The following is a 72,089-nucleotide window of genomic DNA, read 5'->3' as shown; positions in this document are numbered from 1 at the left end:
CCTTCTTTAAATGGCACCCCTAAACCCCAATCCTGCTATGCATGGTAACCCTCACCCCCCCAATCCTGGTATGCATGGTACTCCCTCATCCATATCCTAGTATTAATGGTTCCCTCACCCCCAATCCTGGTATGCATGGTACCCCCTCATACCTATCATGGTATGCATGGTCCCCTCACCCCCAAATCATGGAATGCATGGTTCCTTCATCCCCAGTCCTGGTATACATGGCAACCCTTACCTCCCAATCCTGGTATGCATGGAACCCCTCACCCCCTACCCTAGTATGCATGGTACCCCTTCATCCCTATCCTGGAATGTATGGTCCCCTCACCCCCCTATCCTGGTATGGATGGTTCTCCCTCATCCATATCCTGGTATTCATGGTTCCCTCACCCCAAATCCTGGTATGCATGGTACCCTCTCATACCTATCATGGTATGAATGGTCCCCTCATCCCCCAATCCTGGAATGCATGGTTCCCTCACCCCCCAATCCTGGAAAGCTGGAAAGCATGGTCCCCTCACCCCCCAATCCTGGAATGCATGTTCCCCTTAGCCCCCAATCCTGGAATGGATGGTTCCCACACCCCCCAATCCTGCAATGCATGGTCCCCTCACCCCCCAATCCTTGTATGCATGGTCCCCTCACCTCCCAATCCTGGTATGCATGGTCCCCTCACCTCCCAATCCTGGTATGCATGGTCCCCTTAACCCATATCCTGGTATGCATGGCCCCCTCACCCCACCCTTTCCTGGTATGCATGGTCCTCTCGCCCCCCTTTCCTGGTATGCATGGTCCTCTTGCCCCCCTTTCCTGGTATGCATGATCCTCTCACCCCCCTTCCTAGTATGCATGGTCCTCTCACCCCCCTATCCTGGTATGCATGGCTCCCCATTCCTCATCCTGGTATGCATGGTCCCCTCACCTCCCAATCCTGGTATGCATGGTCCCCTCACCCCCCAATCCTGGTATGCATGGTCCCTTCACCGCCCAATCCTAGTATGCATGGTCCTCACCCCCCAATCCTGGTATACATGGTCCCCTCACCCCCCTATCCTGGTATGCATGTGTCACGATCGATGTTGGATTGTGACAAATTTAGCATAAGTAACCTTTTTTTTCCTTTAAAGGTGTTGTCCTGGCTTTTCACATAATCTCAGTACATATCTGGGCTACAGAATTATGACAATAAGTAATTTACTTTCTGTCACTAGTTTGCACGGTTTTCTAGATATTCTGAACAGAACGTCCAAGGGGTGGTGTGTTATGGCATTGAAATGACAACTGGTCGTAACCTCCTACTCTACTCCAAACATGCCCTCTATAGCAACAACCCCACCCTCCACTCCCCGTCCACATGAAGCAGCCCTCATCACACAGTAACGAATTCTTCCCCTCCAGCAGCCTCACTGCAGAGAGCAGACCACTCAGCTGCTCCTCCCCCAGACACACGCTGAACAGTGATCTATGGAAAGTGAAAGTAGTGAGGAGGGAAAATCGTCCTGTATTCTGGGCCACTCCATGATTACAATATATAACTCATTATCAGTAATTCCTTCCCTCCCTGTCCCAGGCTGCTGGCAGCAGTGAGAACAGACTGTGTGATGGCCAGTGATGGGGGTCTGCAGCTTCTAATCTGCACAGGGGATGGCAGTCACTAATGTAATCTGTTGTGTGAATGAGACAGCTCTGTGTCACTGGTGTCTTCACACAGCAGCAGATTTGGTGCAGTGTATGTGTGAGCACTGTGCCTCTAATGACACAAATACTGAAGGGAGAAGCCTGTCCCAGAATACAGCTGGGTGGTCTGCTCTCTACACTGAGGCTGCTAGAGGGGGAGGATGTTACTGTGTGATGAGGGCTTCTTCATGTGGACGGGGAGGGCCTGTAGCTATGGAGGGTGGGGTTGTTGCTATAGAGGGCAGGTTTGGAGTAGAGTAGTAGGTTATGACTAGTTCTCATTTCAATGCCATAGCACACCCCCCCTTGGACGTTCTGTTCAGAATATCTAGAAAACCGTGCAAACTAGTGACAGAAAGGAAATTACTTATTGTCATAATTCTGCAGCCCAGATTATGTGAAAATCCCGGACAACCCCTTAAAGCTTTTGGCTTAAAGTTAGTTTTGCCCCAGGTATTTTTGCATTCTGTGCAAGCTGGGGTGTGGCCTCCCTCTCTTGAGCTGGAAATTGTATTTAAAGGCTTCCCCTGACTGGTGTCCACTGGTTGGGACCCGGTCCTTTTCTGCCCTTATTCACACAGACGTCAACTTTGACACATGATAAGGTTATTAATACTAGACAGTGTAGGACCGCCCCGACCACAGAGTCACCTTGTCGATGGTGGGACGGCTTTTATGCTATGTTTGATCAAATACAGTATTACTAAGAACTCTGTATGATTTAAGTGCACTTTTGCTTTTTACTTATTTAATTATAGCAGGATTTTTTTCATTATAGCAGGGTTTTTTTCATTTTGTCTTTTGTAGGTTTTGTATGCTTTTTGGCCATGTGAACATGCATTTATATGCTGCTTGTGTACCAACTCAAACTAAGCTCAATTTTTGTGTTTTTTCATGGTGTGAGGTGTAAGACGCTGGATAAACCCCTATGCGTCCAGGCCATAAACTCTGTGCCACTGAGCCAAGGGAGGTTGAACCAAGTCATAGAAGACATTCAGCTGCGTATCGGACATCATGATGAGTTCCTGCCATGCTACGTCTTGGAGGTACTGGCATTCCCTAACATTTTGGCCCCCCCTTGGTTGAAAAAACACAACCCGGTCTTAGATTGGCGGACTAGGGAAGTAGTCAGCTGGGAGCAGTCGTGTGAGGGCTGCTGCTGGGGGCTACTGTCTCTGCCGTCTCTCTACAACAGTCCCCTTCCTCTCCAGTGAAGTCAGCAGAGGTGCTGCTGGGGAGTAGGGGCATGTCTCAACCCTCGCCATTAGCCAACCCTGAGAGGCGCAGGCCTCGTAGTAGGAGGGGTCGGAGGGTGGTGTTTCCCTCTGTGAATTGCGGGGGTGTGAGTGTGGTGACACAGGGGACGCCACTGTTGTCAGTTCTAGAAAGAGTTCACCATCTTGTGACAAACGAATGTGTGGCAATAAACGTTCAGGTCCGGACCTGTGTGTGAACGAGCATGTATGGGTGGCCACCAAAAGCATCCAGTGGAAGTGTGTTGTGGGGGTCTGGAATTCTCTGGTGATTGGGCCATATCTGGTGTTGGCCATCCTCGGCCCGGAGACTTACCAGCTGGAGTTACCCCCAAACATGCACATACACAACTCGATACTCAGGTCGGCGCTTTGGAGATATGTGGTGCCTCTAGAACATACATTGCCAATACCAGTGGTGCTCGTTTGTCATAAACCTGAAGCTCAGGTAGTTGCTGGGGTGAACTCTGGACCTGGGCGTCCCCACTGTAGGTAGTTTTCTGATGAGGAGCGGTCTTGAGGGTCCAGAGGCCCCTCATTGAGGGAGGGTACTGTCATGATCCATGTTGGATTGTGCCAGATTTAGCATAAGTAACCTTTTTTTTCCCTTTAAGCTTTTGGCTTAAAGCTAGTTTTGCCCCCGGTGGCCGCTAGCGTTATGACACTGTAGTTGCTTTAGTTCTAGCTTTGCCCCCTGGTGGCTGCTAGCATTATTACATGTGACTTACTAAGCAGGTGTGATTGCTCTGGCTCCTACCTACAGTTGTGGCCAAAAGTATTGACACCCCTGCAATTCTGTCAGATAATACTCAATTTCTTCCTGAAAATGATTGCAAACACAAATTCTTTGGTATTATCTTCATTTAATTTGTCTTAAATTAAAAAACACAAAAAGAATTGTCCTAAAGCCAAATTGGATATAATTCCACACCAAACATAACAAAGAGGGTGGACAAAAGTATTGGCACTTTTTGAAAAATTATGCGATGCTTCTCTAAATTGTGTAATTAACAGCACCTGTAACTTACCTGTGGCACCTAACAGGTGTTGGCAATAACTAAATCATACTTGCAGCCAGTTGACATGGATTAAAGTTGACTCAACCTCTGTCCTGTGTCCTTGAGTGTACCACATTGAGCATGGAGAAAAGAAAGAAGACCAAAGAACTGTCTGAGGACTTGAGAAACCAAATTGTGAGGAAGCATGAGCAATCTCAAGGCTACAAGTCCATCTCCAAAGACCTGAATGTTCCTGTGTCTACCGTGCGCAGTGTCATGAAGAAGTTTAAAGCCTATGGCACTGTGGCTAACCTCTGTAGAGGTGGACGGAAAAGAAAAATTGACAAGAGATTTCAACGCAAGATTGTGCGGATGTTGGATAAAGAACCTCGACTAACATCCAAACAAGTTCAAGCTGCTGAAAGGAGTTTCAGGTGTTTCAATCACTGTTGGTAATATTGGTCATTTCCAACCATCCTTGGTGAAGGAAGGAGCTAGAGAAGAGTTCCTTGCAGCTCTGTGAGAGCTTTGGTGTGACAGCGATTCTGGAGGAAAGCTGTATTCGGGTGCCGGACTCTGTTGCTGGGAGCAATAGCAACAGAGCAAAGCTAAGTGGTGTTTTCCCTGTTTGTATATTTTTCCTTGTGTGTGTATTAGTGTAGCGGTGGGATTAGTCTCTGCACCATCCAGCTGACTAGTAAGGGATAGGAGCAGGGTGAGCTAGGGGTTAAGGTATCCAGCTCGGCAACAGGTGAAGAGCCTGTATAGGGAACATTAGGAGTGCAGGGACACTGGCTCAGGGGAGTGCAGGAGGTCTCCACGTCCCCGTTCCCCAGTGCAGGGCCCACCGTTGTATCTGATTTCCCCAGTGTTCCCCTTGTTTGTCCTGGTGTTAGTGCCGTCCAGCGGGTCGCAGCATTAGAGGACAGGTCACACTGTGACAGCATGGTCCCCTCAACCCCCAATCCTGGAATGCATGGTCCTCTCACCCCCCTATCCTGGAATGCATGGTCCTCTCACTCCCTATCCTGGAATGCAAGGTCCCCTCACTCCCCAATCCTGGAATGCATGTTCCCCTCACCCCCAATCCTGGAATGCATGGTCCCCTCACCCCTCCAATCCTGGAATGCATGGTCCCCACACACCCCAATCCAGGAATCCACGGTCCCCTCACCAGCCAATCCTGGAATGCATGGTCCCCTTACCCCCCAATTTTGGTATGCATGATCCCCTCACCCCACAATCCTGGTATTCATGGTCCCCATACCCCCCTATCCTCATATGCATGGTCCCCTCACCCCACCCTTTCCTGGTATGCATGGTCCTCTCTCCCCACTATCCTGGTATGCATGGTCCTCTCACCCCCAATCCAGGTATTCATGGTCCCTTCACCGCCAATCCTGATATGCATGGTTCCCTCATCCCCCAAACCCGGTATGCATGCCATTTTCTTCAAGACACTGGTATTGCCGCGGGGTCTCGCCGTGAGGTCAGGAGAGGGCGGGATTGTGCCACCGAAATCGGCGCCCGATTCCAGCGCCACAACCCGCCCACTCCTGACATCACAGTGAGACCCCGTGGCAATACTTGATCAGTAAGTTGTTGTGCCGTGATGTCAGGAGAGGGCGGAATTGTGCCGGCGAAATCGGCACCTGCGCAGTCATCGCTTTCCGGCGCCATTTTCTTGAAGACACACTGCAGTGTGTATTCCACAAAATGATGCCAGAAAGCGCGAACTGGGCATGCGCCGATGATGGTGAAATTGGCGCCTGCACAGACCTTGCTTTCCGGCGCCAATTTCTTGAAGACAAACTGCTGACATCCCAGCAAGACCCCGCGGCAACACTGGATTGGTAAGGTATTGTGCTGGAGATCGCGGTATGCATTCAGTGCTTACGCATACCATGATTTTTTGGGCCACCCTCCTCATCCCCGGGTGCGTCTCTCTGTCCAGACTGCGCAGGCGCGTCGCGCTTGCGCAGTCTATAAAGGCTTCGGACAGAGTGATGCTCCCAGTGTTATATTATAGATGGCTGTTAGGAGTGTGTTATTAACTAGGGGATATTTGTTTACTTGGATCAATTGAACAATCCATTGCTTGGATGTTTTTAAGTGTTTTTAATAATCTTTGTTGTTAGCTCTCTGAATAAAATTGATTTATATTTGGTTATCCCTTTTGTATGCATATAGTTTTTTCTTTTTCTTTTTTACAATTTTAATCTACTGTTATATATGACTTTACCAAAAGATTGTTACATGGTGGTTGACAATCGCTCCTAATGTAGGGCAACACCTCTCGCAAAGTGAGCATAGAAGGAGAATTTTTTCATTTATAATTTGTTACATATTATTGATCTTAACTAATATCTATGATTGTATTGTTGATGGATAAGATTTATAAAAGTTATGTTTTATGAATGTGGGCTTGACCTTTATAGTGATTGGAGTTTGCCTGTAAACCACAGTATATAAGCCATGTTTTTCATTGCTTGTACTTGAAAAAGACCTGTAATAGGTCAAAACATTGTGCTGATTATGGAGAAACAAACATTATCCTTTTTAACCTGTCTAACAACTTGAAGGCCCTTCAGAGGGATATATTGTCCCCTTCAATTTTCATCCCAGACTGAACAATTGACTGCATCCCTCCTGAACAGAAAATCAGATCCCAGGTAAGTGAGTAGATATAGTACTCACTCACTTTTCTCTCCGGGAGAGGAGGCTTTCTAGAACAAGTCTGTGGGGACTGTACTGTTAACAATTGCTTTGTTTTTTGTTTTATTATAAAGTGTGATGATTTTTCATTTGTTTTGTCTGTACTAGAGATTCGTGACCCGGAACAGTAATGTTCGGCATCCGTACTGAACACCTACTGTTTGGGCACGACACCGAACACAGACTTCACCAAGAAGTTCGTGTTACTGTTCAGGTTCGGCTGCTCAAAAATCAGGTGTTTGTCACACTGTCATGTGTAATGTGTCATCCCTGCCGGTAGTGAGTGTGGTTCCCACGCTGTCAAATGACAGCGAGAACGCTCAACTATGATCAGAGGTATACAGTCTACCTGGTGTCAGTTTTACTGGTGTCAGCTGATGGGACTACAGCTCCCATCATCCGACACCTGCTGCTGCTGCTAATAACAGAAGCTGCAGAAGTGGCTAATGAGAGTATTCATTAGTGGTTGGGCTGTAAATAAATCATTTTTTTAAAAAATAGCATGGGTTCCCATGTATTTTTGATAACCAGCTAGGCAAAACTCACAGCTGGGGCTGCAACCCTCAGCTGTCAGTGTTAACAAGGCTGGTTATCAAGAATAGATGGCTCCCCACGCTGTTTTTTAATTAATTAAATAAATAATTTTAAAAAACGTTGTGGGGTCCTCACCATGTTTGACAACCAGCCTTGCTTAAGCTGGGGCTGGTATTCTCAGGCTGGTAAGGGGCCTTATATTTTGCCCCCCAAGTCTAAAAATTGCAGCCAACAGCTGCCCAGAAAAGGCACATTAGATGCACCAATTCTGGCTCTTTGCCCGGCTTTTCTCAAGAGTTTTACTCATGGTGCTAGAGGGGATCTCACTGAGGTCACGGCAGTCCAGCCTGGCTGGGAACATAGCCTCAGTGACCAGCAGTAACCTCGATAACCTCATCGCCAGTCAATGATGCTGCACTCACAGCAGCTCATTCCCCAGTGTTCTCAGCCTGGATGGTCGCATCTTGGCACTGTCCAGGTTGAAAACTGTTTCTCCCACAGACATGAATTACGGCATGGGACAGAATGACGGATAGGTGGGAGATATTGTTTTTTTATTTTGGGTTTATTGCAGGAGAACGAGGGCTTCAGTGGAATTAGGCATTAGGTGAGTATAACTGTTTGTTATTTTTTAAAAAAAGTAAAAGTGTGTTTTGTTTTGTTTCTAATAAAATACTTTATTTGGCTGTTTCTTTATTTACCATATAGGATTAGTAATGGATAAGTGTCTTATAGATGCCTCTCCATTACTAATCCGTGGGCTTGATGTCACCTGACAATACAAAGGTGACATCAACCCCACAAATATGAACCCCACTTGCCACCGCTACAGGGTAAGATCCGGGCAAAGCGCCAGAATTGGCGCATCTAATAGATGTGCCTTTTCTGGGTGGCTGCAGGCTGCTATTTTTAGGCTGGGGAGGGGCAATATCCATGGCACTTTACCAGCCTGAGAATACCAGCCCCAAGCTGTCTGCTTTAGCAAGGCTGGATGTAAAAAATGGGGGGACCACACACTATTTTTTTTATTTATTTAAATAATTAATAAAAACACTGTGGGGAGCCCTGTATTTTTGATAACCAGCCTTGTTGAAGCTGACAGCTGAGTGTTGCAGCTCGCAGCTGAGAGTTTTGCCTGACTGGTTATTCATACAGGGGAACCCACGCCATTTTTTTTTTTAATTATTTATTTACAGAAGCAGGTGTCGGATGATGGGAGCTGTAGTCCCATCAGCTGACACCAGTGATTGGAGGTAAACTATACTTCCAATCACAGCTGAGTGCTCACGCTGTCTTAATGACAGCATAGGAATCACAGCTTTCTGACTGGCGGGAATGATTTCTCCACCGATCAGAAGCGGTGTTTGTTGTGCTGACATTCACATGACAGCATTGCAAATACTGGATGTTCGGGCCCCCCATTCAATTGAATGGGGTCTGGGTTCAGGTCTGGGTACTGTTCTGGTACCTGAACCCAAACTTTTTGTAACTGTTCAGCCGAACCCGAACATCCAGGTGTCCGTACATTTCTAGTCTTTATTATAATAATTATTCTTGTCTATTGGTTTATAACAATGCCAATGTCAATGTTTGTTAATACTGTAAATTTTTGTAATTAAATTGTCTTGATTCTGCTCTGCTGTGCTCTGCTACCCTGGCTCTATGTTTGTTCTATTTTTCTTTCCTTCTTTATTACTAGGGATGGGCGAATCTACTCGTTAGGACTCGTTACTCTGCGAGTAGTAGGGGACTCGCAGGAGTCGGTACTCTGCGAATTTCCAAGCGATTACTCGCACAGTAACGAGTCCAATGCAAATCAATGGCAATCAGAGTTTTTGCAGAGTTTAATACAAGCAATCCTAGTTTCTTAGCGATTTTGTGTCCCGCTGTCAGCAGCGAGTCTTAGCGAGTCTAGGACTCCTATATACTGTATTCGGGACTCGCAGAATACAGAATATGTTAATTTTCAGAGACAGCCTAGTTTGTTAGGTGAGAAAACTGTGAAGAGCACTACTATGATTGGCTGCTGTCCATCGTGATGCCTATGTCATGTATCACAGGCAAGGCTGTATATAAACCCTGCCCCCGCCATTTTGGGCACATTCCTGTGACGATCTGAGCTAGTGCAGGGCGAGTTGGAGACATAGAGCAGATCTAGGGACTGTTAGTCAGTGTAGGACATCAAGATTCCTCACATATAACACAAAAGTTCTTTTCAGAACTACCAGGACGGAGGAGTACTGTAGAGGACTGTAGGCAGGGAGAAAGGCAGGAGCAGCCTTACAGTGCATACAGCACCATCCTCAGAGCTTAGCTTCCATCAGAGCTGAAATCAGAGCTGAAATCAGAAGCATAGCTGAGCAAATTTTCTTTTTTTTTTCCACCAGATATTATTGGGGTCATATTTACCCCTGCAGCGTTATTGTTTCTGTGGCAGACCAGTGCGTTGCTGCTATCTATCCCACCAGCTAATAGCACGCACGCTGTCTGCTTGTGTGCACTAAACAATTTTTTCAGGGAGAGTGCGTCGCTTCTCTGCTAAGTTACAGCACGCACTTCACCCCAGAGCGGTGACGCAGACAGCACCACAGTCCACCTAGGTGACTGCCTTTGCGCACTAAACAATTTTTTCAGGGAGAGTGCAGGGCTTCTCTGCTACCAGGTAATAGCACGCACGTTACCTTCCTGCTGTGCCAATACGCATCACTAGCCTTGATTGTCCTCCTATTACAGTCCCTTGTAGTTATCCCCTTTGCACTGTGCATCCCCTGAGACTACAGCACAGGTCACATCACATCCCCCAGTGAAGCAGACCCCGGCCCGGTGCTGGGTACCACGGTTTCAGTGCGTCACAGATGCCAATGGTTACACAAGAAATCTCACTCTCTCCTAATCCAAAAAAGGGTACAGTAAAAGAAAATAGAAGAAATGACATCACATAACTCTTACCCATGTTTGCCTGCCCATCTTCTCCAGCATGATCAAATGACGGGAACATACTTCTGGCGATGGACCTCCAAGCCATATTTCGCTGTCTTTCATCACAATAGCCAGGGTGGGTGGGCTGCCACAGCTGGGGCCACTCTTCAACCAGGCCGATCAGCCTCTCTGTATCACGTCTGCTACACATCTTTGGTGGGCCTGTGTGTGCAGATCAGATCTGCCTGTGTGTGCAGAATATCAGATCAGCCTGTGCAGTAAATTGGTTAGCACAGGCGACTTCCTGTTTAGCTTCTAGCGTGATGTAGAAACGATTTTCTGTGCTTTAGGGATGAATTCTAAATCGCTAAGCTAGGGGCCACTTGCGAGAGTAAAGAGTAAAAAAAATGGCAGCACAGGAATCGCTGCAATACTCGCATCCCCATTCATTAACAATGGACTCGCTAGACTTGCAACTAGAGTTGAGCGATACCGTCCGATACTTCAAAGTATCGTATCGGATGGTATCGGCCGATCTTTAAAAAAAGTATCGGTATCGCCGATTCCGATACCGGAAGTCCCATTCAAGTCTATGGGACTTCCGGTATCGGAATAAGAAAAACCCTTTCCTGCCCTTGTACAGCCTCTCTGGGGTCTGTACGGGCCTTTCGGGGGGCTGTGCCGGCCTGCCAGGGGGTCTGTGCAGGCTCCGGTGGTCTGTGCTGGCCTGCCGGTGGTCTGTGCAGGCTCCGGGGGGCTGTGCCGGCCTGCCGGGGGGCTGTGCCGGCCTGCCGGGGGGCTGTGCAGGCTCCGGGGGGCTGTGCCGGCCTGCCGGGGGGCTGTGCAGGCTCCGGGGGTCTGTGCAGGCATCGTCCGATGGGACTACAAGTCCCATCGGGCGATGCCTGCTACCATGACAGTGATTGACACATTAGCCAATGATGGGACAGTAGTAGTCCCATCATCCGGCTAATGTGTTAAATGTTAAAAAAAAAAAAAAAAAAAAAAAATACTACATACATACTACATGCATGCTACATACATACTACATGCTACATACATACTACATATATACTACATACATACTACATACATGCTACATGCATACTACATGCATGCTACATACATGCTACATACATACTACATGCATACTACATATATACTACATACATGCTACATACATACTGCATGCTACATACATACTACATACATACTACATACATACTACATGCATGCTACATACATACTACATATATAATACATGCATGCTACATACATACTACATGCTACATACATACTACATATATACTACATACATACTACATACATGCTACATACATACTGCATGCTACATACATACTACATACATACTACATGCATGCTACATACATACTACATGCATGCTACATACATACTACATGCATGCTACATGCATGCTACATACATACTACATGCTACATACATACCACATACATACTACATACATACTACATACTACATATATACTACATGCATGCTACATACATACTACATGCTACATACATACCACATACATACTACATACATACTACATACATACTACATGCTACATACATACTACATATATACTACATGCATGCTACATACATACTACATACTACATACATACTACATATATACTACATACATGCTACATACATACTACATGCTACATACATACCACATACATACTACATACATGCTACATATATACTACATGCATGCTACATACATACTACATATATACATGCATGCTACATACATACTACATGCTACATGCATGCTACATACATACTACATACATACTACATGCTACATACATACCACATATATACTACATACATACAATACATTCATACAATACATACATAGACATACAGTACATATAACATAGAGTAACATACTTACCAATACTTGTCACATTGTTCCCCGAAGCCATTGTCTTTTCCGGAATAAATATTAACATAACAAACCACAAAAATACTCACCCACGATCCGAAGCAGTCCACGAGTGTGTCCCACGACGATCTTGGGTAGAGAACTGCAGCATCAGCTGTTGCTGCCGTTCTCTACGGGCTGCAGGAATCCAATGACGGAAGGTAGGTATCCTTCCGCACTGTATTCCTCCGCCACTTAAAAAAAAAAAAAGTCCCTAGTCTCACTTTATGCCATTGCTGTGTGGGAAATTCCCACGCAGCAATGGCATAAAGTGAGACTAGGGACTTTTTTTTTTTTAAGTGGCGGAAGAATACAGTGCGGAAGGATACCTACCTTCCGTCATTGGATTCCTGCAGCCCGTAGAGAACGGCAGCATCATCTGATGCTGCAGTTCTCTACCCAAGATCGTCGTGGGACACACTCGTGGACTGCTTCGGATCGTGGGTGAGTATTTTTGTGGTTTGTTATGTTAATATTTATTCCGGAAAAGACAATGGCTTCGGGGAACAATGTGACAAGTATTGGTAAGTATGTTACTCTATGTTATATGTACTGTATGTCTATGTATGTATTGTATGAATGTATTGTATGTATGTAGTATATATGTGGTATGTATGTAGCATGTAGTATGTATGTAGTATGTATGTAGCATGCATGTAGCATGTAGTATGTATGTAGCATGCATGTAGTATATATGTAGTATGTATGTAGCATGCATGTAGTATATATGTAGCATGTATGTAGTATGTATGTGGTATGTATGTAGCATGTAGTATGTATGTAGCATGTATGTAGTATATATGTAGTATGTATGTAGCATGTAGTATGTATGTAGTATGTATGTAGTATGTATGTGGTATGTATGTAGCATGTAGTATGTATGTAGCATGCATGTAGTATATATGTAGTATGTATGTAGCATGTAGTATGTATGTAGTATGTATGTAGTATGTATGTGGTATGTATGTAGCATGTAGTATGTATGTAGCATGCATGTAGTATATATGTAGTATGTATGTAGTATGTATGTGGTATGTATGTAGCATGTAGTATGTATGTAGCATGCATGTAGCATGCATGTAGTATGTATGTAGCATGCATGTAGTATGTATGTAGCATGCATGTAGTATGTATGTAGTATGTATGTAGTATGTATGTAGCATGCAGTATGTATGTAGCATGTATGTAGTATGTATGTAGTATATATGTAGTATGTATGTAGCATGTAGCATGTATGTAGCATGCATGTAGTATATATGTAGTATGTATGTAGCATGCATGTAGTATGTATGTAGTATGTATGTAGTATGTATGTAGCATGCAGTATGTATGTAGCATGTATGTAGTATATATGTAGTATGTATGTAGCATGTAGTATGTATGTAGCATGCATGTAGTATGTATGTAGCATGTATGTAGTATGTATGTAGTATATATGTAGTATGTATGTAGCATGTAGTATGTATGTAGCATGCATGTAGTATGTATGTAGTATTTTTTTTTTTTTTTTTAACTTTTAACACATTAGCCGGATGATGGGACTACTACTGTCCCATCATTGGCTAATGTGTCAATCACTGTCATGGTAGCAGGCATCGCCCGATGGGACTTGTAGTCCCATCGGACGATGCTTGCACAGACCCCCGGACATCAGCACAGCCCCCCGGCAGGCCGGCACAGCCCCCCGGCAGGCCGGTACAGACCCCCACAGGGTGCACAGACCACCGGCAGGCCGGCACAGCCCCCCGGCAGACCGGTACAGACCCCGGGCAGTCCACACAGCCCCCCGGCAGGCCGGCACAGCCCCCCGGCAGGCCGGCAGAGACCCCCGGAAGGCCCGAAATGACGGCGCATCATGATGCGCACACACCGCGCATCATGATGACGTCAGGCCGTCAATCAACTGAACTTCCGATTCCGATGCCGAATTCCGATATTGAAAAAATATCGGAAGTCGGTATCGGAATTCCGATACAGCAAGTATCGGCCGATACCCGATACTTGCGGTATCGGAATGCTCAACACTACTTGCAACGAATAGCGAGTTTCCGAGTCGGACTCGTTAGAGTCTAGCGATTCAGAGTATTTCAGGATTCGCCCATCCCTATTTATTACTTTTATTCTGCTTTGATATATTATTGCAGTTTATTGGTGTCTTGTCAGTTGTTAATTGATAGAGAGTACTGATAGTGCTGTGCTGACAACTAAAGGCCCTGTCACACACAGCGATCTCGCGACGCCACAGCGATCTCACCAGCAACGGGGATCAATGACTGGCCCCTCGCCGGGTATCGCTGATCATGCTCGATCGGCCTGGGCCATTTTTTGATCGCAGGTCTCCCGCTGGCCAGCACGCGTCGCTGCATGTGGCAGCGGGAGCCAATGATCAGCGAGGCTCCGACCGCTCCAAGTAGGCGCTGGGAGCTGGTCTCTAAGGTAAATTTTGGGTTACTAAGCAGCAGGCGTCTCTTAGTTACCTGATGTATACCTTAGAAACCTGCGTGCTGGCAGCTCCCGGCGCGAGCACGCAGGTTTCTAAGGTACACATCAGGTAACTAAGTGACGCGCGCCGCTTAGTAACCCGATATTTACCTTAGATACCAGCGTCCTCGCTGGTGCTGATTGCTGGTGAAGCTGCCTGTTTGGCAGCTCACCAGTGATCATGTAGCGATGCACCAATGATCCTGACAAGGTTGTATCGTTGTCGGGATCGCTGGTGCATCTTTGTGTGACGGGGCCTTAATTCTAATGTTAGATTAGTGGTCATTTGATCAGTTGTTTCCCCTCCCACTACTAAGGAGGGTACACAGTGATTGGAGTTTTGATGGAAAGTGAATGAGTCCCACTTCCTCCGAGTAAATGAGAAATCCAGAAAAAGCCAATTAAGCTTTCTTGGACAAATTCCTTTCAATAGTGCTGGAATGGACAGCAGAATGATGTTGTCTCTAGAGACTGTGAACAAACAACTACAGTATAAGGAGATATAAGATTTGCATAATTCCTTGTGGTCACGAGCATTCAGTGAATAACCAAGGACAAAGGAAGTTTCGTAAATTCACGCAATTTACTTCTCCATTTTCGGTACATGAACAATCCGGTCCCTGAATAGATTCAGTAGAGATCAGGAACGAACTGGATGTCCACAAGTTTCAAAAAGAAGACAAGGAATGGCATATTGTATACAACAATGAAGGCTTGGCATTAAAAATAGGACATTTTAAGATGATGTACCACATGGGATAGTTCAAGGTAAGAAGAAATTTCCCAAGAGCATAGGATGTCGAGGTACTGTTGATTAGACAGGATCTAATGAGCTACAAAGGGTGTGTGCACACGCTGTGGATTTTGCTGTGGATCCGCAGCGTTTCTGGCCCTGCGGGTCCGCAGCAGTATCTGCTGCATTGTACAGTACCATTTTACTCTATGTAAAATGGAAACCGCAGTGCACATGCTGCGGAATATTCCGCGCGGTTTTGCTGCGGTTTAAAATCCGCAGAAAGAAATGACATGTCACTTCTTTTCTGCGGATTCCGCTGCGGTTTACCATCTCCTCCATTGTAGAGGTGATAAACCGCAGGGCAAAACCGCAGCCTAATCCACAGGTCTTTTGACCTGAAATTTACAAAATCCGCGGGCAGAAATCCGCAGCACCTAAAAAACTACGTGTGCACATATCCTAAGACAATGAGTTGAAAGTATAGACATTTACGGTATATACATTGACATCGGTAATGGGAGTTTGGTGGGGCATATGACGGGTGCTGGGTGTTGAACAAAGATATACAAAGATCAAGGAAAGGATCAAGGGTAATAAGAAAAAGGGCTAAAGTGGCAAAGTTGGTGTTTGCAAGGATTAAAGGATCTCATAAGTAAATTGGGATTGTTGAAAAGTTTTGAGTTTGACCCCACTGGTGCCGAGATTGTGTGTCTCTCGTCCCTCATACCTGGCAGAGAGGTGGTTGCACATACCATATATAATCACTCCTTAGTTAGTGAAGGGGAGGCTTCAACACAGCAAAGTGAAAATGTAGCTACCGAGATATGATTAGTCACTGATTGTATTAGGCAGGGATCCTCAAACTACGGCCCGCGGGCCACATGCGGCCCGCGAAGGACTTTTATCCGGCCCCTGGCCAGGCTGACATTAACCGAACTGATTGCACCGCCCTCACTGCCGTGGTGAACCAATCAGCGCTGCAGCTCACAAACACTGCCACCCCCCTGACACGCCCACTAAAGAACTAGACTGCAGAGTGAAAACTCGCGGGCGGGACGAGGCGCCGAGGAAAGGCGTTGTGAAGCCCTCAGTATGCAGCAGAGACCACACAGACGACGTGTTTGTCATCACGCCGCCTGCTCGGCCTAATGACGTCACGCCGCCTGTGCCGGAAGAAGACTGAGACGAGCGGGCGCCTCTTCAGAACAGCAGGGGACATAGGTGAGTACTGTTTTTTTTTTTTTTCTTTTTAACTCCGGGTCCTATTGGGGACCTGTGCTGCAAAATGGGGACGTTTACATGCCTAGTAGGGACCTGTGCTGCGTATTGGGGACCTGTGCTACCTATTGGGGACCTGTATCTGCCTATTGGGGACCTGTGCTACCTATTGGGGACCTGTATCTGACTATTGGGGACCTGTACCTGCCTATTGGGGACCTGTATCTGCCTATTGGGGACCTGTGCTACCTATTGGGGACCTGTGCTACCTATTGGGGACCTGTATCTGACTATTGGGGACCTGTACCTGCCTATTGGGGACCTGTGCTGCCTATTGGGGACCTGTACCTGCCTATTGGGGACCTGTATCTGCCTATTGGGGACCTGTATCTGACTATTGGGGACCTGTACCTGCCTATTGGGGACCTGTGCTGCCTATTGGGGACATTTACCTGCCTATTGGGGACCTGTGCTGCCTATTGGGGACATTTACCTGCCTATTGGGGACCTGTGCTGCCTATTGGGGACATTTACCTGCCTATTGGGGACCTGTGCTGCCTATTGGGGACCTGTGCTACCTATTGGGGACCTGTTCCTGCCTATTGGGGACCTGTGCTGCCTATTGGGGACATTTACCTGCCTATTGGGGACCTGTGCTGCCTATTGGGGACATTTACCTGCCTATTGGGGACCTGTGCTACCTATTGGGGACCTGTACCTGCCTATTGTGGACCTGTGCTGCCTATTGGGGACCTGTGCTGCCTATTGGGGACCTGTGCTGCCTATTGGGGACATTTACCTGCCTATTGGGGACATTTACCTGCCTGTTGGGGACCTGTTCCTGCCTATTGGGGACCTGTGCTGCCTATTGGGGACCTGTTCCTGCCTATTGAGGACCTGTGCTGCCTATTGGGGACATTTACCTGCCTATTGGGGACATTTACCTGCCTATTGGGGACCTGTGCTGCCTATTGGGGACCTGTGCTACCTATTTGGGACCTGTGCTGCTTACTGGGGACATTTACCTGCCTTTTAGGGACCAATGCTGCCTCTTGGGGATTCTTGCACCACACTAGTCTGAGCCTGAGGTAAAAGTGGAGTTCCACCAATATGGGCACTGGTGAGGCTGCATTGATGGGCACTGATCAGGCTGCTTTGATGGGCACTGATCAGGCTGCATTGATGGGCAGTGCAGTCTGTATGTCTCTGTATGGGCAATTTTATTGCTGGTATATTGTTTTTGTAGCGCTGTATATATGTTGGTTTTTTACTAATAGCAATTTTGAATCCCTAGGAAACAATGATATCAAGAAAGAGAAAAAATTGACTCGAAGTGTAGGATATTCGAAGAACCCAAAAGAATCGGTAAGTTTGATGATTTAACGTTACTTCTTCATTTTTAATATTGTATTTGTTCCTATTTTGTTTTATGATTTCTAAATAAGATATGTGCAGAGTGCCTACGAATTTGGTGCTAATTTTTTTTTAAACTATATTCCGGCCCACCAATGGTCCGAGAGACCGTGATCTGGCCCCCTGTTTAAAAAGTTTGAGGACCCCTGGTATTAGGTATTTCCATCAATCTTATAGACACCTTCATGACCAGAGGTATTTCCGTTTTTGCGTATTCGTTTTTCGCTCCCATTATTCAGAGCCATAACTTTTTTATTTTTAAGTTAATATGGCCATGTTAGGGCATGTTTTTTGGAGGAAAAGTTGTACTTTTGAACAAAGCCATTGGTTTTAACATATTGTGTACTGGAAAATGGGAAAAAAATTCCAAGTGCGGTGAAATTGCAAAAAAGTGCAATTTTACAGTTATTTTTTTTTCCATGTTCACTAACTGCTAAAGCCAACCTGCCGTCATGATTCTCCAGGTCATTGCAAGTTCATAAACACCAAACATGTCTAGGTTCTTTTTTATTTAAGTGGTGAAAAAAAATCCAATATTTGGTAAAAAAAATAAAAAATAAAAACAGCGCAATTTTCCGAGACCTGTAGTGTCTCCATTTTTTGTGATCTGGGGTTGGGTGAGGGCTTATTTTTTGCATGCTGAGCTGATGTTTTTATTGATACTATTTTGGTGTAGATTTGATCTTTTGATCATCCATTATTGCTTTTTATTGCAATGTAGGGGCGACCAAAAAAAACGTAATTCTGAGGTTTTTATTTTTTTTTTCTCATTGCGTTCTTAAGCGATTGAGTTAATTCTTTGCTTATATTGATAGATCAGGCAATTCTGAATGTGGTGACACCAAATATGTGTATATTTGATTTTTTTATTGTTTTATTTAGAATGGGGTGAAAGGGGGGTGATTTGAACTTTTATTTTTTTTAACAGTCGCGGGTGGATGGCAATTCCATCTGTGGCTGTTGTGGGCACATGTTAGCTTTACAGATCAACTGTCAAGTGCCCGGAAAGATAGGAGTCCAACTTGGGCGTACTATTACATCCAACATCAGAAAGGGGGTTAAAAGTGAATGGATCAGAAGCCAAATGTGGGCTCCTCTGCTGCACTTTATTCAAGACAGAGTGGTGAAATCCTAGGGACCCAACTGTTGGACCACCTGGCAATTAGCAAGTTTGCAATGATTAAATGATAATTTAAAAAATGTACTAAATTGTTTTTGTTTTCTGGACAGTTGGCAACATCTTTAGGCTTGATCCAGACTATATTTGTGCCCACTGTCACGCACATCTGCTCCGAGGTATGTGCCTGGTAGTAGCATGATAGCAGGATCATGAGGCATCCATCCACCATAGGAGCCCACTGTAAAAGAAACATACACCACTAGAGTTGAGCGAAACGGGTCGTCCAAATTCAGAATCCGCCGACTTTTGCTAAAGTCGGGTTTCGCCGATCGAAACACGACCATAGCGTGAGGTCGGCCATGAGGTCGCCGACTTGAGCGCCAAAGTCGCGTTTCCCACAATCCTTCCAGCGCCTATTTTCAGCCAATCATGAAGGACGCACACTGTGGGCAACGCGATTACGTCAGCAGCGGCTCCCACCATGTTATAGAAGGGCATGCAAGTGATTGGCTGGCTTTGTGTGGCGTCACAGTGCCCATAAAAGGCCATGACTGCCGACCGCCATCTTACTTCTGCCGATCATAGCATAGGGAGAGGTTGCTGCTGATCGTTCTCAATAGGGAGAGTGTTTAGGCAGGGAAAAAGTTTAAAAAAATTGCTTGTGCTGATAGCGAATGTCACTGTAAAACACAACTGTATAGTGTGCAGTGACAGGGGAGGATATATTTGTGTGCAGCAGCTCTGTTGGTTATTAGGCTGCCTTATAAGGCTCCCTGATAGCTGCATTGCTGTTTGCACACTGCTAAGCAGAGTGCTTTTTTTAAAAGCAAAAATATTTTTATTCCTTTTTTCTGCACAGTTACCAATCCTTCATTTTTTCACACTTTTTTGTGCAGCAGCTCTGTTGGTTATTAGGCTGCCTTATAAGGCTCCCTGATGGCTGCATTGCTGTTTGCACACTGCTGTGCAGACTGCTTTTCTAAAAGAAAAATCCTTTTATTCCTTTTTTTCTGCACAGTAGATACTGAGCGTAAATTTTTTCACACACCGTATAGAGGTGTACGCTCCTCACACACTACCGTGTACTGGCTAGTATCACGGACAAATACATGCTATATGTGTGTGACTCCGTAAAAAAATACACGGAGATTAACATTTTTCTATACATACACCGTACAAAGGTGTCCGATTATCAAACAGTATCGGATATCTGGTGTTCTTATTACTGTCACATCTACACAGAGTCAGCGTGTGTGTGTGTGACTTTCCATAAATACATATACGGACATTTCCATTTCTTTATACACCATATTAAACAGAGTCAGCATGGTATGTAACTAATAAGTCATGTCAGACTAACTTAATTTCCTTCTATGACGGAATCACTGATTGGGTGGATCAAGGAAATGCTGTAGAAATAGTATATCTTGACTTCAGCAAAGCATTTGACAAAGTATCTCATACAATCCTTATTCAAAAAATGACTAAGTATGGCATGGACAAGGCAACTGTTAGGTGGATTCATAACTGGCTTAGTGATCGGACCCAAAGAGTGGTCGTAAATGGCTGCACATCCAGTTGGAAGAATGTCTCAAGTGGGGTACCACAGGGCTCTGTCCTGGGCCCTGTATTGTTCAACATCTTTATCAACGATTTAGATGAAGGAATTGAGGGTAAACTGATTTAATTTGCTGATGACACAAAGCTAGGAGGGATAGCTAATACTAGAGAAGAGAGAGAGAGGATTCAAAAAGATATAAATAAACTGGAGATGTGGGCAGCAACTAACAGAATGGTTTTTAACAGGGAAAAATGCAAAGTACTACATCTGGGCAATAAAAATGAAAAAAGCATATACAGAATGGGAGGAATAGGGCTAAGCAACAGCACATGTGAAAAAGACTTGGGTATACTAATAGATCACAGGCTGAATATGAGTCAACAGTGTGATGCAGCAGCAAAAAAGGCAAATGCAATTCTAGGATGTATTAACAGAAGCATACAGTCTAGATCACGTGAAGTCATTATTTCCCTCTACTCCTCTTTGGTCAGACCTCATCTGGAATATTGTGTCCAGTTTTGGGCACCACATTTTAAAAAAGACATCAACAAACTGGAGCAAGTTCAGAAAAGAGCAACCAGAATGGTGACCGGTCTGCAAACCCTGTCTTATGAGGAAAGGTTGCAGGATTTAGGATTGTTTAGTTTACAAAAGCAAAGACTGAGAGGAGACTTAATAGCTGTCTACAAATATCTAAAGGGCTGTCACATTGTAGAAGGATCAACTTTATTCTCATTTGCACAAGGAAAGACTAGAAGCAATGGGATGAAACTGAATGGGAGGAGACACAGATTATATATTAGAAAAAACTTTTTGACAGGTAGAGTGATCAGTGAGTGGAACAAGCTGCCATGAGAAGTGGTGAGTTCTCCTTCAATGGAAGTCTTCAAACAGAGGCTGGACAGACATCGGACTGGGATGATTTAACAAATCCTGCTTTGAGCAGGGGGTTGGACCAGATGGCCCAGGAGGTCCCTTCCAACTCTATGATTCTATGATTCTATATTGAGCAGTCCGATTGTCAAACAGTATCGGATATCTGGTGTTCTTATTACTGTCACATCTACACAGAGTCAGCGTGTGTGTGTGTGACACTCCGTAAATACATATACGGAGATTGACAATTTCACCAACATCTCTGATACAGTACCGTATATCTGCTTGTTGGATTACGGTGAAATACATATTGGCTGAGCGTCTGTGACTCACAAAATATATACGGAGATTTCACTTCTTACATACACCTTACACAGCTGTACGCTACTCATACAGTACCATTTCTCTGCTGGTATTTTTGGTACATTTTCCCAAACATGAGGAAGCCTGGTGGAAGAGTCCGTGGACGTGGGCGGGGGGGCGCAGCTGGTACTGATGGTAGTGGTGGTGCATCGGCTGGTTCTGGCAAAAGCACAATAGCAGCTAAGGCAGGAGGTGTTGAGCCTGCGTCATCGTCTGGCACAAGAAGGCCTTTAAGGTTCCCTTTTCTGGGAGTAGGTAAACCGCTTTTAAAGCCGGAGCAACAGGAACAGGTTTTGGCTTACATTGCCGAAACAGCCTTCAGCTCAATTGCCTCCTCTACTGAAGTTTAAAAAAATGCAAGCACTGAGTCGTCAGTGCAGGCTTCTGGTCAGGAACCACCTCTTTCCTTGTCTCCTTCACCCCCACTAAAAGTGAAGGATGTGGCAGCCCACACTTCAGATTACTCCATGGAGCTCTTTTCACAGGCTATGCCTGTGTTATCAAGTGAAATTCTGAATTCCCCAGTCCAACATGAATTGGAGATGGAGTGCACTGATGCACAGCCACTGCTAGATGATTCTGCTGGTACATTGATCCACAGCACTACATACCCCTCGCACTCTACAGAGCCAGAATGTGACACTGATGAAACTCAGGTGCCCCTTCCCGCATACTATACCACCTTACATGGTGACACAGAGGAAGGTGCAGATGAAAGTGCCGGTTCCCTGAGCAGGTGGGGGGCCCTACTCATGGGCGATGGCAGTGGCACAGGGCCCCTCATAGTACGCAAAAGTGTCTCTGCCGGTGGGAGGGCCCACTCGCCGTCAGACATACCATCGTACGATGAGGGGCCCTGTGCCAGTACCATCGCCCACGAGTGGGCCCCCCATGCTTGCTCAGGGCCACAGCACTTGCAATACTTACCTTTCCCTGCTCCACCGCCGTGACATCTTCCATCTTTCCTGACAGTGACATTCAGGTTACAGAGCGCGATGACATCACATCTGTTGGATTTCTGTCGCTGCACAGCAAGAATCCCAAGCCTTACTTCCAGCGGTCTCCCATTCCTCTCCAGCCGCAGAGGAGGTTGCTCAGCAAACTCGTCGGTCCAGGCACTATGCCCAGACCAGCTCCGTGGGTTTGCTTGCTGCTGCCACCTCTAGCACAGCTATGGCAATACATGCTGCTCAGCAGCAAGATTCTCCAGGGACCAAGTCCCCATGTCCCCATGTCGTGCCCCTGAGCATGCCCATGGAGGAAGGTCCCGGACGCTCACGGCTATAAAAGGTTCGCATGGCCGCTTGGCCATGCGCTAGGATAGACTGTATTTACAGACTATGTGGAGTGAGTGATGTATGCACGTATGAATGTCTCTGGTGAATGACTCATTAAGAAACCTCTACCCTTGGTACGCATGTGTTGTGCAGCCTAGCCTGCTAGCGCCCAGGCTTAGGCGTAGGTAGGTCAGAGGTTGAGTCAGGCATCAGTCCTCACCATGGACTCGGCACGCCTCAGTGCACGTGCTCCATAGCCAGCGTCTATAGCAGCGCTTGCGGCAGTGACGCCGCACGCTCAGTGGGCCTAGATGGACTCTAACCCCGTGTCCTTGGGGTAGAGTTCTGTGGCCGTACACTGTGCGCTCTTTTGGCCGGGCTCTGTGAGCTTAACATGCTCCGGCATCTGCGTTCAGTGGTTGTGCAGCTCTGTGCATTAACAGAGTTCGCCCCTGTTCACATTGGGTGACGTATCCCACATGTGACTGGTTTCACAGCGCTTAAGTCTTCCGCCATTACTTAGCAGCAGTGTACCACCTCTGCACGGTGGACCCAGGGCTGCGAACGCACCTACTATTATTTTATAATTTGGTGCGTTCCGCGAGCCCTAACAACGTCTGTATGCCCTCTACCGAAACAGAACAAGTGCAGAGAGCTTTAAAATGGCAATGCTGAGGAATCCAGAGTAGAGCAGTGCCCAGCCAGGAGAGGTATTTAATTTTTTTAAATGTTGCGAGCATTTTTTGGGGAGCAATATACACTGGACAATGACATATGGGGCCCATCATACACTGGAGCATCATCCATTTGGCCAATCATATACTGGAGCATTCCAAATGGGGGACATCAGACACTGGAGCAGCATTTATGGGGCCCATTATACACTGGAGCATTAGAAATGGGGCCCATTATATATGGAACATTATTTGGGCCCATAACACATTGGAGCATCGTCCATGGGAACCAACATATACTGGAGCATTCCAAATGGGGGACATCAGACACTGGAGCAGCATTTACAGGGCCCATTATACACTGGAGCATTAGAAATGGGGCCCATTATATATGGAGCATTATTTGGGCCCATAACACACTGGAGCATCATCCATGGGGACCAACATATACTGTAGCATTATGTGGAGCTCATCGTGCACTGTATGAAACATTATATGGGACCAATTATTCTGTATGGAGAAATATAGGGCTCATTACTCTGTATGGCGCACTAGGTGGTGACCATAATACTGTATGGAGTAATATACTGTCCGTTTTTTGAGCTACTGTAGAATTTAAAATAGATATCAGTCATGTCATGTAAGCAGTGAAGTATTTTTCATTGTACTATACCTATATTTCTGTGCCGTATCGGAGCATTATGACTTGTGGTATGTGTTAAAAGGGCGCACTGACACTATTTGGCCCAGGGCACATGAAAACCTGGCGCCAGCCCTACCCCCCCCACAACTTTAGCCAAATAACCCCCAGTTTTCAATGCGTAACTATTATTATAAAGTAAATTAAGGTTGCCAAGCTTAAGTAATAAGAATTGATGATGTTGGCATTGAAATGGGCACTGTAGGTGTTTTTACTGTCCTCCACTCCCTGCCGACTTTGCTTCCCCATTGACTTGCATTGGGTTTCATGTTTTCAGTCGGACCCCGACTTTGCCCTATAGTCGGCCGATTTCGTTCGACCAGACTTTTTAGAAAGTCGTGTTTCATGAAACCCGGACTCGACCCGAAAAAAGGAAAAGTCGCTCATCTCTATACACCACGTTATACATGTTATACATTTCCTTGCAGTACAACTCTGTATTATAGGAAAGTACAGTCTACTGTGCCTTCCTATAGAATTAAACAAACGCTAAGCAGCCACATGCCAGCCAGATGGATTTTGAAAGAACCCACTTATTTCTTCTAATGAATGGTTGCCTTCGCGACGTGACAGTGCAATTTCAAGAGATCTTTTTGTATAACAAATCATGTATATTGCCAAATTAATACTGCCAAATACAGCTTGTCTCACACTACTATGTACCCAAGTAAGATGCAATATCCAAATATTACCTCCTAACTAATTGTATATAATATTACCATATGCAATAGCTCTCATGTTCTGCAATTCCATTCCTAAATTAATACCATCATGTAAGAAAAAATAATGGATTTTTTAACCTTGCTTCCAGGGTGCATTCCTAATAGACACGGTTTTACAGTCTCTAAAATTAGCCCTGAAGATAGGCTTGTACCAATATGCCTGTTTTCACATGTTAAATATATAAAAAGACATGGATCTTGGCAAGGGAGAAGGAAAAAATGAAAGTGGGGAAAAAAAGAAAAATGGCTGATCCTATAGGTATTACGTAAAAACTTCTGATTGAAAATATATATGGCCTTTGATATCTTGCGATTGCAGACTAATGGAGCTTTTACCAGTCTTTAGTAAATTATGGAAAACTCTTTGTAGCTAAACAAACAAAACTTTATCGACGATCAGTCATTTTTTATTTTTTTATTCAGGAATAAAACAAAAACACAGCAAATATACATATAAAGCCATAGATTAGACATATCTTCCTAAACATCTGTAACGTGATGAAGAATCCACATTGTGACCTTAGTTTCGTGGAGATCAGTCTTTTTACTGAACTAATGGTAGTTTATGAAATGAAACAGCATCATTTAAAGTATATATTTGCTGCGTCAAATTTGTTCCATATAGTCTTACCTGAATGTTAGTTGTGTTCTTGGTATGCCAGGTGGCCTCTCAACACTTTCTCTTCTAATGGTGACCCTTGACAGCTTGTCTCTTGCTCTTTGGAAGTTGGGGACATTAATGGCTTCCAACCTCCCTGGTGTTCATGCTCTGGTGGAAGAAAATTTAGAATTGAGAGTCCTCAATGGTTGATACCTTTTAATGGCTAAGGCCGGAGTCACACTAGCGATTAAATCGGACGAATGCAATGCGATAAAAAAAAATCGCATTGCATTTGTCCCAATGTTATTCAATGGTGCTGCTCCCATCATGCGTTTTTTTATCGGATCCGTTCCTCGGACCAAGACAATCACAGCATGCTGCGATTGTCACCGATTTTCGGATCGGATTCGACAATGCAAGTCTATGGATGAGATTAAAAATCGCATTGAAAACGCACCATACGTGCGACTTGCGATTAAATCGCACGACTTCTCCTGGTCAACAGGAAATAGCAGGAGGCATGGCCAGGAAGCTTTGGGATGCAAATTTCTCTTGCAGCATAAAAAAAACCAGGAAGAACGCCTCCACGGAGTCCTCCATCATGTCCACGCCAGTCAATGTGGAAATGCTGATAGTTCTGGTCCAGGAGACGCCAGAACTATGGGACCAGAGAGATCCCCACTATGCTGACCGCATAGAGGCAGCGTGGGGAAGAATCTGTAGGCAGATGTTCACTGGATATGCGGCAAGACCTCAGGAGGAGCGGGACCAAATTAGTAAGTGAAATAATGTGTACACATAATCCCCCAAATCTAATCTGCTCAATGTAACTCCCAATATGCATCATTGCTGAGATATCTGGACATATTTACTCCGCCATTTTTATTGTGTGCATATTGACAACATCTAAATTACCACTCCCTGACTGGTGGTACCATGACGAATTTGCCTTAATACAATTTGAAATATTTAGCTAATTGTTCTGCCACAAAATGCATTGGTCACCTTGTTTTTTTGCCCGTATCTTAGCCACTATATAACATTTATTTTTGGACTCGAAAGATCATAGATGTTCGCATTATTACCACAGGTTTATCAAAATGTTGTTAGCAATTCTTTTGGTTAGAATGTCCTTTCTAGTAGGCCTCAACCTTGTAACAACCCTGCTGGCATCACTGCATGGCCTCCCATTCCCTGCACACCAACTTACTTTCTGCTTCAAGCCATGCTGTGAACTCTGTCTGTTGCCAGCCCTGAGCTCCAGGTGCTATGCCTCTTGTTTTCCTGCTTGCTCTCCATGTTTCCTGACTGTGTGTATAGGGGGCAGCGCCTGAACTCTCTGGTTCTTATGCAGTCAGGGTATACCTGTGTAATATGTCCCTGACCAATCACCTAGAGCTCTTGACTATTTAGTTTCGCCACACCCACTGACCTTTGCCTGTGCAATGTCTATACTCAGTATCTTGCTGCTGAGGAAGCCAGGCCCTGTTCTGTGTATCTCCTTCTCTGGAGGAATACTTCTTGTCTTGCCTTGTACCTTGTCTGCCTGCCAGGAGGCTGAATATCCTGGCGCCTGAGTCTTGTTCCCAGTGCCTTGTCTGTTCTCTGTCCGCCTGCTAGGAGGCAGAATATCCTGGTCCTTGTGTCTTTGCCCCTGTGTCTCTGTCTGAACTCAGTCTTACCTCTGTCTGTCAGTCTCCTTGTTTGTGGTTCCTTCTCTGCCGTGTCTTTCCTTGTGTCCTCCCTGTCTGTGCATCTGCACCTTTGCAGCTTTATCTGTGCATCTGCACCCTTGCAGCTTTATCTGTGCATCTGCACCCTAGCCGCTGTCTGCCTGCTCCGCACTCCTGCGTCTCTGCCTGCTCCGCACTCCTTCCTGCCTATATCCATACCTACACCTCCTGTGTGAACAGGTCCAAACCTGTTCTCTCATATACCACGCCCGCTTGCCCAGTGTCTCCAAGCCTTGCCCAGTGTCTCCAAGCCGTGCCCGCTTGCCCAGTGTCTCAGCCGTGCCTGTCGTGTCTGCCTGCCTGCCAGTCTATAGCACCTGTCGAAGTGACTTGTCCCCGAGTGGGATCAGCAGCCACAGCCAGACACCACCCTGGAGTGGCACCTGACAGCTACCTGCCGCACAAGCCTGACCTCACCATCAGAGGCTCCAGTGAAGACCGAGGTAGCTGTCATAATTACGCCCCTTCCAGGGTAGTCTGGTTTGCGTCACAGTGGGGCCACAAACCCCCGGCTCGCGCCATTCAGTCAAGGCGCGAGCGTGACAAACCTTTTCCTTATTTTTTGGATTGGTGTGGAGCCAACAGGAATATAAATCATATCATTTCGAAAATGTGTGCCTAAGCATAGGTAAACCCTTGATTCCATAGCCATATGTGTGTTGTTACAAAATCCGGTGTTTTTGTTAACATTGTAGTGACTGATGTAACAATGCGTTGGCGCAGCTGCAGGGACACATATAGGAGGGAGAGACAGCTGAGGTCCCGTAGTGGAGCGGCCGGAACCACCAAGAGAAAATACGTGTACTTCGACCGCCTACATTTCCTTGCTCCTGTGATGGATCTGAGACCGTAAGTGCATGGTTTAACGTAGTACTATGGATATTCTCTATGCAAAATTTCATTTGTTATTTTTTACATTGTAGCACCGAGTCAAACCTCACAGAGAGGGCGACGGTTTCCGACTCTGAGCTTGTGATTGATCCTGAGTGGGATGTTGCTGCAGGGTCCGGGCCATCTGCAGGACTTCCAAGAGCCACACCACCACCACCAAGATCACCACCACTATCTGTTAGCCAGCCAGCACGATGACTGGGGCAACAGTAGCAGCCCCACCATGCCACTGGATACCTCTACTCAGCCTTCAGCCCTACTACGACGAGGCAGGTGCAGGAGAGAAGGAGCACCTTTGGGAACAAGGATGCAGGTGGACCGAGGTGTATTGGACTACTTGTCCACAGCTGCTCATGATGATGGGAAGGAGGCTTATGGGCGCAGTCTGGCACAGTATTTGAGGGCAATTCCCCGTGGGTTCAGGCTGCGTACGAGAGGGGCTCTCCAAATCGTTTTGGATGCCAGCACACCACCCAATAATCCCTGCAGTGTGTTTCAGTTTCTTGAAAGGTGGCAGCTTTCCGATGAGAATCAAACTGATAGGCTGGTTGGACTTGATGTGACAAGTCAACCATGCTTGGAACGTGTTCCACCTCCTCCTCCACGGGTGCCAACACCTCCGCCTCAGCCTGCACACATCCCCAATGTGGCTCCACAGGTCCAATATATGGGCCAGAGCGCACATGGCCAATATGGCCACTTTAACGTACCCAATGTTGGTGGGTGGACACAACATGGGTATGTTAGACCTGGACATATTGGGGGATATGGCCAATTAGGGCAGCCCTACCGGGACTACCCACACCAATATCACAATTACCCCTACCCAAACCCACAAATTGATCCTGGCAGGATGCAACAGATGGCACAGCCAGCTGCCAGCGCACAGGGGGACAGAGATGTGGCCCAGTAACTAAGGCCAAATGTCCAAACAGGACCCCCACCTTCACCACCCCCAACCTACCTTGACTTGTAGGTTTTCGTTTTTGCCTTGATGTAATGTTTTGTGTTTTATACATGATGTTTCATTTTGGGTTGGACTGTTAAATACTAATGTGATAACATTAGGCAATATGCCATTATGATGGTTATTAGGTATGGCAATATAAAAAAAAAAACAAGTAATAAACTTGTTAATATTCACAATGTGTGTCTGTTCATGTTCGTACATGTTCTGTAATGTGGTAGATATATATAGTTAAAAGTACTGTTTAAAAACAAAAAAAAACAAAAGGACAAGCAAAAAATCTTTATGAGAACACAACACAACAAAAGCTACATAGATAAGGCATCATCTGGCCAGTGAGTAGCACCCTGAGGTGTTAGAAAATAAGTTGTAAACACATCACGTACTTTGAGTCCGGAAATTGGACGACGGGGTGGGTTTACATGTGTCGTTGGCCTAGACACATTAGCAGACTCAACTTCAGCATCATCAGGTGAGGGACAGTCATGAATTTGTTGTGAAGTTATGTAGGACAACACAGGCTTTAATAACTTCATTGACATTAGCTTCACTCAGCTGAATTGCGGACTGTAGGACACTCCATTTGGCCGTAAGAATACCAAAGGCACACTCCACCAGTCGCCGAGTACGTGATAGGCGAAAGTTAAATATTCTACGCCAGTGGTCAAGGGTTCGTTGTGGATATGGCCTCATGACATGTCTGCTCAATTGAAATGCCTCATCTGCTACAATAACATAAGGCACCGGTTCCAGATTTGAGTTGGGAAGCTGACGTGGTGGTGATAGGTCAAGCTCATTATTACGCAGCCGCCGACCCATAATGGAAGAATTGAAGACTCTTGAGTCTCCAGTTCTTCCATAGGCCCCAATATTTACAATTATAAACCTGTAGTGAGTGTCAACCAAAGCCAACAATACTACAGAAAAATATTGTTTATAATTATAGACTTGGGACCCTGAGTTCGGCGGCTTACGCACACGGATGTGCTTCCCATCTAGGGCTCCAATACATTGTGGAAACTGGCACATGTCCTCAAATCCACAGGAGATATGCAAACAGTCAGGCATTTTGGGCTCCGGCATTACCACATGATGGAGTATGGTCCAGATTTGGGAGCACGTAGACCGTACTATGCCAGAGATTGTTGATTTCCCAATTAAAAATTCTAAATGCAGACCAGCATATGAAAGGCCAGTTGAAAGGAAGCTAAAAGAAATAAAAACAAAAAACAAGAGGACACAGCACAACAAACTACAAATACAGTTTAAAACACATTTAAAGTCGAGGAATTCTAAAGTAGGCATGATGAACATTAAATTACATGCCATGGCTTGGTTCCGTAAGCCACAAGCATATAAATGTTTTTGGGAGATGTGGTGGCAATAAGAAATAAGGTTCAAGGTCTGTTAAATATGCAGCTTCACACATCAACATATTGGTTTCAGACATACCGTAAGGTGAGGAGTAGACGCTCGTCTGCAGAAATAGCTTTGCGCATCCTTGTGTCCTGAAACGTGATCCCAGGGCGCACAATCTCCAGCAAAATATCAAAGGTAGCAAGGCTCATCCAACAATATTGATAGAACTTCTCCGGATGGCTACGCAGAGATGTATAGAGACGGTGGAAATGGCCTTTAGATGTCCTTCTGAGCAAAAGTGGATGGACCCACATTCATCTACACCTCCTCGGATCCACAATCACAGGGTATTGCTCCCCAAAACGTCGGGATATAACCCAACAGAAAAGAACACGCTCAGTGGTGTTAAAAGTGAGCCTGTCTGTCATGTTTAGCACAAAGCAGAGCTAACCTAATCCAAGCACTGACTGTATGTCAAAGGTAGCAGGCTCACACCTGTTGGAAATACCATAAATGTAGGGCAGGATGATTTTTTTTAAATGAGTTTCAGGCCTAAAAACCGTTATTTGTCAATTTTGGAATGGTCTGAAAAAAATAATCGCAAGACGGATGTCAAACGGATGGTTACATGCGATTAAAATCGGATGAATGAAGAAAAATCGCATCAAAAACGGATCACTGGTCAAGAAACATTTGTGCGATTTCGGACCATTAAAATCGGACCGATTTTTTATTCGTTATGTGTGACTCCAGCCTAACTGAAAAGATGGTAACAAGTTGCAAGCTTTCGAGACTACTCAGGTCTCTTCATCAGGCTAGACTAATACCAAATCTGAAGGATAACATATTTATACAAAAGACAGCACAGAAATAACCCAATAGCTAAGACAAGTGATGTGAAGTGGAATAGTCATTATGGGAGAAGGTTAAGCACATATATTGGAGCAGTTCATAGATAAGCAGTGTGAAGGTTTTATTGCCCTCTGTCTGGTTCTGTGTTGTGATGACCCCAGAAGGTCTAAAGAGCAAATTCCTTAATTGATGTAAAAAGACATAAAGACACCCTTCTGTTTTAGTGTTTCTCTTTCAATTTCTTTCTCTTCTGTGGTGTGCCACCAAGTCAATGAACATCTCACTAACATAGCTATGCTCTCTTCTGGTCTTCCATTCTTAGTTTTCTCCAGCATTGACCCCTATCTCTGTGCTTTGCAATCAATGTTGACTATATAGACACCACTTTTTTACAAAGAAAACAATAACACCAAACTGTTACTTTCTTCAAACATTTGTAGGTGGTATCCTGAAAGAAATAACCATAATCTGTGACCAGGGCAGGGTAGATATCATGATCTGTCACATGGGCAGCCCACAAGTTGTGCAAAGTTTCTTAAGGCTTTGGGGAAATTACATTTCGCACCAAGAATTTGTGGCTTCCTTGATACAGGAAAGATGTATATCTTTGTACCGTGTTAGCCAGTAGATAGAAAAATATTCAGAATTGAGAGTCCTCAGTGGTTGATACCTTTTAATGGCTAACTGAAAAGATGGTAACACATTGCAAGCTTTCGAGACTACTCAGGTCTCTTCTTCAGGCTAGACTAATACAAAATCTGAAGAGTCACATATTTATGCATATTTCTGTGTTGTATTGTGCATAAATATGTGACTCTTCAGATTTTGTATTAGTTTAGCCTGAAGAAGAGACCTGAGTAGTCTCAAAAGCTTGCAATGTGTTACCATCTTTTCAGTTAGCCATTAAAAGGTATCAACCACTGAGGACTCTCAATTCTGAATATTTTTCGGGCTTCTTTGGGGCTTTCATCTATAGATTTGGACAGAATCCTCGGTGGAGCCTTTCACTATAATGAAGTAGACAGAGTTACTTTTGTGCTTCGTCTGGCTTCTGTTCTGAAGTTGTCAGCCTTTTTTATGCAGGTACCAAAGGGGAGTAGATGACTTCAGATAGAAGTCTCGACAGAGCAAGTTAGATCTTGCCTAAGATACTTGCATATTCTTTGAAATTGTCTGCATCAAATTTCTACAGGCTTGGAGTACAAGACCAAAAAATGAAATGTCAATCTTAATAAATTCTTGTGTTTTATTTAGTTTTTCTTACATTTGCAATTTATTTTGACACAGGCCCTATAGAATACAGATAGACAATACTGAATATGCAGTTTACAAGAAATTCGATTTTCATGGACTATTTGCTTTTAATTTTGATTTTATGTCAGCTATGGAACAGTAAGTATAATCTTTCATATAATCAATAATGGTTTACATGTGATGAGACATCTCTTTAAAGAACCTGGTGTTTAACCACTATCTAATTTATCCAACATCAGCAAAATAAGCCATTTTTAGTACTCTGGTTGGCCTGTACATTAGCATGAATCATTCTACTGCTTGACTGATATTGAGAATGTGCAACCACCAGGACACATGATGTGGGCGTTGCAGGAAGGAATCAACAAAACTCCTAACCATGCAAAAAAAGTATTTGACAGCAATATCTAGACACAGAATATAAAATATGTAATTGTGACCTCATTAAATTACATTTGACAACGTTTCGGTCTATTGGGTGTCTCACCAGAAAATTGTTACAACAGTGAAAAAATATGCGTAGAGTTCCTTTGTGAATGTCACAGCTATAGACCCACAATGTAATTCTTGTTTTCCGGTAACCAGTACTGTGATCACACATTTTTATTTTATTAATCACTTAGTTAACTTCTAGATTTTCTAAAGATGATAAAAAACTACATCTGGGTATGAGAGGAAATACAATTGTGCTCAAAACTTTACATACCCCTCAGAATTTTTGCTTTCTTGCCCTTTTTTCAGAGAATATGACTAATACCAAAATTTTTCTCCACTCATGGTTAGTGGTTGGGTGAAGCCATTTATTTTCAAACTACTGTGTTTTCTGTTTTTAAATCATAATGACAACCCAAAATATCCAAATGACCCTGATCAAAAGTTTACACACCATGGTGATTTTGGCCTGATAACATGCACAGAAGTTGACACAAACAGGTTTTACTGGCTACTAAAAGGTAAAAATCCTCTCCTGTGACCTGTTTGCTTGTAATCAGTGTGTGCGTGTGCATAAAAGCTGAGTGAGTTTCTGGGATCCAAACAGACTCTTGCATCTTTCATCCAGCCACTGACATTTCTGGATTGTGAGTCATGGGTAAAGCAAAAGACTTGTCAATGGATCTACGGGAAAAGTAGCTGAACTGTATAAAGCAGTAAATATGCACAATAAGGAGGCACTTGAAGAAAAAACGGCTGAATCACCAGATGAAAGCCATTACTGTGCAATTACCACAAAGTATCCTACAATACACAAAACAGAGAAACAAGCCTCAAAACTTCCGGATCAAGGTAATTTGGAGTGATAAGACCAAAATTGAACTTTTTGGCCACAACCATAAACATTACATTTGGAGAGAGATCAACAAGGCTTATGATGAAAGGAACACCATTCCTACTGTAAAGCACAGAGGTGGATCGCTGATGTTTTGGAGATGTGTGAGCTACAAAGGCACAGGGAACTTGGTCAAAGTTGAAAGAAAGATGAATCCAGCACGTTAGCAGAAAATACTACTGTGCATGGGACATATTTGGACAAAATGACAATGATCCAAAACACAAGGCCAAGTCGACCTGTCATTGACTGCAGCAGAACAAAGTGAAGGTTCTGGAGTGGCCATTTCAGTCTCCTGACCCAATAATTTACAGCAACTGGAGGCCTTTTGCCAAGAAGAGTGGGCAGCCTTACCAAATGAGAAAATAAAAAACCTCATCCACAACTACCACAAAAGACTTCAAGCTGTCAGTGATGTTATAGGAGGCAATACACTTTAAGAAATGGGGTATGTAAACTTTTGATCAGGTTCATTTGGATGTTTTGGGTTGTCCTTATGATTTAAAAAGAGGAAACAGTGGTTTGACAATAAATGGCTTCACCCAACCAATAGTCATGAGTGGAGAAAAAGTTTTGGTGTTATCATTCATATTCTCTGAAAAAAAAGCCAAGAAGCCAAAAATTCTGTTGAGGTATGTAAACTTTTAAGCACAAATATATGAGCAGGCTAAGGGTTGCTTCATAAGTGTGTGTAAAACATGATTGATCCTGCAAGATAATATAAGTTACCGGTTGTGGGAGATTTTGTTTTAAAGCTTATCCAAGTCTAAAAATTCATAGAGTCCAGATGGTGAGATGTGTGGTGCTGTTTGCAGGGTCACCACATTGGATAGTGGCTGAACCGCTATCACTTGCAGCCTAGCCAAGAAATTTCTCTCTTCTTCTAGTGAAGTTGAATTGAGTCAGTTCCTTGGTTATATGGCTGCTGTCTGGCCACAAGGTTCCTTGTTGTTTTTCCCAAAGATCTGAAATAGTTAGCCTCACAACCATTAGCCAATAGACACATAAAACTTGGCTAAATTTTGATCAGTTGTAACTAAATTTGTATGGGTCAGCCTCTGGATCCCTATATGGGATGTGGTGGAGAAGGACCTTTTGGACCCTGAGAAATCTCATCTGGGCCAAAATTACAAAAGTCCTAACTTTTCATTTCACATCTTCTAATACAAAATGTATTATTTAACATAATGTCTGTTTTTTTTAATACAGAGATAAACTGTCAAACACCAGGCTATCAAATACGAACTCATCCACAAGTGCGAGTACAGAGAGGTCTATGTGCCCATGTTCCCTGCACATTTACTGTGCCCACAAATGTAAGACTAAGTAGAAATACCAATGGATTCTGGTACAAATTACTTGGACAAATGGGTCAGCTTGTGGCTGCCCGAGGAGATTCTAGGTATTACACAAATGGATATTTCTTCCTTATTGGGGATGTGACCAGAGGAGACTGCTCATTATACATAGAAGAACCAATGAGTACAGATGAGGGTGTGTATTTATTCAGAATTGAGGCTCCTCAGACACAGTTCAGCTATACAAACATCCAGCCTTTTGTGAAAGTAACAGGTGAGTGTAACGATAACATAAGTGGCCATAATAGACGCCAGTTCTTTACTTTTCAATCCATTTTGCACATTCTCTAAACAAGTAAAAAAAAAACCACCATATTATTTCCAAATTAGGCAGCATGGTAGCTCAGTGGTTAATATTGCAGCGCTGGACTCCTGGGTTCAAATACCACCAAGTACAACATCTGCAAGGAGTTTGTATGTTCTCCCCGTGTTTGCGTTGGTTTCATCCGGGTTCTCTGATTTCCTCCCACATTCCAAAGACATACTGATAGGGAATTTATTTTGTGAGCCCCATTGGGGACAGCGATGATGATGTGTGCAAACTGTAAAGCGCTGCGGAAAATGTTGGCGCTATATAAAAAAGATTATTAGATTACTAGCTGAAGAGCCCGGCGCTGCCCGGGCATAGTAACTAACTGTGGTTAGTTATAGCAAATTATAATTATCCTCCATCCCATAGTCCCGTGCCTATATACCCATCATACATATCCTCCATCCCATAGTCGAGTGCCCATATACCCATCACACATCCTCCATCCCATAGTCCCATGCCCATATACCCATCATACATATTCTCCATCCCATAGTCCCATGTCCATATACCCATCATACATATCCTCCATCCCATAGTCCGGTGCACATATACAAATCACACACCCTCCATCCCAAAGTCCCGTGCCAATATACTCGTCATACATATCCTCCATCCCATAGTCCAGTGCCCATATACCCATCATAAATATCCTCCATCCCATAGTCGAGTGCCCATATACCCATCACACATCCTCCATCCCATAGTCCCATGCCCATATACCCATCATATATATTCTCGATCCCATAGTCCCATGTCCATATACCCATCACACATCCTCCATCCCATAGTAAACCATTAGGACATCATAATGAGCGGCGGGGCTTGCAACCTACGATGACATCAGCGTCGCCATGGCAACCATTATGACATCATAATGAGGGGCGGGGCTTGATACACACTCTTTTTCCCCATTATGTAGATAGGGGCAAAATTTTTTGGTGAATTGGAACGCACGGGGTTAAAATTTCACCTCACAACATAGCTTAGGACACTCTCGGGGTCCAGACGTGTGACTGTGCCAAATTTTGTGGCTGTAGCTGCGACGGTGCGGATTCTTATTCCGGACATACACACACTTGAGCATATATTAGATTCTTAAATTGTCAATAAAAACCTTTATTGGTATAAACTTGTATAAATGCAGTTGATCAAAAACAAACTATTGTTCATGGCTAAAACCAACTGCATATAATTTGAGACATTGCAAAAATGTTATCCAATGAGGTGCTGCTGAGACTGGGGTATGTGAACAGCGCACATGAGGAAAAAATTCCCCCCCCCCAAAAAAAAAAAAAAAACACATTTGAAAGGTTAACTCACCAAAACCCTGACTAATGCACTAGCAGGATGAAGCAGACCGCCATTGATAAAGGCTGGGGCAGCACAGGTGCAAACCACTGATAAGAACAGCCAGTAACCCAAAATGGTCTGGCTGCCTAGTGGAAAAAAATGCACACAAATAGGGCTTGCATAGGACATCAGTCACACAGATAAGTGTGGTGCAGGCAGAACACACTAAATAAAATAAATAATAAAGTGCGTTCGCCGCTCGGGGTCCACCGTGCAGAAGGTGTTATAACTGCTGCTGAGTAGTGTTGAGCGATACCATCCGATACCCTAAAATATCGGATCGGATGGTATCGGCCCGATACGAAAAAAGTATTGGGTATCGCCGATTCCGATACCGGAAGTCCCATTCAAGTCTATGGGACTTCCGGTATCGGAATAAGAAAAACTCTTTTCTGTCCTTGTACAGCCTCTCGGGGGGGTGTACGGACCTTCCGGGGGTCTGTGACGACTGCCGGTGGTCTGTACCGACTGTCCGGGGGTCTGTGCAGGCTGCGGTGGGCTGTGCCGGCCTGCCTGTGGTCTGTACCGACTGTCCGGGGGTCTGTGCAGGCTGCGGTGGGCTGTGCCGGCCTGCCGGGGGTCTGTACCGACTGTCCGGGGCTCTGTGCAGGCTGCGGGGGTCTGTGCAGGATCGTCCGATGGGACTACAAGTCCCATCGGGCGATGCCTGCTACCATGACGGTGATTGACACATTAGCCAATGATGGGACAGTAGTAGTCCCATCATCCGGCTAATGTGTTGAATGTACAAAAAAAAAGATACATACTACATTCTACATACATACTACATACATGCAACATACATACATACATACTACATATATACAACATGCATGCAACATGCATACAATATATACTACATGCATGCAACATGCATATATACAACATATATACCACATGCAACATACATACTATATATACTACATGCATGCAACATGCATACTACATATATACCACATATACACTCACTGGCCACTTTATTAGGTACACCATGCTAGTAACGGGTTGGACCCCCTTTTGCCTTCAGAACTGCCTCAATTCTTCGTGGCAGAGATTCAACAAGGTGCTGGAAGCATTCCTCAGAGATTTTGGACCATATTGACATGATGGCATCACACAGTTGGCGCAGATTTGTCGGCTGCACATCCCTGATGCGAATCTCCCGTTCCACCACATCCCAAAGATGCTCTATTGGATTGAGATCTGGTGACTGAGGAGGCCATTTGAGTACAGTGAACTCATTGTCATGTTCAAGAAACCAATCTGAGATGATTCGAGCTTTATGACATGGCGCATTATCCTGCTGAAAGTAGCCATCAGATGCCTGTTCTTAGCTGAGAGGAGTGGTACCCAGTGTGGTCTTCTGCTGCTGTAGCCCATCTGCCTCAAAGTTCGACGCACTGTGCGTTCAGAGATGCTCTTCTGCCTACCTTGGTTGTAACGGGTGGCAATTTGAGTCACTGTTGCCTTTCTATCAGCTCGAACCAGTATGCCCATTCTCCTCTGACCTCTGGCATCAACAAGGCATTTCCGGCCACAGAACTGCCGCTCACTGGATTTTTTTTCTTTTTCGGACCATTCTCTGTAAACCCTAGAGATGGTTGTGCGTGAAAATCCCAGTAGATCAGCAGTTTCTGAAATACTCAGACCAGCCCTTCTGGCACCAACAATCATGCCACGTTCAAAGGCACTCAAATCACCTTTCTTCCCCATACTGATGCTCGGTTTGAACTGCAGGAGATTGTCTTGACCATGTCTACATGCCTAAATGCACTGAGTTGCCGCCATGTGATTGGCTGATTAGAAATTAAGTCTTAACACACAGTTGGACAGGTGTACCTAATAAAGTGGCCAGTGAGTGTATACTACATGCAACATACATACTACATATATACTGCATGCATGCAACATGCATACTACATATATACCACATATATACTACATGCATGCAACATACATATATACTACATGCAACATATATACCACATGCATGCAACATGCATACTACATACATATATACTACATGCATGCAACATACATATACTACATATATACTACATGCATGCAACATGCATGCTACATACATATATACTACATGCATGCAACATACATATATACTACATATATACTACATGCAACATGCATTCTACATATATACTACATGCATGCATACATACATACTACATATATACCACATGCATGCAACATGCATACTACATATATACAACATATATACTACATGTATACTACATATATACCACATGCATGCAACATACATACATACTACTAGTGTTGAGCATTCCGATACAGCGAATATCGGCCAAAAGCTGATATTTGCAGTATCGGAATTCCGATACCGAGCACCGATATTTTTTCAATATCGGAATCGGAAGTTCCCATAATGCAAAGAGCCACTGCTGTGGCTCTGATTGGCTGCCGAAATGACGTCATCATGATGCGCGGTCAGTTTGGGCCTTCCGGGGGGTCTGTGCCGGCCTGCCCGGGGGTCTATGCCGACTGCCCGGGGGTCTGTGCCGGCCTGCCGGGGGTCTGTGCTGACTGCCCGGGGGTCTGTGCCGACTGCCAGGGGTCTGTACCGGCCTGCCGGGGGGCTGTGCCGGCCTGCGCCGACTGTCCGGGGGGCTGTGCAGGCTGCGGTGGGCTGTGCTGGCCTGCCGGTGGTCTGTACCGACTGCCGGGGGTCTGTACCAGCCTGCCGGGGGGCTGTGCCGGCCTGCCAGTGGTCTGTACCGACTGTCTGGGGTTCTGTACCGGCCTGCCGGTGGTCTGTACCGACTGTCTGGGGGTTTGTACCGGCCTGCCGGGGGGGGGGGGGCTGTACCGGCCTGCTGGTGGGCTGTGCCGACTGTCCGGGGGTCTGTGCCGACTGTCCGGGGGTCTGTGCAGGCCTGCCGAGGCGCTGTGCTGGCCTGCCGGTGGTCTGTACCGACTGTCCGGGGGTCTGAGCGGACTGCCGGGGGTCTGTACCAGCCTGCCGGGGGGCTGTGCCGGCCTGCCGGGGGGCTGTACCGACTGTCCGGGGGTCTGTGCCGGCCTGCCGGTGGTCTGTACCGACTGCCGGGAGTCTGTACCGGCCTGCCGGGGGGCTGTGCAGGCTGCGGGGGTCTGTGCAGGCCTGTCGAGGGGCTGTGCTGGCCTGCCGGTGGTCTGTACCGACTGTCCGGGGGTCTGTGCAGGCTGCGGGGGTCTGTACCGGCCTGCCGAGGGGCTGTGCCGGCCTGCCGGTGGTCTGTACCGACTGTCCGGGGGTCTGAGCGGACTGCCAGGGGTCTGTACTAGCCTGCAGGGGGGGCTGTGCCGGCCTGCCGGTGGTCTGTCCCGACTGTCCGGTGGTCTGTGCAGGCTGCGGGGGTCTGTGCAGGATCGTCCGATGGGACTACAAGTCCCATCGGGCGATGCCTGCTACCATGACGATGATTGACACATTAGCCAATGATGGGACAGTAGTAGACCCATCATCCAGCCTATGTGTTGAATGTACAAAAAAAAAATACATACTACATACATGCAACATACATACTATATATACTACATACATACTATATATACTACATATATACCACATGCATACTACATATATACTATATGCAACATGCATACTACATATATACTGCATGCATGCAACATACATACAACATATATACTACATGCATGCAACATGCATATATACAACATACATATATAGAACATATATACTACATGCATGTAACATACATACTACATGCATACTACATGCATGCAACATACATACTACATACATACCACATGCATGCAACATACATACTACATACATACTACATATATACCACATGCATGCAACATGCATACTACATACATACATACTACATGCATGCAACATACATATATACTACATATATACAGTTGTGGCCAAAAGTATTGACACCCCTGCAATTCTGTAAGATAATACTCAGTTTCTTCCTGAAAATGATTGCAAACACAAATTCTTTGGTATTATTATCTTCATTTAATTTGTCTTAAATGAAAAAACACAAAAGAGAATGAAGCAAAAAGCAAAACATTGATCATTTCACACAAAACTCCAAAAATGGGCCAGACAAAAGTATTGGCACCCTCAGCCTAATACTTGGTTGCACAACCTTTAGCCAAAATAACTGCGACCAACCGCTTCCGGTAACCATCAATGAGTTTCTTACAATGCTCTGCTGGAATGTTAGACCATTCTTCTTTGGCAAACTGCTCCAGGTCCCTGATATTTGAAGGGTGCCTTCTCCAAACTGCCATTTTTAGATCACTCCAAAGGTGTTCTATGGGATTCAGGTCTGGACTCATTGCTGGCCACCTTAGAAGTCTCCAGTGCTTTCTCTCAAACCATTTTCTAGTGCTTTTTGAAGTGTGTTTTGGGTCATTGCCCTGCTGGAAGACCCATGACCTCTGAGGGAGACCCAGCTTTCTCACACTGGGCCCTAGATTATGCTGCAAAATTTGTTGGTAGTCTTCTGACTTCATAATGCCATGCACACGGTCAAGCAGTCCAGTGCCAGAGGCAGCAAAGCAACCCCAAAACATCAGGGAACCTCCACCATATTTGACAGTAGGGACCGTGTTCTTTTCTTTGAATGTCTCTTTTTTTTTTCCTGTAAACTCTATGTTGATGCCTTTGCCCAAAAAGGTCTACTTTTGTTTCATCTGACCAGAGAACATTCTTCCAAAACGTTTTAGGCTTTTTCACGTAAGTTTTGGCAAACTCCAGCCTGGCTTTTTTATGTCTCGGGGTAAGAAGTGGGGTCTTCCTGGGTCTCCTACCATACAGTGCCTTTTCATTCAGATGCCGACGGATAGTACGGGTTGACACTGTTGTACCCTTGGACTGCAGGGCAGCTTGAACTTGTTTGGATGTTAGTCGAGGTTCTTTATCCAACATCCGCACAATCTTGCGTTGAAATCTCTTGTCAATTTTTCTTTTCCGTCCACATCTAGGGAGGTTAGCCACAGTGCCATGGGCTTTAAACTTCTTGATGACACTGCGCACGGTAGACACAGGAACATTCAGGTCTTTGGAGATGGAATTGCAGCCTTGAGATTGCGCATGCTTCCTCACAACTTGGTTTCTCAAGTTCTCAGACAGTTCTTTGGTCTTCTTTCTTTTCTCCATGCTCAATGTGGTACACACAAGGACACAAGACAGAGGTTGAGTCAACTTTAATCCATGTCATCTGGCTGCAAGTGTGAATTAGTTATTGCCAACACCTGTTAGGTGCCACAGGTAAGTTACAGGTTCTGTTAATTACACAAATTAGAGAAGCATCACATGATTTTTCGAACAGTGCCAATTCTTTTGTCCACCCTGTTTTTTATGTTTGGTGTGGAATTATATCCAATTTGGCTTTAGGACAATTCTTTTTGTGTTTTTTCATTTAAGACTAATTAAATGAAGATAATAATACCAAAGAATTTGTGTTTGCAATCATTTTCAGGAAGAAACTGAGTATTATCTGACAGAATTGCAGGGGTGTCAATAAGTGTGGCCACTACTGTACTACATGTATGCAACATTCATATATACAACATATATACTACATGCATGCAACATACATACATACAACATATATACTACATGCATGCAACATGCATATATACAACATATATACTACATGCAACATACATATATACCACATGCATGCAACATGCATACTACATATACCACATATATACTACATGCAACATACATACTACATACATACAACATATATACCACATGCATGCAACATGCATACTACATATATATTACATGCAAAATGCATACTACATGCAACACGCATACTACATATGTACTACATGCAACACACATACTACATGCATGCAACATACATACTACATATATACATGCATGCAACATACATATATACTACATGCATGCAACATACATATATACTACATATATATACTACATGCAACATGCATACTACATATATACTACATGCATGCAACATACATATATACTACATGCATGCAACATACATATATACTACATGCACGCAACATACATATACAACATACATATATACTACCTGCATGCAACATGCATACTACATATATACTACATGCATGCAATATATATATATATATATATATATATATATATATATACTACATGCATGCAACATGCTTACCACATATATACTACATGCAACATGCATACTACATATATACTACATGCATGCAACATACATACTACATATATACCACATGCATGCAACATGCATACTACATATATACTACATGCATGCAACATACATACTACATATATACCACATGCATGCAACATGCATACTACATATATACTACATGCATGCAACACACATATATACTACATACAATACATTCATACAATACATACATATAGACATACAGTACATATAACATAGAGTACATACTCACCATCACCTGTCACTTTGATCCCCGAAGCCATTGTCATTTTTGGAATAAATATTAAAATAACAAACAAACAATATACTCCCTGATCCGCAGAAATCCACGAGTGTCCCACGACGATCTTGCGTGGAGAACAGCAGCATAGGCTGATGCTACCTTCTCTACGGGCTCCAGGAAACCAGTGTCGGGTGGTAGGTATCCTTCCGCCCTGTATTCCTCCGCCACTGTAAAAAAAAAAAAAGTCCCTAGTCTCACTTTATGGCAAAAGCTGCATGGGAAATTTCTCACACAGCAATGCCATAAAATGAGACTAGGGACTTTTTTTTTTACATGTTGCATGTAGTATATATGTGGTAAGCATGTTGCATGCATGTGGTATATATGTAGTATGTATGTATTTTTTTTTTTTTTTTACATTCAACACATAGGCCGGATGATGGGACTACTACTGTCCCATCATTGGCTAATGTGTCAATCACCGTCATGATAGCAGGCATCGCCCGATGGGACTTGCAGTCCCATCGGACGATGCTTGCACAGACCCCCGCAGCCTGCACAGATCCCCGGACAGTCGGGGCACAGCTCACCGGCAGGCCAGTACAGACCCCCGGGCAGGCCGGCACAGACCCCCGGGCAGGCTGGCACAGACCCCCCGGAAGGCCCGAACTGACCGCGCATCATGATGACGTCATTTCGGCAGCCAATCAGAGCCACAGCAGTGGCTCTTTGCATTATGGGAACTTCCGATTCCGATATTGAAAAAATATCGGTACTCGGTATCAGAATTCCGATACAGCGAATATCGGCCGATACCCGATATTTGCAGTATCGGAATGCTCAACACTACTGCTGAGTAATGGCAGACGTGCTATATGGTGGTATAATGCTCACGGGGTTAAACGTCACCCAGGTGCGCAGAGCAATCACTGTTTAATCACAGAGATGCCAGTAGGGGTAAACACAAAAAGGCTGAGTTAGCGTCACAGGTCTCAGATATATGCACACACGGTATCAGGTCAAAGGTGCAGGACCAAAGGCAGAAGGAACTGTGTCCATCTAGACCTACCATGTGTGCGGTGTCGCTACTGCGGGCGCCAAAGAGAGCAGCAACTGCAGCGCGACGTAGGACACTGCCGCAAGACGATAGTGCCATGAGGAGTAGCACAAGCGGACGCTAGTGTAGAGGCGCGGTGTGCACAGTGGCCTAAGGCTTGCCACTGACTGGCGCTGACTGCTGAACTAATTCCCTATCCACATGCGTAATATCAGAGGGAAGGGGTTTCAAATGAATCAGTCACCATTCACACATCTAGCAAGTAATGTCTATACTAGCACATGGCCGAATGGTCATGCGGCCCTTCTATAGCCGTACGCTGCCGGGACCTTCCAGATCTCTGAGATGGACCAATCAGATCAGGGGAAGTAATACGATTCTATGATTCTATGGAAGGACCTGAGCACGTGACTCCCGAGCTCCAATGGGAGATCGTCTCATGAGCATGCTCAGTGGAGCGGCAGCAGGACTTAGCCTCAGGAATGACTTGTTGCAAAGCAGTATGTGAGGCTCTGGACTCCTGTTGTGTAGCTACAGGAATCCGACGCCTAACAATATATGCATCACACAGAAAAAACTAAGCCAACATGAAGAGGTCTAGCTGCATCCTGCAAAAAAGATTAAAAGTGCAAAAAGATAAAAAGATATGGGGTATTAGTTACTATTTTGGCCAAAGTAGAGTAGCACACAACCCAACGTCAAGGATCCCCAGATTTTGTGAGTCCCTAACACTAAATCTGAACAGCGTACATAAGGAAAAAATTCCCAAAAATTAAAAAAAAAAAAAAAAAAACACATTTGAAAGGTTAACTCACCAAACCCCTGACTAATGCACTAGCAGGATGCAGCAGACCTCCATTGATAAAGGCTGGTGCAGCACAGGTGCAAACCACTGATGAGAACAGCCATTAACCCAATATGGTCTGGCTGCCTAGTGGAAAAAATGCACACAAATAGGGCTTGCATAGGACATCAGACTGTGGATGTGGAAACCATCCGGGTGTCGGAACCCCAACAACAGCAAAGGGGGCGTTGCATTCTCAAACAAACACAGGCAGATTTGGCGGAGCTCACACAGCAACAGGTAGAGCAGGTGAGATACTATCAAGATGTGTTCACTCGACATGAGGATAATTTTGGCTGTACGACTGCAATCACACATGAAATTCCAACGGGTAATGCTGCACCTGTGAGAGAGCGCTACCGCAAAATCCCTACACAAATGTATCAGGAGGTGAAGGGAATGCTCACACAGATGCTTCAGACTGGTGTCATTCAAGAAAATAAAAGCCTGTGGGCTGCTCCCATTGTCCAAGTGCGAAAAAAAGACGGTTCTCTGCGGTTCTGTGCAGACTAACGCAAACAAAATGCCTGCACTGTGCGAGATTCATATCCGCTATCCCATATAGAGGAATCCTTGTCCGCCCTGGGAAACGTGAGATACTTCTTCACACTGGACCTGGCCAGTAGTTATTGGCAAGTACCAATGTCAGAACACGACCGAACGAAGACGGCCTTTATACTACCCATGGGCCTGTAAGAGTTCAACCAAATGCCGTTCGAGCTGGCTAATGCTCCTGGTATTTTTAAGTTAATTATGGAGAGATGTTTGCTAGATCTAAACTTTGAAGCTACCCTCATTTATCTGGATGATATAATTGTGTATGCCGCTATGTTCGAAGAGCATTTGCAGCGTCTGGAACAAGTATTAAGCCAGCTCCAGAAACATGGGCTGAGGGTAAAACCTTCCAAATGTCACCTGTTTCACTCTCAGATTGAGTACTTAGGACATGTGGTCTCTGCAGAAGGTGTAAGGCCATCCCTTGGGAAGATTGCAGCAGTGCAGGATTGGCCCGTTTCAAAGACCGTGAAGGATGTCCAAGCCTTTTTAGGATTGACCGAGTACTAACGGCGGTTCGTGGAAGACTTCACCTTCGTAGTGAACCCGTTGTTAGAGCTGCTGAAAGGAATGCCATCTGGAGCTAAAAAAATGGGAAATTCAGTGGGGAGAACATCAGGAGAAAGCGTTCCAAACCTTGAAAGTGGCTCTGACGGAAGCACCAGTCCTGACCTACGCTGATTTCTCTCTCCCTTTCATTCTCCATACTGATGGGAGCTTGAATGGGCTTGGAGCTGATTTGTCACAGGTTCAAGATGGAAAAGAGCAGGTGATATCTTATGTGAGTCATTCTCTCCATGACTCCGAATGGAATCCAGACAACTACAGCTCGTTCAAGTTAGAGTTGTTAGCGTTAGTGTGGGCCATGACTGAGAAGTTTGCAGAATACCTGTCTTGGGTCTGAATTTCTGGTGTGCACCGATAACCCACTGGCCCATCTTGAGAGCGTGAAGTTAGGGGCACTGGAGCAGCGCTGGGTGGCCAGAATGGTCAAATACCAGCACAAAATTGCTTACAGGTGGGGAGCCAAAAATACGCATGCAGATGCATTATCCAGAGTGACACACGAGAAACCCGGCTCTAATCGTTATGAAGAATTTGAGGCTGAAGAACTTCCTGAGTTCCGAGGCTCTGTCAGGACGTTGACAGCTATGCGGGAGCCAGCTCGAGTAGACCCTGGGAAAAAGTGTTGGGACAGCCCCGTGATGAGTGTGTGTAGGTTCAACAGGAAGACGGAGAGCCCGCCCAAATTCAGCGATGGGTGGCCCTCAAGCAGCTGCCCTGTCAGAATGAGAGAGAGGCCCTATCTCCTGGGACACTACAAATCCTTCAACAATGGGAGAGGCTCCTCCTGAGAGATGGATTGCTGTGTAGGAAGATTCAGTTGCAGCGGGCCCTGTCTGTCACGTGACAAGTTGTGATCCCTGAATTGTTGCTGTATCAAGTGGCCATGGAGGCACATGAGAGAGGTGCTCACTTCGGCCAGGAGAAGACCTTTCACTGGTTGCAGAAACTGATTTACAACCCCTTACCGAAGACGGCGGTTGAAGAAGTGTGCCAGCACTGTAGGAGCTGCGAGCTGTCCAAACCTCTGGAGCAGAGAGCCCCCATACAACCAATTGTAACCTCAGACCCATTAGAAGTGTTGATAATCGACTATTTGACAATAGGTCCAGCTCATCATAGGTACGAACACTGTTTAGTAATGGTAGATCATTGCACTAAATTTGCCAGCGTGACTTGGGACCAAACTGCCGAATCCGCAAATCATGCTATCTGTAATAACTTTATTCAAGTGTACAGCTGTGCGAAGAGAATACACTCAGACAAAGGTGCTTGTTTCTTGGGGCAAGTAATGGAAGAGTTGCACCGTTTGTAAAAAATTGAGAAATCTCGAATGATGCCCTACCATCCTCAGGGCAATGGAGCATGTGAACGATTCAATCCAACTCTCATCCAGATGTTGAGAACATTTGAGAAGGACCGTAAGGTGCGCTGGCCCAAATTCATAGCAGAGTTGGTGTGGGTATATAATAACCACGTACATCATACCACGGGGTACACTCATTACACTCTACTCTTCAGTCCAGGGAAGGCGATCACCGATCTGAAACTGGATCCAGAGGAGGACTACCCACGGATGGGGGTGTCCACCTGGGTACGAGAACATCATCATCGACTACATACACTGCATCGTCTGGTGCAGACCCAGTTTCGAGAGTTGGAACATCCAGAGACGGCTCCTCTATTGGGGGACCGCTCTGCAGGCTGGAGATCGGGTGTTAGTATGCAAGAAACGCCCTCGAGACAAATTAGATCACCAATGGGAGAGAACACCGTACCGGGTGAAGCGACAAGTCAATTCTGAAGGGCCAGTCTATGAAGTCTAGACTGGGGGAAAAAAAATGCTCCTACTCATGTTGTCTACCAAAACATGCTACGCCTTTGCATCTCCAGAGACCCTGTACGAAATGAGGAAGAGAAACCCAGTGTTCCAGAGAACCTTCCCTCAGTCATTAGTGATTGTGATGAAGAAGAATGCCGTGAACCAACAGATATAGGACCAGAAGAAGAGCAAATATCTGAGGCCCCTGGGCTCCTGAAATTCCTGAACTGGCTGTTTCTTTAGAGCTGGGTGCGTCCCAGCCCCTGTTGGTCCAACCTGATGAAACTACCCAACTGTACTCGATGGATACTTCTAGTTTACAACGTTCTAAGTGGTCGACAGCTGGAAGACCACCCAACCGGTTTAATCAGGATCATTTTGTTTGTCAACAAATCTTTCAAAACATAGAAGAGTGTCAACGCATACCACGATAACTCTCGCCTATGGATTGGCGAGCACAAAGAGAGGAGGAACGTAAGGAGAAGAACCAGGTCATGGTGTACCTTTTTCATGACGGATCCAGAACTGTCTGGGCTGCCACCTTTGTTGCACGGGGGAAAGCTTAAGGCCCTGGACCAGTTGTTGCACTCGGTGACAGGGGGCACGGCTAAGCTTAAAAGCCATGTCACACTGGAAACGAGACTTGGCAGGAACGCGCAGAGTAAAGATGGACAAAGTGAGTGCTCCGACCTCAGAGCATTGTGTTGGAGCAGGCCCAAGCGCCGTCACCAGGATCCAGAACATCTTCTCCAGGACAAAGCCAGACCCCATGCGTCTCATGGCCTTGGCGCCAACATTTACACCCAGGACTTCAACTGCTGAAGTCGCTTGTTTGATAAGTTTATTACTACTGAACCGCTTGCCTTGTTTACCTAAACCTGTTTTTCTTAGTTATAATACCCCTGCTGAAGTAAGCCCTTTCCCCACTTTTCCCTGTGTGGAGTATCCACTGTATTGTTAAACCTCCTTTAGCCCTTGCTCTGCCTCTTGACTGTTACTGCATCCAGCGTTCCTGCTCATCCTTATACAGTACATGCAAGAATAGGGGACAAGGAGCCATGCATACAAGGACAGCAATGGGGGAGACATGCATACAAGGACAGGGAGGGGGGAGCCATGCATACAGGGACATGGGAGCCATGCATACCAAGATCGGGATGAGGAGACAATACATACCCAGCTTATACCAGAGTCAATAAGTTTTTCGTGGCAAAATTAAGTGCCTTGGCTTATACTCGGGTCGACTCATACTCGAGTATACAGTATATGGTAAGTGTTAGTTTTTCATATTTTTTTAAATTTAATTTTTAATGACCATAAGGACACAACTAAAATACAATTAAGTGTGTCCCTCATACTATAACAAATATAAATCAGACACTTCAGTTTGGATTGCCTGAGAATTTTGCATTTATTTTTTTTACCATTTTTTCTTATTTATCTATTTGTCATTCATTTTTCTGAGTGCATGGTGAGATCCAGAGGTAGGAGAAATGATAGAAATGACTCAAATTGCATTTCTCTCCTAATGTATATTCCTAACTTTCCTTTACTTATTTGTACTTTGGATTTATGCAAAGATTATTGAGAACAGATCTCATTTAAAGGAAATCTGTGAACTGTATCCCTCCCCCCTGCAAAAAAAAATATTTAAATGTGCATGTAGCTTTGTCTGTCATTACCTTTACATGACTAATCCATTCCTCCATTACCAAGAAGTCAGCATTTAAATTGATATGCAAATGAGAATGAGGAGCTATGTAGAGATCTGCAGCCTGTGTCGCTCCAGCTCTATTCCCCACCCAGCGCTGCCTCCTCCTACTTCACTTAAATCATCATTGCAGAATCATGGTCAGAGAAGCTGGAGGAGGCATGGCTGGGTGAGAAATAGAGCTGGAGTGATAGAGGTTTCAGATCTATCATAGCCATTAACATGTTAATGCAAATGCTTGTTTCAGTCTTTTTTGATTGGAAGGAGTACACAGCCAAGACACATTATTTGTAAACTTGCAAACAAAAAATCGATTTCCTATAATAGAACTTCATTTTTAACCCCTTCCTGACATGAGACGTACTATCCCGTCCACGGTACCCGGGCCCGTATGACCGGGGACGGGATAGTACGTCTACCGCGATCAGCGGCGCCCACGTGGTGAGCGCCGCTGATCGCGGCCGGGTGTCAGCTGATTATCACAGCTGACACCCGGCACAATGTGTCAGGGGCGGTCACGGACCGCCCCCGACACATTAACCCCTTGCACACCGCGATCAAACGCGATCGCGGTGTACCGGGAGTTAAAGGGAAGCATCGGCAGGGAGGGGGCTCCCTCCGTGCTTCCCTGAGCCCCCCACGGCAGCGCAATGTGCAGCGCTGCTGCGGGGGACTCCTATCCTCCAGGCCCCCGAATCCAAGATGGCGACGGGGGCCTTCGGGGGCCTGGGGAAGCTGGCTTCCTCAGTGCCTGCAAAGCGCAGGCACGAGGAAGCCTTGTGCACTGCCTGTGACAGATTGCTGATCTGTCACAGTGATCTGTGATGTGACAGATCAGCGATCTGTCACAGGACAGTGATGTCCCACCTGGGACTATGTAATAAAGTAAAAAAAAATTAAAAAAAAAGTGTAAAAATAAATTAAAAAAAATCGCCAAATAAATTAGTAAAAAAAAAAAAAAATATTCCCCAATAAATTCATTTTTTTAAAATAATAATAAAAAAAAACAATAAATGTACACATATTAGGTATCGCCGCGTCCGTAACGACCTGCCCTATAAAACTGTCCCATTAGTTAACCCCTTTAGCGAACCCCTTAAAAAATAAAAATAAAAAACGAAGCAAAAAATAATGATTTATTATCATACCGCCAAACAAAAAGTGCAATAACGCGAGATCAAAAAGACGCATATAAATATCCATGGTACCCCTGAAAACGTCATCTTGTCCCGCAAAAAACCAGCCGCCACACAGCATCATCAGCAAAAAAATAAAAAAGTTATAACTCGCAGAATAAAGCGATGCAAAAATAATTATTTTTTATATAAAATAGTTTTCATTGCATAAAACCGACAAAAACATAAAAAAAGACCTAAATGAGGTATCGCTGTAACCGTACTGACCCGAAGAATAAAAGCGCTTTATCAATTTTACCGCACGCGGAACGGTGTAAACGCACCCCCCCCAAAAGAAATTCATGAAACGCTGGTTTTTGTTCATTCTGCGTCCCAAAAATCGGAATAAAAAGCGATCAAAAAATTTCACGTGCCCGAAAATGGTACCAATAAAAACGTCAACTCGTCCCGCAAAAAATAAGACCTCACATGACTCGGTGGGTCAAAATATGGAAAAATTATAGCTCTCAATATGTGGTGATGCAAAAACTATTTTTACAATAAAAAGCGTCTTTTAGCGTGCGACAGCCGCCAAACATAAAAACCGCCATAAATAGTAAATCAAACCCCCCGTTATCACCCCTTTAGTTAGGGAAAAATAATAAAATAAAAAAAATGTATTTATTTCCATTTTTCCATTAGGGTTAGGGCTAGGGTTAGGGCTAGGGGTGTGTTGGGGTAGGGTTAGGTTAGGGTTAGGGCTAGGGTTAGGGTTAGGGTTAGGGCTAGGGCTAGGGCTAGGGTTAGGGCTAGGGTTAGGGCTAGGGTTAGGGCTAGGGTTAGGGGCGTGTTGGGGTTCGGGTTGGAGTTAGAATTGGGGGTTTCCACTGTTTGGGCACATCAGGGGCTCTCCAAATGCAACATGGCGTCTGATCTCAATTCCAGCCAATTCTGAGTTGAAAAAGTCAAATGGTGCTCCTTCCCTTCCAAGCTCTGCTATGCGCCCAAACAGTGTTTTACCCCCTCATGTAGGGTATCAGCCTACTCAGGACAAATTGCAAAACAATTTTTGGGGTCCAATTTCTCCTGTTACCCTTAGGAAAATAAAAAATTGGGGGCAAAAATATCATTTTTGTGGAAAAAAAATGATTTTTTTATTTTCACGTCCGAGTGTTATAAACTTCTGTGAAGCACTTGGGGGTTCAAAGTGCTCACCACACATCTAGATAAGTTCCGTGGGGGGTCTAGTGTCCAAAATGTGGTCACTTGTGGGGAGTTTCAATAGTTTAGGTACATCAGGGGCTCTCCAAACGCACATGACAACCGCAGACCATTCCATCAAAGTCTGCGTTCCAAAACGTCACTGCTTCCCTTCCGAGCCCCGACGTGTGTCCATACAGTAGTTTTCTCCCACATATGGGGTGTCAGCGTACTCAGGACAAATTGGACAACAACTTTTGGGGTCCAATTTCTCCTGGTACCCTTGGGAAAATAAAAAAAATGGTGACTAAAAGATCATGTTTGTGGAAAAAATACGAATTTTTTATTTTCACGCCCGGGCGTTGTAAACTTCTGTGAAGCACTGGGGGGGTCAAAGTGCTCACCACACATCTAGATAAGTTCCTTGGGGGGTCTAGTTTACAAAATGGTGTCATTTGTGGGGGGTTTCCACTGTTTAGGTACATTAGGGGCTCTCCAAAGGCAACATGACACCCGCAGACCATTCCATCAAAGTCTGCATTCCAAAACGTCACTACTTCCCTTCCGAGCCCTGACGTGTGCCCATACAGTAGTTTTCTCCCACATATGGGGTAGCAGCGTACTCAGGACAAATTGGAAAACAACTTTTGGGGTCCAATTTCTCCTGGTACCCTTGGGAAAATAAAAAAAATGGTGACTAAAAGATCATGTTTGTGGAAAAAATACGAATTTTTTATTTTCACGCCCGGGCGTTGTAAACTTCTGTGAAGCACTGGGGGGGTCAAAGTGCTCACCACACATCTAGATAAGTTCCTTGGGGGGTCTAGTTTACAAAATGGTGTCATTTGTGGGGGGTTTCCACTGTTTAGGTACATTAGGGGCTCTCCAAAGGCAACATGACACCCGCAGACCATTCCATCAAAGTCTGCATTCCAAAACGTCACTACTTCCCTTCCGAGCCCTGACGTGTGCCCATACAGTAGTTTTCTCCCACATATGGGGTAGCAGCGTACTCAGGACAAATTGGAAAACAACTTTTGGGGTCCAATTTCTCCTGGTACCCTTGGGAAAATAAAAAAATGGTGACTAAAAGATCATGTTTGTGGAAAAAATACGAATTTTTTATTTTCACGCCCGGGCGTTGTAAACTTCTGTGAAGCACTGGGGGGGTCAAAGTGCTCACCACACATCTAGATAAGTTCCTTGGGGGGTCTAGTTTACAAAATGGTGTCATTTGTGGGGGGTTTCCACTGTTTAGGTACATTAGGGGCTCTCCAAAGGCAATATCACACCCGCAGACCATTCCATCAAAGTCTGCATTCCAAAACGTCACTACTTCCCTTCCGAGCCCCGACGTGTGCCCATACAGTAGTTTTCTCCCACATATGGGGTATCAGCATACTCAGGACAAATTGGACAACAACTTTTGGGGTCCAATTTCTCCTGGTACCCTTGGGAAAATAAAAAAATGGTGACTAAAAGATCATGTTTGTGGAAAAAATACGAATTTTTTATTTTCACGCCCGGGCGTTGTAAACTTCTGTGAAGCACTGGGGGGGTCAAAGTGCTCACCACACATCTAGATAAGTTCCTTAGGGGGTCTAGTTTCCAAAATGGTGTCATTTGTGGGGGGTTCCACTGTTTTGGTACATCAGGAGTTTTCCAAACGCGACATGGTGTCCGATCTCAATTCCAGCCAAAAACGTCAAATGGCGCTGCTTCCCTTCCGAGCTCTGCCATGCCCCCAAATAGTGGTTTACCCCCACATGTGGGGTATCAGCGTACTCAGGACAAATTGCACAATAACTTTTAGGGTCCTGTTACCCTTGGAAAAATAAGAATTGAGGGTGAAAAGATCATTTTTGTGGAAAAAATATGATTTTTTAATTGTATGGCTTTATGTTATAAACTTCTGTGAAGCCCATGGGGGTTCAAAGTTCTCACCACACATCTAGATAAGTTCCTTAGGGTGTCTAGTTTCCAAAATGGTGTCATTTGTGGGGGGTTTCCACTGTTTTGGTACATCAGGGGTTTTCCAAACGCGACATGGTGTCCGATCTCAATTCCAGCCAAAAACGTCAAATGGCGCTGCTTCCCTTCCGAGCTCTGCCATGCGCCCAAATAGTGGTTTACCCCCACATGTGGGGTATCAGCGTACTCAGGACAAATTGCACAATAACTTTTAGGGTCCTGTTACCCTTGGAAAAATAAGAATTGAGGGTGAAAAGATCATTTTTGTTTAAAAAATATGATTTTTTAATTGTATGGCTTTATGTTATAAACTTCTGTGAAGCCCATGGGGGTTCAAAGTTCTCACCACACATCTAGATAAGTTCCTTAGGGGGTCTAGTTTCCAAAATGGTGTCATTTGTGGGGGGTTTCCACTGTTTTGGTACATCAGGGGTTTTCCAAACGCGACATGGTGTCCGATCTCAATTCCAGCCAAAAACGTCAAATGGCGCTGCTTCCCTTCCGAGCTCTGCCATGCGCCCAAATAGTGGTTTACCCCCACATGTGGGGTATCAGCGTACTCAGGACAAATTGCACAATAACTTTTAGGGTCCTGTTACCCTTGGGAAAATAAAAATTGGGGTGAAAAGATCATTTTTGTGGAAAAAATATGATTTTTTAATTGTACCGCTGTACGTTATAAACTTCTGTAAAGCCCTTGTGGGTTCAAAGTTCTCACCACATATCTAGATAAGTTCCTTGGGGGGTCTAGTTTCCAAAATGGGGTCACTTGTAGGGGGTTTCCACTGTTTAGGTACATCAGGGACTCTCCAAACGTGACATGGCGTCCAATCTGAATTCCAGCCAATTTTGCATTGAAAAAGTCAAACGGCGCTCCTTCCATTCTGAGCTCTGCCATGCGCCGAAACAGTCGTTCCCCCCCACATATCAGGTATCTGCGTACTCAGGACAAATTGCACAATAACTTTTGCAGTTCAATTTCTCCTGTTACCCTTGGTAAAATAAAAAAAATTGAACCTGAAGTATTTTTTTTATGAAAAAAAGTTAGATGTTCATTTTTTTTTAAATATTCAAAAAAATTCCTGTGACGCACCTAAAGGGTTAATAAACTTCTTGAATGTGGTTTTGAGCACCTTAAGGGGTGCAGTTTTTAGAATGGTGTCACTTTTGTGTATTTTCTATCATATAGACCCCTCAAAGTGGCTTCAAATGTGATGTGGTCCTAAAAATAAAATGGTGTTGTAAAAATGAGAAATCGCTGGTCAACTTTTAACCCTTATAACTTCCTAACAAAAAAAAATTTTGGTTCCAAAATTGTGCTGATGTAAAGTAAACATGTGGGAAATGTTAGTTATCAAGTTTTTTGTGTGCCTTATCTCTGTGATTTAAGGGCATAAAAATTCAAAGTTGGAAAATTGCAAAATTTTCAAAATTTTCGCCAAATTTCTGTTTTTCTCACAAATAAACGCAAGTTATTTGAATGAAATTTTACCACTAACATGAAGTACAATATGTCACGAGAAAACAATGTCAGAATCACCGGGATCCATGGAAGCGTTCGAGAGTTATGACCTCATAAAGGTACAGTGGTCAGAATTGTAAAAATTGGCCCGGTCATGAACGTGCAAACCACCCTTGGGGGTGAAGGGGTTAAAGCACTATTCCAGCGGAGTTTTTTTCTGCACTTGCGTGCCACTTTAATTGTGAACCACCTGCCCCCATTCCTATACTCACCTTATGGTGGCTTCACCTTTTACCAAAGCTGTTCTGGTCATGCAGCACCACCTTGTGAGCGCAACTTCTGACTTGTATTGAAAAGTGACATTCCAGCAGGTGTCATTTCGCCAGAAACAGACCAAAACAACCCTGGAAAAAATGAAAGGGATGACAGGTGAGTATCAGAAAGGGGGCAAGGAACTTGCATTTAAAGCACTAATCCATCAGTGCAATAGAAAAAAAACAAAAAAACGCTGGAGTGGTGCTTTAAAAAACAAGGAATCAAAAAAAAAAAAGATTGAAAGTTAACCCTCCGACCAGTTTTCCAATTATTTTGTGTCATTGTAGAGCTCACAGATAAACCTACAATCTATTCTACAAGGCTGGTTGATGGGAAGGAGGTGACGATCAGTTGTACAAGTCCTGGTAGATGCCGGAATATAGCGCAGCCACGTATATCATGGGAAGGAGCCATGAATGTTACAAGACAGATGAACTCTAGTTTTACCTATGAAGATGGCACCAGAACGTTCCACTCCAGTATCACATTCACACCCAGAAAGTCACTGAACAATTCCCCATTATTCTGTAGAGTGACCTTTAAACAAGATTTGTCCACAGTGAAGAAGCAAATTCTGAATGTTGAATGTAAGTCAATCTCATCATAATATTATATTTTCCTTAACAAACTAGCAAGAGTGGGGCTAATCAAAATCTTGAACGTGCATGGATGGCCAAAGGGGTCACGACAGGTGATCAATTACCTGAGGCTCTTCAATATTATTAATTATTTGTATGTGGTAGAGATAAGAGACTCTTTTGAAATGTGTGTGTATTTGATAACTTCGCCGAATATACCCAGGAATTTCAGTTTACTACAAACCCGAAGTACTCCAAAGTCTCCAATTGCCCCTAAAAAAAAAAAGTGTGTAACACCCTGAGGTCTCCTAATACAATACTGTAATTAATCCCTTTCAAATTGTTTAACACAAACAGTGTCTTAGTATTGTCCAACTGACCTCAAAATATATGCCTGTGGGGTAACTAGGCTGCCAGTGGAGAGAAACAGCTTGTTTAATAAATAACACACCGCCTAAAAACTTTTTATGCAATAATAAAATAAGGTCCAAAAATTATCCAATTTTTTGTCTTCAAGGAAATTGTGCTATTGGTGCCTCTAAGTCAAGGGTAACAAACAAATTGTATTGTGCCTGAAAAATTTAAATCCTGTACTGCACCCCAAACCTGGTTGAATCATGCATATTGTAAATGATGAATTCAAAGCAGGTACTACCATCCATTCGGGTGTCACTGTCTGTCCTATCAACATTGTATGTTGCTTTCTGTGACTACTATGGTGATTAAATAACAGGAATTATAGACGCATTAACATGAAATAACTATATTATATATATATATATATATATATTACCCGCTGGCCCGATTCTAAAGCATTGGGTACTCTAGAATATCGCCAGCGGCAGATTAAAATAAAAAATGTGATATACTTAGCATCCGACGGCCCAGGCGCCGCGGGTCATCTCCGGGCGCACGGGCATCAGCGGAGATGCAGCTGAAGATGCCCGGCGCTAGCCAGTACCCAGGGTTCGGAGGAGAAGAGACTCCTTCGGACCCTCGGTACCATAAATGTGTAAAAAATAGAATTAAGATAAAAAATAGTGATCCACTCACCTTCCGACGGCCCCCGGAATCTGCCCCTCCTCTGCATGCTGCCGACATCTTCCGTTCCCAGTACTGCTTTGCGCCAAAGACCGCTGCTGACGTCCTCTCGCGAGAGCGCGACGTCATTAGCGGTATTTCGCGCAAAGCAGTACTGGGAACAGAAGATGCTGGCAGCGTGGAGAGGAGGGACAGATTCCGGGGGCCGTCGGAAGGTGAGAGGATCACTATTTTTTATCATAATTCTATTTTTTACACATTTATGGTACCGAGGGTCCGAAGGAGTCTCTTCTCCTCCGAACCCTGGGTACTGGCTAGCGCCGGGCATCTCCAGCTGCATCTCCGCTGATGCCTGTGCGCCCGGAGATGACTAGCGCCGCTGATCTCCCAATGGCACGGTAGCGGTGGCATGCGTCCTGCTAATTGCGGACTGCGCCTGCGCACTGCGCCTGTTGCTGATTGGTTGCGGCCGCGACCAATCAGCGCAGTGGGACTTCGGTTCCAGACAGACATGATGAGGCGTGTATATATATATATATATATATATACACGCGCCTTATATCTGTCTGTAACCGAAATCCCACTGCGCTGATATATATACACATATAAAAGGAAAAAAATAGGCAGTACTCAAATTAAATGTGAAAAAATGTCAAGCTTGACAAGGACGGGTTACCGTTGAAACATTGCCACCTGAGGATCAGTAAAGTATCCACTGTTTTCACATTTAATTTGAGTGCTGCCTATTTTTTTCCTTTTGTTAATTTGGCTGTTTGGACACTGCTGAATAGGTTTTGCACCTACTATAGTATTTTGGTAGTGCTGCCCTTTTTTCTTGATTTATATACATACATTATATATATATATATATATATATATACATATATATTACACTCTGCATAATATTATCAGTCACTAGTTTATGTTGCTCATACAAATGCATATACTTATACAGTGTTGAATTCCACCTTGTTGCAAATTAGGCAGTTTTCAATCACACTGCTCTAAGAGGACTACAACTAGGTAGTACTTGATGAGTACAAGGAGACTGAGGACGACTGCTTAAGCCTAAATCGTATTGCTGGTCAGTTTGGTTTTCCTATGTTAGTAGGTGATGGCACCATAGTTTCAAATCAATTAATACTGGGTAGTCCATGGCTTAAATTTTGGCTGCTGAACCCACTTACTAGTTTATTTTTAAAATATAGAAAAAAATTCTCATACTCGAGATGCCTGCGTACATTTAACTTCACCATTATGTCCATAACTAGAGCTTTCAGATACGTTTAAGGCTAATCCACCAACAGCAGATACAGATTCACATGCTCCTAAGCTGAACATACTAGAGGCGGATCTTCTTCGGAAGACATTTAGCATGAATGTTGGCTCTGCTCTTTATCACCTTTACCATCACCCTTATCCTCTGAATGCATCACCTCGTCAACCAAATTTGGTTCAATTCTTATATCCACCTTACAATCATTATCATCATCCCTGACTGACAATTTCCTCATTGAGGAAAATGTTCTGAACTCTTTGCCCCCATCCTGATTACCAACTTTTGAATTTCACAGACTATGTGCCATAACTACCACGTCCAAAACTTTAGGTACCCCTACCTTAATGGCTGCCAGTTTCACTACTACTAAAACGAACAAAACAGCTATGTATTTAATTCACCTTCACCCCATCTCCTCCAAGTGCAAACGCTGACTGTTTTAATTCAACACAATTGGAAGAAGTTGTTGTGAAATGTATTCATTAACACCAAAAATGTTGCGGCTTAGAGGACCAGTGGGCAAATGATACAGACATGCCACTGGCAAAATTGAAAGTTTGTAATGTAAAAAATTAGCTTTTAAACCAGCTGAGGCTTGAGGAACATGCAGTACATTGATTCAAACTGATTGCATCACAGTTAGTGATGGGTGAACCCGAACAGTAAAGTCCGAGGTCCATACCAAGCACCTAGTGACCATAGTACTCTCATTAGCCGACGCCTGTGACCGGCAGTAACCTTTTTACCGCCGGTCAAAGCTGCAGTCTCGCATGTTGTCATCTGATAGCATGAGAACCGTAGTGATCTGACTGGTGTTAATGATCTTTCTGCGGTCCAGAGCCGGTGTTTCCTGCAGTATCAGGCAGAGGGAAACAACGGATGTCTGGACCCTCCATTCATATAAAATAGGATGTGGGTTTGGGTTTTAGTTTTGGTACCTGTTATGATTGGGTCACCGAAAAGTAGAGCAAGCCCAAGCTAAGACACAGAAAACCAGAGAGGTTGTCAACTAAGTGGATTGCAGACCCCTGATCCTATCCACACAACTAGCAGTAGCTGTGGAGCGTACCTACGATGATCCTAGATGCCTCGGAGAGCTAACTAAGCCTAAAGCAAGAAAGGGGAAATCTAAACTGCCCCAGAGCAGACCCCAAAGGAATAGATAGCCCCCAAACATATATTGTCGATGAGACAAGATGAAAACACAAATGCAGGCAGGGAAATAGACTGAGTAAATGTTGGGGCCCACACTGACCAGACAGGACAGGAAAGGAAAGACACTGTCTGCAATCACGCAAAAAACCCTGCAGAAAGTCCAACACGTCTGATGCAAAAAACACTGATGTTGCGCGACTTCGCCCACTATATCAGCACTCTGGTATATTCTGAAAGCAGAGCAAAAAGAGTCCAATCTAATAAGGGACAAAAACAAACTGGCACAAGCAGTAACATATGGACGGTGATTCAGCACAGCCCCAGCCGGAGCTGGCTGACCCACACAAAACTGAGATAGACAAAACCAGATCAAATGCAAACAGATTAGCAAATGAATACTTAGCTGAACATGCAGGGACTGAGCTGGAAACATCAGACCTCAGGAGGCAAGAAGAAAATCACCAAAATCACCAACAGGGATAGAGGGAGTCGTCTGTCTTAAATCCCAATCTGAAACCCCAGATCTCCAATCGTCGTCCTCATTATCAGGTGGCAAGCCTCTGTTAATCAGATCAGCTCAATTACCTCCAGTAATCACCAGAGGGAGCCCAGAAAGAGAACTTGCAACCCCTCTGTCAGTCTGACCAGCTCCATTACCTTCAGTAATAACCAGAGGGAGGCCAGAAAGCGAATTCACAATAATACCCCCCTTGAAGAGGGGTCACCGAACCCTCATCCACGCCACCAGGCCGATCAGGATGGGCCCGGTGAAAAGCACGAACCAATCTTTCAGCATGAATGCCAGAAGCAGAGACCCAAGAATTATCCTCCTGGCCATAACCCTTCCATTTGACATAGTACTGGAGTCTCCGTCTAGCCAAACGAGAATCCAATATTTTCTCTACCTCATATTCCAAATTGACTTTAACCAATACAGGGTCAGGAGGCACCGCCATAGGAACTACTGGCTCCACAAACCTCTTCAACAAAGATTTATGAAACACGTTATGGATCTTAAACGTAACTGGAAGAGCCAACTGGAAGGAAACAGGATTAAGGATCTCCAAAATCTTATAAGGTTCAATGAATCTTGGCTTGAATTTTGGAGACGCAACCTTCATAGGAATATTCTTTGAAGACAACCAAACCATATCACCCACTTTAAACCGGGGACCAATGGTCCTATGCTGGTTGGAAAACCTTTGGGCTTTTTCCTGAGAGTGGGACAACTTATCCACCACTTGGTCCCAAATCTGCTGCATTCTCTCTACCACAGTGTCGACACTTGGGCAAGTCGAAGATTCCACCTGCCCTGAAGAAAATCGAGGATGAAACCCAAAGTTACAGAAAAAGGGAGATATCAAAGTGGCAGAACAAGCTCTATTGTTTAGCGTGAATTTTGGTGCTCAAACTTAACTTTTTTTAAATGTTCGTCTGAACCCTCTGGACCCAAACATCCATGGGTTCGCACATCTCTAATCACAGTCAATGGTAACATCACCCTGTTTTGACCTAGACTAGTGAAGTGCCATAATGTCCATATTGTGCTTCAATTCCTCCATATTAAAATGCTTACAACGAAGAAGGAAAATGATGACCTGCATGTGGTAGTACAACTTGTCTACTTAATGACTTGTGTCAGGGGCCTCACCCTGCTGCTGCTACTTGAAGTCCCTTCATTCTTATTGCCAGATATGTTTTTTTGTACTTTTAACTTTCCCTTGTCCATTGTTACTGCCACATTCTCATTCATCATATTTTTTTCTTATATACCTGTTTTTTCTTTTGTTCTTTCAACCACAATTCCTCCTTCCCAAAAGAGGGACTATACAATTCTAAGTAAACATAAAAAATAGTGTTGAGGCCGAAGCAACCAGGGAAATGTTGTAAATGTTGTCAAGACATGAAGAGGAGACCAGTGGAACCTCTCGAAGAGTGACGCATGCTCAAACAATATGACTTCAGAATGCGTATTGAAATCTAGGGAACAAACAATAAAGTTGAGACTGGTGCAGGAGCAGAGTGGGAAGCTCAGGAGCCAGGGAAGGAATAGTGGGGAGCTGTAAGACGGTTATTGAGGTGCTAAAACAGTATTATTTTTTTCTTTGATTCTTAGTCTTTTGCCGGCCAATCCATTTAATATGCTTTCAGGTTGTAAGACTTCAAAGTATTATAAAGAGCATTTTTATGTGGAAATCCAGTCTTTCTTTTCATGCCAGGTAAATTATAAAAAATATAAGAGTGGCGACAGCGTGCAGGAAGCCGTATTGGTGTGGTGTATATGTACATAAAATTAAGCAAATAAAACAGCTGTAAAATCAGTATTGTGTGAGACATGCACGCTTTACTTTATTATTATATTGTAACATGCAGTTAATAAAGTTTATAAACATCTTTGTTAAATACTTTTTGCTTATTTTTTTCAGATTCTCCATCTATAATTATTACTACCGAAGGTAAATGAATGTTGACATATCCTATAAAGTCTATAGTTATCTGTCTAGATAAGTAAATATTTATAGAGACAGATAATGGATAGATAATACGTAGATGATAGATAATATATAGATTGATAATGGATAGATAGATAGATAGAGTTGTGTTAGAAAGTGTTTGCCCCTTCCTGATTTCCCTTTCTTTTGCATGTTTGTTTCATTTTACAGTTTCAGATCACCAAACAAATGTAAATATTAGCCAAAGATAACACAAGTAATCACAAAATGCAGTTTTTAAATGAAGGTTTTTATTATTCTCCTTCACAATATCTTTATAGACAACAGAATTCATGGTTCCATTTACCACAGCAAGTCTTCCAGATCTTGAAGCAGCAAAACAGCCCCAGACAATCAAACTAACACCATCATATTTTACTGTTGGTAGGATGTTCCTTTTCTGAAATTCTGTGTTACTTCTACACCAGATATAATGGGACAGACACCTTCCAAAAAGATCAACTTGTCTTGTCAGTCTAAGAGCAGTGCGGAGTTGCAGTAGGCAGGGATTGCAGAGCAGTATGGTATAACAAAATTATTTAATTTAACAGTCAAATTACGGGGTGATCTCCTCGCAAGGAGTTAATAAACAATGAATCAGAGTTAAAGGAACAGGCAGAATTAAAGCCACAGTCTGATGGGGGTAGTAGTGCCAGCAACGGCCGGCGTAGAGACCTCCAATGGGATCCAAGAATAGCGATCCGTCTTCAGGCGGCAGTGGGCGGTCTCCGGTTTTACCCACTGAGCCCCAGTCCATGAGCCCATTCAGTGAGGGCCAAAGAAGTAGCAGAAGTCTCAGTAGCACACGTGAGCTTATGCACGCTGGTCCTCTGGGGAAGACATGCCCCAGATTCCTGCAGCTGACACACACTCCTCTGTATGAACACTGCCTGATGCTTATATGGGTGCATGGGGCTCTCCTTATTCCCAGTCCTGCTATAACATGCAGGTAAGTCTCGACACTACCCAACTTGGCACTGCTGCACTGGGTGTGAAGCGTGCTGCTCACCCTGCTGCGCTCTCTCTGGCGTCCAGCAACGAACCCTTTCTTCGCATGCTTTCTGCTCTGAGTTTCCTGTGTACACGACCCCTCTCCCCGGGTCATGGGGTTTGTCCAGTGCCCAGTTCCTTCCCCCGGGAAACATAGGAAGCAGCCCCGACAGTTCTGACCCGGCTCAGCGGAGGAACCTGCAGCCCAGTCTTCCTCCTTACAAGTCCACAGAATAATCTCACAAAACTGAGACAAGCCTTTATGTTCTTATGGCTCAGCAGTGGTTTTTGTCTTGAAACTCTGCCATCAGGCCATTTTGCCCAGTCTCTTTCCTATGATGAAGTCATGAACACTGACCTTAACTGAAGCAAGAGAAGCATGCAGTTCTTTGGTTGTCGGTATGGGGTATTTTGTGACCTCTTCGATGAGTGGTTATCTTGGGATAATTTTAGTCTTTATAACCTATTTTTCTAGACTGAAAGTACAAGATAATGTATGGCACTCTTGAATTAAAGGATTAGGTGCACAAGTAGGGTATCCAGCCCATAAGGTACAGTATACTTTTCCAGACTGATAGATCTCAATTACATGTACTTTGTTTCTCATTTTTTCCAAAATTTCTTTGGATCGTGGCACGATGTATAGCTTTTGAGGATTTTTTTGCCTACTTCACTTTGACAGGCAGGTCCTATTCAAGGGATTTCTTGATTAGAGAACAGATGTGGCAGTAATCAGGCCTGCGTGTAGCTAGGGACTTTGAACTCAACTTCCCAAAGATGTGATAAACCACAGTTAATTTATGTTTTAGGGTGGTGGGTAATAACTTTTTCACACAGAAGCCTGCAATTTAGATTTCTTTTTCCCTTAGTAATAAAGACCTTCATTTTAAAACTGCATTTTTGGTTACTTGTCTCTGTCGAATATTTTTATTTGTTTGGTCATCTGAAACATTTAAATATGGCAAAAATGCAAAAGAATAAGAAATCAGGAAGGGAGATAAATAGATAGACTTTCTACAACTCATTTTTTCATATCCATCTCTTAGGTGTTGATACCAATGATACGACCGCTGTGATTGTGGAGGACGGAGGCTCTGTAACTCTTCGGTGCATTGTAGACAGTAATCCAAATGCTTCCGTCACTTGGTATAAAGAAGACATGGTGGTTCATCGCAACATAAGTAACCAGACTGTCACCATTCAACTCATCAGCATTATCGAAAGTGATTCTGGGAAATATCAGTGTTCTGCAATGAATGAACATGGGGTCACAAATAGGAGCATTCAAATCATATATCGAAGTAAGTAGAAAACATCCATCTTGTTTTTTAAGCGATATCTTCTTATTTTACAGATATAGGAATAGAAAATAAGTCTAATGAATTGATCTTTTCACCTTTTCATTTTGTGCAGTGCAATAAATCTCAGTTGTTGCATGAAAGTTTGAGAAAACTTCAGAATTTTCATATTTTGGCATAAATTTGTACAAAAAATGTATGCCAAAATTTAAAAATAAAGAAAAGCAAATCAAACAAATAAGTAAAAAATATTAGAGTGTGTAATTTTTAAAATTAGGAACATAGATCTAATATCACATGTCTATGAGTGGCAAAAGTAGGTGAACTTTTTATCCTAGTTTCTGGGGTGGCCTTGTGTAGCAATAACTTCATCTAAAAGTTTCCAGTGATTGTTGATTAGTTCTGCACATCAGCTAGTAGGAATTCAAGCCAATTACTTATGAAGAAAGCTTGAACACTGTGATATTGTTTGGTTTCTTCCATTAACTCCTTGCTTCAGGTCCTTCCCAAGATATTTTTACAGGACTAAAGTCAAGTTATCTTTCTGCATGTAGCCTTCCCTTTGCAGAATGACTTGTGGCTTTTAGTTGTTGTCTTGCTCCTTGAGCCACCTTCTCTTGAGATTCAGGTTTTGGCCAGATGTCCTGACATTTTCTTTTAGAATTCATTGTTCCATCACTGATGGCAGCCATGTTACTACCAATACCATGCTTCACAGATGTAAGAGGTGTTTATGCTGTAATGCCGTGTTTTTCTTTCTCCAAACATAATGTTTCTCATTGAAACTGAAAAGCTTTATTTTAGTCTCATTTGTTCTAGTAGCCTTCTGGCTTTTCCAGGTGAACCTTAGCAAACTGTAGATAACCAGCGGAGAACAGTAGCTTTCTCCTTGCACACCATTGTTTTTCAGTGACCTCCTGATTGTGGACTTTAGTTTCTTAGAGGTTTCCTTGGGCTTCTTTGTGGCCTCAAGGACTATTATAGGCCTAACTCTTGGCGTGATCTTATTGGGTCGACCACTCCTAGGGGGGATAATATTTGTTTTGAAGCTCCTCTATTTGCACACAAACTGTCTGACTATAATTGAGTAAAATATTAGTTAAAAAATGTTTGAGCTGATTTTGTAACTTGTTCCAGCCTGATGAGCATAAACAATTGCATCAACAAAAGTTCTCAGAAATCTCCTTTATTAATGCCATGGTTCACTTCCCAAAACATGTGTTGTGAAAGTCAGGCTTTGATAGACCCATATTCTTTAAATAAAACAAGTGACCCACTCACATCTGATTGTCACCACATTAATCAAAATCTCCAACCTCTAATTTCACCTTCAAATTAAGGGGTTATCCAGACAAAACCCATAAGTCTGCAATCACTCTGTGTGACGGCAGACTTATGAAACCTCCCAGAGTGCACTGTGTCTTGCGGATAATCCTTTCTTTTCAGACCCGGGACTGGAGGGTATGTATGAGTTATATATACTCTCGGCGAGTGGGCATGGCCTCGCTCCACACACTTGTATAGAGCCGAGGCCAGGCCCCAACTAGTGATGCGGAAGGCCAGTGGGCATGTCCGACTAAAGGGTCTATGGTGAGCAAGGCCACAGCAGAAAAAAAAGGCAGCACCGCTTACCTGCCAGATCATTGAACAAATGCACTACAGGGTGCAGCCAGCCCATATAGCAAGATGTTTGCAACACAGGTGCAAAATACTAAATTAACAGCCACTCTCCTCTTACCCATTCCTGGAGGGGGCAACTGCACAGTACCAGGTTCACAGCCTATTATGTGAACAGCGCCCTATGCGGGCCTTCATTGTGCAAATGTATACTAAGCAGTTGCCCTGTTGTCAACTCATTTTCTGATTTAACTCTGGCTTCTGGTGAGGGTGGTGGAGCTGGCTGTGTTGACAGAGGAGTCGTGAGTTCTCCATCCGGGCTCCCTCTAGTGGTGACAGTAGGTAATGGAGCTGATCTAAATGGCAGAGACCTGCCACCTGAGGAGGAGGACTGTGAGTGGACATCAGGAGTCTCTGACTGGATTTAAGACAGCCGACTCCCTAATTTTGTGCTGGTGATTTTTTTCCTGCCCTGAGGTTCTGATTTCCAGTTCTGTTCCTGCCTTCTCAAGCTAAGTGTGCTCTGCTATTTTTTCACATGAGATTTGGTCTGGTTTACTCAGTTTTTGTGGTCAGCCAGCCCCTGCTGGGGCTGTGCTGAATTTCCATTCTTAGGTCTCTGTTAATGCCAGTTTGCTTTTTGTCCCTGATCAGATTGGTCTCTTTTTGCACTGTCTTCAGAATATACCAGAGTGCTGATATAGGGAATTGAAGTCTAGCAACTTCAGGGTTTTTGTTATCAGAAAGTGTTGGACATTTTTTGGCAGGGTTTTGTGCATGATTGCAGACAGCATCTTTCCTTTCCTGTCCTTTCTAGTTAGTGTGGGCCCCATCATTTGCTCAGCCTATTTTTCTATCTGTGTTTGTGCTTTCATCTTGTGTCACCGACAATACATGTTTGGGGGCTGTCTATTGCTTTGGGGTCTGCTCTGGGGCAGTTTAGATTTCCCCTTTTCTTGCTTTAGGCTTATTTAGTTCTCCGGCTGTGACGAGGCGTCTAGGATCATCGTAGGTACGCTCCACGGCTACTGTTAGTTGTGTGGATAGGATCAGGGGTCTGCAATCCGCTTAGTTACCAACCTCTCTGGTTTTCTGTGGCTTAGCTTGTTTTTGTTTTTCCTCCTTGGTGACTCATTCATAACATTGCCCCCTCCAGGAATGGGTAGGTGGAGAGTGGCTGTTAATTTAGTATTTTGCACCTGTGTTGCTAACATCTTGCGATATGGGCTGGCTGCACCCTGTAGTGCATTTGTTCTAAGATCTGGGCAGGTAAGCTGTGCTACCTTTTTTTTTCTGCTGTGTAATTTAAATTTTTGGAGGCCTTAGTCTCCTTTTGTGGCTTTGCTATTAGTTTTTTGAGTAAGGTCACACCTATTAACTCATACATACACTCGGGTCCAGTGAATCCCCGCAGCTCACAGTGAGTACGCTGGGGAAATTTATAAGTCTGCAGTCACAAAGTGACTGAAGACTTATCGCTTTTGACAGGACAATCCCTTTAACTGTGACTCATAAAGGTTCACATACTTTTCTTATTCACAGATACATGATATTGGATCATATTCCTTATTTAGAAATTACAAAATCTAATATTTTTAACTCATTCCTTTGATTTTGTTCTCTTTAGCAACTATTGTGAAAATATGATGTAGCTTTAGGTCAAAATTATGAACAAGTATGGAAAATCTTGGAAAGCAGAGCGCAATCAAAATTGTGTTAACTTTTTTTTAGTAATTCACTGAAACCAGCAAATTCAAACACTATGGGTTTCTTTTATGTGATTTGCCAAAAATGGCTGATGCCATTTTTAAACATTGCAGAAGATTATAACAGACAGAGACGAATCACAAGAAATTGGGTGGGTTTCCCAAAAATGTTTTGCATCAATTACATCACTCATTAGTAAGGAGGATATATCATAGTCTGTATAAAAGCTCAGGCAGGGAAAGTAGCAGCCATTTAGTGGTGAAACTGAGTATTAAAAAAAAATATTTTTTAGATATATATTTGGGATGCTGATAAAAAGTTTAAAATTCTAAATATAAAAATGATTTGAAAAATTGTAATGTAAGATAGAATAAATGTTACACGATAATTATGTGTAACAGATAACTGCTCAAATTAAAACTAAACAAGAAAAACAGTAATATTTTGTTTTCTCTTTTTAGGTACAAAGTCACAAAATAGCTTTGTGATTGCGGGTGCAGTAAGCGGAGCAATTTTGGTTTTGCTGATACTATTAATTGGAGTTTTACTATATATGTTCTTCAGAAAGTAAGTGACTCTAATGTCTACATCCAAATACAAAATAAAACATATGCATTACATTGGGAGGGAGTTGACGGTGTTAAAAATAAATCTGGGAAAAAATAAATAAAAATACAAATTGAAATCAGAATTGCAGCTTTTTCAGCTAAGAAAAGTTTCTGGTGGTCTCAGTGGTTCCCTTTACTTAACAGGCAGCAAAGGGGTAGCTAAATATGTTCCACATTGTGAGGACCCCCAGGAAAAAAGCTCTTTATAGCTCTGCTTCATAGAGTTTTATCTAGTGTGAAAATTAAATGCAAAAAAAAAAGCTGATTTATTTTTGGTTTTGATTCTTATGGCTGAGTTTACAGATAGCAAGTATTGTTGTAAACTTACTAGTCTCAAATGATGTGAATTGCCTGACTGCATTTCAGGTGGTGAAATATGGGTCATTTTTTAAAAAACTTGTGATGTCTCAGTCATTAGTTTTACTAAATTTTTGATCTATAACAAAAGTCTATAAAAAACACCAAATTTAAGCAAAAAAAAAATCAAAAGAACAAAGTAATGTAACAATTTTTACCTTTTTATTACAAATTAATTTTTCTATATTTGTTTTTAATCTTAAATGTGTACATAATTACTTATATACAGCATTTCCCGTTCAGGAAAAGAAAACAAAATACTGATGAGAACCCGAAAAACACAAGTGCAAATCATACAAATGATACATACAGCTATGCAGAATTTACTAAACCAGTAAGTAACCGACAAAACAATGCTGCCCCTATGTACAAGACTATACAGTAATTACGATAATACTGCCCCCTATGTACAAGAATATAACTACTATAATACTGCCTCTATGTACAAGAATATAACTACTATAATACTGTTCTCTATGTACAAGACTATAACTATTATAATACCGCCCCTATGTACAAGAGTATAACTACTATAATACTGCTCCAATGAACAAAAATATAATTACTATAATACCGCCCCCTATGTACAAGAATATAACTACTATAATTCTGCCCTCTGTGTACAAGACCATAGCTACTATAATACTGCCCCCTATGTATAAGAATGTAACTACTATAATACTTCTCCCTATGTACAAGAATATAACTACTATAATACTGCTCCTATATACAAGACTATAACTACTATAATACTGCTCCAACTATAATACTGCCCTTATGTACAAGAATTTAATTACTATAAGGCCTCACTCACACGAACACGGCCAAGTGTTATCTGAAGCTTTTTGGCATAACACTCGGCCCAATGTTACACTATGGGGTAGTTTAGGTCAGCCATTATTTTCTCATGCTGTTTCAGCATGAGATAACAATCACTGCATGCTGCGAATGAATCCAAGAATCAGATTGCACACACCCATACAAGTCTTCGGGTTCATGTGAAACCTTGGACTACAGTGGAATGTCACGAGAGTGCGGTCCAATAGCCACGGATGCCGGCAACGGAGGAGATGGCGAAATAACTTTCTCCATCTCCTCCGCACCTGTTTTGAGATTCTTTCATGCGAGAAAATCGGAGCACAGTTCTTTGACACTCTTCTGAACCTCGGACAGAGTTTGAGTCGAGTGTCATTTACATAATCAGGCCATTTCTCTTGCATGAGAAAATCGACTGACGTGTGAGTGATCCTAATACTGAGAAAAATGTTAACATTTGGATCTTTTAACTTCATCTAGGATGTTTCTCTGGCAGAAAAGACTTTACAAAAAGGAGAGAGTGAAGTAGATGATTCTATCTATGTGAATTCAAGTGACGTGCAGTATTCAAGTGTTAAGTTCTCCAAATTGAAACATAAGATGCCTCAAAACCAAGAACATACTGAGATGGAATACGCAGAAATAAAGGAAGCTCCACATAAATAAAATAAATAGCCTTATTTTACATGCTGTGTACCCCAAAATGTATCCTGCCTTGCACTATATCCATCTTCTGTGATTGACAGCTATAATAAAATCTTTTGGCATTATGGTAGATCTTATCTTCATAATCACATGCTACTGAATATTCCTATGTAAGTCATGAAAATTGGACAGCGACATTTTTTCTTATCTAAATGCAAAAATGAGATGCTAATTCCCAAAGGACTCTGGATTACAAGCCCAATTCTGTATACCTACAATCTTTATTAGGCACAAAACCTTTGTCACAGGACTTTTAAGAGACTAAAGGGCCTGTCACACTAAGAGATATCGCTAGCAATATCGCTATAACTTGTGACGTTATAGCGATATTGCTAGCGATATCGATGTGTCTGATACTTACCTACGACCGGCTCCCCCGCTGCTTATCGCTGATCGCGCGAGAACGTCCTGGACCGTTTCTCGTCGTCAGCTTCCTGCGGCGCTTCCTGCTGTGACGACGAGCGACGCGTGGAGCCGGGCGGGAGGACGCAGGATCGCCTGGTGTGACAGGTAAGTAGCGACCCCCGTCCCCAGCGATGTCGCTAGTGAGATCTGCCTGTGTGGCAGCTCACTAGCGACCACTTAGCGATGTACCAGCGATCCTGACCGCGTCATATCACTGGTCGGGATCGCTGGTACATCGCTAAGTGTGACAGTACCTTAAGGAACAACCTCTTGCATGTCTTCTACAGCATCAAGAGTAAAGTTCAAGGGCAATTTGAAACTCTGAGGAAAACACAGAGCAAACATTACAACACTACAACAAAATACAGACCTTTCTGATTCACAGTAAGGTAAAGAAACTACATAGATTGCGCCTCAATTCAGGAGCTAGAAAAGAAAGACAAAACCTGGCGACTTGGACAACCATTTAATTTGCGACACAAAAGCATCTATCGGTGTCATCAATCTCTCAGATTATAAACCCAACATTGTGGAGCTGGCTGTGCTTTCTATGGGACTCTGATTTTGTCCTACTAAGGCTCTAGACAAAACTGGAGTGTCACGATCCCCGCCACTGACACCGGTATGTCACGGACGAAGGGATGCGACGCACTGCCGACACATGGCTATCACAGGCGCAGGGGGGCTTATCTTAGCTATCCCACTGCTGCCATCAATGTGATAAAAACACAGCAAGCTAGTCTTGCATTAACAATTTATCGCAGGGGGGTTATTTTGGGTGTCCCACCA

At 43.9% G+C, this 72,089-nt stretch overlaps 1 protein-coding gene across 2 annotated transcripts; it reads left to right on the top strand.

Annotated features, from left to right (window-relative positions):
• Nucleotides 1–15,167: 15,167 nt before the first annotated feature.
• LOC141085324 (sialic acid-binding Ig-like lectin 8) lies at nucleotides 15,168–70,965 on the top strand. 2 transcript variants are annotated; one of them, XM_073570607.1, is made up of 10 exons: nucleotides 15,168–15,307; nucleotides 17,788–17,858; nucleotides 32,890–32,994; nucleotides 35,393–35,755; nucleotides 56,540–56,839; nucleotides 62,732–62,761; nucleotides 64,834–65,088; nucleotides 68,871–68,976; nucleotides 69,618–69,708; nucleotides 70,671–70,965. In XM_073570607.1, the coding sequence occupies exons 3-10, from the start codon at nucleotides 32,922–32,924 to the stop codon at nucleotides 70,854–70,856; spliced, it is 1,404 nt and encodes a 467-aa protein (XP_073426708.1). In that variant the 5' UTR covers nucleotides 15,168–15,307; nucleotides 17,788–17,858; nucleotides 32,890–32,921; the 3' UTR covers nucleotides 70,857–70,965. The 2 variants fall into 2 exon arrangements, with proteins under 2 accessions (XP_073426708.1, XP_073426709.1); XM_073570608.1 differs by lacking the exon at nucleotides 35,393–35,755.
• The last annotated feature ends 1,124 nt before the right edge of the window (nucleotides 70,966–72,089 follow it).

This window comes from Dendrobates tinctorius, unplaced genomic scaffold, assembly GCF_039654945.1.
Source record: "Dendrobates tinctorius isolate UK_male_01 unplaced genomic scaffold, ASM3965494v1 ptg000028l, whole genome shotgun sequence".
Taxonomy (NCBI): Eukaryota; Metazoa; Chordata; class Amphibia; order Anura; family Dendrobatidae; genus Dendrobates; species Dendrobates tinctorius.
Note: the sequence above shows the minus strand (reverse complement) of the source record. Positions and strands in the feature narration are given on the sequence as shown.

What these genes read in the sequence shown, in the direction of transcription:
- LOC141085324 (XM_073570607.1), top strand. Translation starts at nt 32,922, where the DNA reads ATGCAGTTTACAAGAAATTCGATTTTCATGGACTATTTGCTTTTAATT. An exon ending in TTTATGTCAGCTATGGAACA is followed by an intron (nt 32,995 to 35,392) that starts GTAAGTATAATC and finishes TTTTTAATACAG; the next exon opens with AGATAAACTGTCAAACACCA. An exon ending in TATAATTATTACTACCGAAG is followed by an intron (nt 62,762 to 64,833) that starts GTAAATGAATGT and finishes TCCATCTCTTAG; the next exon opens with GTGTTGATACCAATGATACG.